Source organism: Pseudoliparis swirei, chromosome 18 (assembly GCF_029220125.1).
Source record: "Pseudoliparis swirei isolate HS2019 ecotype Mariana Trench chromosome 18, NWPU_hadal_v1, whole genome shotgun sequence".
Lineage (NCBI taxonomy): Eukaryota > Metazoa > Chordata > Actinopteri > Perciformes > Liparidae > Pseudoliparis > Pseudoliparis swirei.
In genome coordinates this window covers 18,244,289-18,316,088 of record NC_079405.1, presented here as the reverse complement: position 1 = coordinate 18,316,088, position 71,800 = coordinate 18,244,289, and the positions used below count along the sequence as shown (strand labels likewise).

Sequence of the window (71,800 nt, the reverse complement as noted above, 5' to 3'; positions counted from 1 at the left end):
GACTGAATCTCTTTTTGCTTTTTTCGCCGAGCGAAAATCAATGTCTTTCACTTGCACAAAAGGAACTGTGGATGGAAACTTGGGAGGAAGCCATGAACATGGCAACTCCGTCGGGCGATGTCTGCCTTTACTCTGTGATTCATTTCAAGGTAAAATAAAACACTGGCTACATGGGAACAGCACTCAGCACGGCCAGCCAAACAGTCACTGCTGGTCCTGAAGGAGCTGGAAGCCGCTTCATCCAGACACTCGTCCTGGAGGCGGAGCTGTGCGACTACGGATCATAGTATGAACCTAGACACGGGGCGCTTGATGTTCCGACATTTGTGGTATTTCCACAACAAGTATAACGCAGAAATAGTTGTTAATGTCCCATGGTCGATAGCGGAAATGAAAACTGTTTTACAGGAATGTGACCGGGCTATGTGCTTGTAACTAGCGAATTAACCACAAAGTGTTGAACGAGTAAAATCAGGTAAAAAATGGTTGCGAATATTCAATTCCAACCGCTGAAATCTTTCTTTGGTAATGCAGAAGGACATGAGGTTGCTGGGCTCTCGCATAATCAAACAGCGGACACGATAGCCAGGTCAACTTCTTCTGACATTTAATAAGTGGACCCCAAGATGGCGCGATTGAGATTCTGACGTCACGTGAATACGCTCTATACCAGGGCTGGACTGGGACAACAATTAGGCCCTGGCATTTTTGGCCCAGACAGGCCCACCCCAATCGGTCGGACCACACCCACCAGCACAAAAATACTCGCCTACCTTATATACTGCCCTTATATACCGTGCTGTACAGTCATATATATACAGTATTCCCCCAAACCACTACAAAGATGACTACATGCAGTAAGCAATGGTACCAGTGCAAATAGACCAGTGTACTCACTCACTCTTGACTGGCGGTGGTGGCCATGGGGTAACGTCAGCCAGCTGTAGCTATAGTCTGTAGCTATATTTTCCTGACCGGATCAACTAAAGTTAGAGGCTGACTCGGCCCTGCTTCCTCTGTATCTGTACCCTGCTGCTCCTGCTCCTCTCTGCCAGCCTCCTCTTCAACCTGTTGCTGCTGTGGTAACGTTAACATTAAACTTGTGGATGCAGCAGCAGCAAACATGTCCCTAATGTTGACACATTTGGCAGCATCTGCCTCGAGTCTCTTTTCTTTTCTCTATAATTTTTCCCAGCCTCCCTTCCGTTTTTGTGTGCTTTTTCCCCTCCATCTCTCAAGTATCCAGGCTCAGCAGCACCGAAAGTCAGACAGAGGTCTCGTCGTAAACCCCCCAACCTCTCTCTCTGTTGATTGGGCCAGCCCTGTGTCTGTATAGAAAATGGACCAATGGGCGCTGTCCTTATGGGCCATTTGATGGTAGCTTCGCCGGGCATATATTTTCGGGCCGGCGGTCCAACAAAAAGAAAACTTTTTTTTGGGACCCGCGCCGGGGCGCAAAAAAATCCAGCGGCCCAGCGGGCATTTGCCCGGTATGCCAGATGGCCTATCCAGCCCTGCTCTATACCATGTGACTGTAAACACCCACAATCTGTCAAACATCAAATAAAACAGATTTATTCCTTGCTATTTGCGCTCCGATTTCAATCGGGTCTTCGATGAAAGGGCACGCCATTGTTTCTTGAACAGCTGATTGGCCGGTGGGTGGAGCCTTTTATTGGATTCAGATCAATCCTGAAAGCTACCCTGAACCGGAGCAGGTTTGCCGTTCAGAGTAAGTTACCATGGTAACCTAACTCGCTAAGAATGAATCCAGCTTCGTGGTACTGGAATGTCAGGATTAACCCAGAAGTTACCTCGCTAAACCGGCAATCCTGCTTTGTGGTACAGGCCTCTGGTTATAATGCAGTATCAGCGTTTACTCGTTACTTCTGGAATACCAAGCTACAAAAAGTATAACATCACACCCTTCAGATGAGTATGGATAACATATTATTTCTGACGAAGACTTGAACACTTAAATGCAGCACAGAATAACTGAGCACTCAGAGTATATTTAGGGTCCCTTTCTTAAGCCAGTAGCTTGCTCTTGAGGCTGTTCACTTTCGGGGAAAGCTTTGAACAGTCCAGCTCGAGGAAGAGTTTCTGAAAGGCTTCAAAAGTGTACCTGAGCTTCTTGGGATATGCAAGATTCACTGCATATGTCAAACCAATGAGCATGGCACAAGCCCTTGGAAAGTTACTCAGAGCGGTCAGGACCTTTGTTCTCTCTATGACGATTCCGATCTCCTCTGTACCCTCTGACAGATTAGTCTGGATGCTGTAGATTCTCATCTCTTGTACAGCAAGGTCCTGTGCCACACTGTCTTGGTCTGCATCCTAAAATAACAAGAACATTTTGTATTTTAGACTGTACAGCTAAAGGAGATGGTCCTAAGTAAATAGAGCTTGAGAGAGAGAGAGATATATGCATTTCAACTTACATCATACTCTTTAAAGAGCTGATCATCAGATTCCCCAAGGTACACCATCAGACACCGGATGACAATGTCTCTGGTTATGTTTATGTTAGGATTGCTAGGAGCCTGAAATAACATAAATAAATATTACTCAAGGTCATGGTGCAGTTTTTAACACTAAGAGGCTTTAGACTTAAAGAAACTAGTGTCAATGATCCTTTATATGCTGTCTGAGAGACAGGTCTTATGAAACACTTCCTGTCTTAACTGAGGTTTTCAGAGGACAGCTATGACTCCAGAAAGTCACTGGTCCTGAAAAAGAAAAGAAACTTCCATAAAACCAAAACATTTATGTTTATCAGTGGACGCTGGTATGTGAGTTGTCACCTTTGGACAAACTAGTTGCTTCTCTGATTCTGTGTTTTATGATAAGATATGCTGCTGGTTGTACCTTCAAATTTACAGTAGAGGAAAAGAAGCAATATCATTATAACTCTATTTTAACATTTAAGCTGCTAGAAAATAGGAGTAAGTGGCAGCTGGTGCTTAACGATTCAGACGTTTACATTCATCCAGAAAATACACTGGTAAGAGCAGAGTAATGTAAAATATATATAGAGAACATTATTGTCCAATTCGGTGGCCATACAAACTGATGTAATTAAAAAGATATGCACTTATTTAATACACAATTTTATGGACAGTCACAGGCTAACATTTCCTCCTGCAGATTTAATATAAATTTAGATATAAATCAGTGTTTCCCCCACCATTTTACCAGGGTGGCGGCCCGCCCCCCTGAAATCTCCGCCCGCCACGCTGAAATTTTCTCTACAGCGCCAGATTACAGCAGAAGTAATTTAAGGTCCCCTTTCTTAAAGAGCACGTCTTTGTTCTTTTATTAAACAAACTAAACAGCCGTCTGTTATTGATCATATCTACACAACAGCATGTCATTTCTGTGTCGCGTTAATACTTCTCGGCTCGCCGTCTCGCGCCGCAGAGCTCCGATGCCGGCGTGTCTGCGCGCATCCGGACGGAGCAAAACAAAAAGTCACCTGCCCCCCCCCCACCTGTCACCTTTTTCACCCCTCGAGTTTGCAGGTATGTGAACACCAACATGTATCAAGTGTTTGTGTCTGTCAGACGGTCGGGCCCCCCCCCCCCCCCCTGAAGCTGTAAACCTAGGGGAAACACTGTAAATATAAACATAATATGGCCAAATTTAGGATACCTAAAGTAGGATAGTCTGCAACCTCAATCCCATGGTCCCACCCTTTGAGTGGAAGAAGCTCAGAAGCCTGGGAGAGTATTCATCCAGCTTGGACATGAACTTCGATACCAGGTGCACCGTTGTAATTCTGAGAAACTCATCCTGGATCTAAAAAGACAAATGATGTAACCTGTAAACTATATTTGATAATACCTGAAGCATCATTTATGAGATGACAGTCACTTAACACATTTTGTATAAAATAGCTGACTCCTCACAATTGAAAAGGAATGTTTCTGATTACCATACACTTGTAACTCACATTAGATGCCTCAAATAGAGCTGGCCACCTGGCTTTGATGTCCTCTATGGCGGGTGATTGGTTAACGATTTCATTTCTTCGGTGTGCAAAGGTTTGGGCCATCTTTTCTTTGATCAATTTGTTGTTGTCTCTTTTCCTAACTTCAGTTAGCAATTGAATCCTGTCCTGTTCTTGACTTTCCTCATCCTCTCCTGCTGGGTAAGGTGGGAGGTAGTTTACTTCTGCCTTTCGAGGCTTTTTCACATTCTTTGCAGATTTCTGGTCTCCAGGGCTCTTGCGCTTCAAGGCATTGCACATCACCTCAGGAACACCGTAGCCTCTGAGTTTGATGCGATAATTTGCCAACTTGTATTTGAGGCTTTGTTGCCAGCCATAGTAGCCTGAGAAGGAGCCAGGTTCCTTCAGACAAGGATTTTTCTTTAATTCAATTCAGTTTATTTGTATAGCCCAATTTCACAAATTACAAATTTGTCTCGGAGTGCTTTACACAAAGACATCCCTGCCCCAAAACCTCGCATCGGATCCGGAAAAACTCCCAAATAACCCTTCAGGGGAAAAAAAGGGAAGAAACCTTCAGGAGAGCAACAGAGAAGGATCCCTCTCCAGGATGGACAGGTGCAATAGATGTAATGTGTACAGAAGGACAGATTTAGAGTTAAAATATATTCAATGAATATGACAGTGTATGAATAGTTCATAGTAGGCATATTCCACGATGGAGACCTCCACGATCCATCAGGCAGATGGCGGTAGAGAGGAGGAGTGGGCGGAGTCTCAACAGTGGGCGGAGTCTCAACAGGATTGTGGCGTAGTCAGTAGCAGGAATTCCACGACCCAGACCTCGATGATCCATCAGGCAGATAGGATCTATGCCGTCTCATAGGGTCCGATGACCCCATGAGACGTGAAGTCAAAAGGACTCCGGGGAGAAAGCAGAGTTAGTAACGTGTGATTGAGAGATGAAAATTCATCCCTAAGGAGAGAAAAAAGAGGAGATAGGTACTCAGTGCATCCTAAAACGTCCCCCAGCAGCTATAAGCCTATAGCAGCATATCCAGGGGCTGGACCAGGTGAACCTGATTCAGCCCTAACTATAAGCTCTGTTGAAGAGGAAAGTCTTAAGTCTACTCTTAAATGAGGTGACTGTGTCTGCCTCCCGGACTGAAATTGGAAGCTGGTTCCATAAAAGAGGAGCTTGATAACTCAAGGCTCTGGCTCCCATTCTACTTTTTAAGACTCTAGGAACTACAAGTAGCCCCGCATTTAGTGAGCGCAGCTCTCTAGTGGGGCAATATGGTACTACAAGCTCCTTAAGATATGATGGTGCATCACCAATCAAGGCTTTGTACGTTAAGAGAAGAATTTTAAAAGTGATTTTCGATTTTACGGGGAGCCAGTGCAGAGCAGCTAGTGCAGGAGTGATGTGATCTCTTTTCTTAGTTTTAGTGAGAACACAAGCTGCAGCATTCTGGATCAACCAAGAGACTTATTAGAGTAGCCTGATAATAAGGAGTTGCAGTAATCCAGTCTCGAAGTAACGAACGCGTGAACCAATTTTTCTGCATCTTTTTGAGATAAGATGTGCCTGATTTTTGAAATATTACGTAGATGAAAGAATGCAGTCCTTGAGATTTGCTTTACGTGGGAGTTAAAGGACAAGTCCTGATCAAAGATAACGTCAACATTCTTTACAGTGGCGTTGGATGCTAGAGCAATGCCATCTACAGAAACCACATCACCAGATAATTGATCTGAGGTGCTCAGGGCCGAGTAAAATTACTTTGATTATGTTGACTCGTACCCTCTTCTTTTTGCAATGCTTTGATGGCACCAGTTCAAATAAGCGGCAGAAGATTTCCTACAGTCCAGCATATATTTTGTTCTTCAGTCCAAGGATTTTGAGGGAAAGCTTTTCCCCATCCATTCGAAAGAGCACTTTCTGAATGAATTCATAGTAGTATCTTAGCTCTTTGGGGTAAGCCATGTTCAGAGCGTAGATGATTCCCAGCATTATTGCACAAGCTTGGGCCACAGATCCACAGTTGTCGAGAATGATGAGTCCTTCAACAAAAATTCCAATGTCATCATAATGTCCCATTTCTCCACCCTCCTTGTTGATGACATATATGCCCATGCTATGCTTTTGCAGGACTCTCAGGATGTCATCTCCTTGGATGTCCTGTATGTTTAAAGAAAATAGAAGGAGAAAAAAAACACGTATTCATGAAATATATTTAATTTCAATGACATATACTTTACTGTATGAACATTGCTACCATACATATTAATCCCTGAAAAAGAATCTGATCATATTTTTTTATAAAACTATATCTGTCGGGTGTTATTAAAAATTTGACTGAGCTTCTTTCTGAGTGCCATAGATAAAATAGGAGTGAGAGATGGACTTACTCATTGGTTAGTTAAGATCAGTTTGATTAATTTGAATCAAACTGAGTTAAAAAAAATGATTTAGTGCATCATCATTCTATAACAACAACCATGTTGTTTTACGATTCTGGATTTCATTTCCAGACCACAAAGCTTGGGGGGTGCAAGTGACTTTTTTTTGTTGCTCCGTCACGATGCGCGCAGACACGCCGGCATCGCTCTGCGGCACGCGAGACGGAGAGCCGAGAAGTGTTAACGCGACACGTAGAGACAGAAATGACGGCTGTTTAGTTTGTTTAATAAAAGAAAGACGTGCTCTTTAACCCTTGTGTTGCCTTCGGGTCAATTTGACCCGATTCAATGTTTCACCCTCCTGTTACCTTTATATTTACTAACATATTTTACCCTTGAGGTCAATATGACCCCAGCTATTAAAATCTCCAGAAAATTATTAGAATTAATATTGTTTTCCAAGTTTAAGTGTGAGGTACTTTATGTTTGTTTGTTGACTCCCGAAAGAACACCGACATTAAACATTGAATCGGGTCAAATTGACCCGAAGGCGACAGGAGGGTTAAATATTGAATCGGGTCAAAATGACCCGAAGGCAACACAAGGGTTAAGAAAAGAGACCTTAAATTACTTCTGCTGTAATTTAGCGCGATAGAGAAAATTACAGGGTGGCGGGCGGAGATTTCAGGGTTGCGGGCGGTATATTTTTTCCAATGTATTGTAACCATGTCACTATTTAGGTTACAGCAGTTACACACTAAGATTGTACAAAGACAAGAGGCACATTGGGGAAATAGCCAGCATGTGCTTACCTCATCGATATGGAAAAGTGCAGGCCAGCTTTCCTTGCACCACCTCTTTTCTTCTGTAGGAGAATGTTGTTGACATCTTCGGTCTTACACACGGTGCAGCGTTCTTTTATCTTTGTCATCCAATATATATTCTATGGGTTCCACAACAAAATTATTTTTGTAGAATGTTTTGCGTTTAAAGGATGTTGCCAAAGGACAACCTTTTCCAATAGACTTGTACACAGGATTACATGTGCACACAGCAGATGCAAGTTCTACAATGACTGACTGGTCAACTTGCAAATTATAACTATTTAGTGTGTCATGTATCAGATTTTGTGTACTACACAAATATCGCAATTACTCCAGCAATTCATCAACTGCAGCACTTGACACATGAAAGATGTTTTCCAGCTTTAATAATACTGAAGCAATTTTTTCTTGGATTATAATAATAATAATAATAATCATTTATTTTATATAGCGCTTCTCAAGGCACCCGAAGTCGCTTTACAGAGTACAGAGTCCAGTAGTCACACACACACACCATCCCTGTGGTGGTAAGCTACATCAGTAGCCACAGCTGCCCTGGGGCAGACTGACGGAAGCGTTTCAAGTTTCAAGTTTCAAGTTTTTATTGTCACATCCCCTTTTATACAAGTATAATCGGTTCGTGAAATTCTTATGTGCAAAACACCCGACAGCAGTAGCAGACTAAAAAAAGAATAAGAATGAGAATAAACTATACAATATCCACACACAAAGCGTGGCAGCCAATCAGCGCCTACGGCCCCTCCGACCACCACCAACATTCATTCACATCCATACGAACCGGGGTGAGGCTGCGGTGCATGTCTTTATGATGGTGGGGGAAACCTGAGTACCCGGAGGAAACCCACGCAGGCACGAGGAGAACATACAAACTCCACACAGAAAGGACCTGGAACGACCGGGATTCGAACCCAGGGCCTTCTTGCTGTGAGGCGACAGTGCTACCCACTGAGCCACCGTGCTGCCCAGTATATCTGACTGGTCTTTCGATGCATCTAAAGCAGGGGTGCTCACACTTTTTCAGCATGCGAGCTACTTATTATGTGACCAAGTCAAGGCGATCGACCGACGGGGGGGGTGGTGCTAGTGACTTTTTCTTTGCTCCGTCCCGATGCGCGCAAACCGGTGTCGGAGCGCACGAGAAGGCGGGCAGAGGACTGTTAACGCGACACGTAGAGACATAAATGACGTGCTGCTGCTGTAATGTGGCGCTATAGAGAAAGTGACAGGGGGGCGGGCCAATTTTTTTTTTTATGTCATGCGATCTACCATACTACGCCGCGATCGACTGGCAGGTCGCCGCGATCGACGTATTGAGCACCCCTGATCTAAAGCAACATCATCCAACTGACTTTCAGCGCAGAATTCTTCACTGTTTGAAACACCAGGCTCTACCGTTTTAGCTACACACGTTTCTTGTACTACATCATCCTTGAAATTCACCAATGTATGTAAATGGTGCTTCCGACTTCTGTGTGATGTGAAGCTGCTGTATATGTTTGATTTGTATTCACAGCCTTTAAACATACAAGTTACTGTCTCATGGTTTTTCAGATGATGGCTTATGTGCAAAAAATAATCACGTTCTGTTCCAAGGTCATTACAGCCACATAAATGACAGGAAAATGTAGTAAAAATGTCAGAGTGCTTTAAGGTAGTGTTATGATTCCTCGACAAGTGTGCCAAAACTGAATTCCAAGTCTTAGTAAAGTGCTGTCACTTCTGTTTTTGACAGGGTTCATACACATGTTGACCAATGGATCTCCAGGACCTTTCCATGACTTTAAATCAAATTTCCATCATTAAACATGTTGTGAAAACTCTGTGTATACATGTAAAAGTGAGACAATGTAGTATTTAAACTTTCCATTGACACACTCTCGTCAATAATCTCTTTTTGCTTTTTCGCCGAGCGAAAATCAATGTCTTTCACTTGCGCAAAAGGAACTGTGGATGGTGTTAAGAGACGCGTGCGTAAACGAGTCGGTCGCCTCGGGTGGGAGACGGAAAGTAAAGTCACGCCGCTTATTCTTGTGTAGGGGAAACGGGGGAGGAAAGGAGAGGAGCGGGGAGGGGGGGGAACGAGACGGGAGAGGAGAGATGGGGAGGAGAGAGGAAGGTTCGAGGTGCGAGTCGGCTCACACCGGTAACTTTATTGAGGGAGATAATCGTGCTCTAAGGACAGACGTGTAGCAAACTGTCGTAAAAGCACGTCGGCGACGCCCAGGCGCAGCGCTTCACCGCACGCTGCTATCCTGTCGCACTGGAGAGGACGCGGGTCCACGGGTCACGATGCCCGGCCTCTCTTCTGACGATCACCCCGGTCACGGTATCCTCGCCTTGCGCTTCGAGGGGGAAAGGGAAACTCGAGCGAGGGCGAAGACCGAGTTAAGGGGGAGGGAGGCGGAGATCAGTAACTCCCTCTATATGATTCTGCAACCGTTCGGGCCTGATGAGCGACGCGCGTGCACCTCGACAGTGGTCGCTGCTCGGCTCGGAACGATCTCCGCTGAGAGAAACGCTGGGTATTCAATTATCTGGTCTCACCCCAACACGCTCGAGGGTACAAGGCTCGTAGAGCGGCTGGCGGGACACTTATTAATATTCTATTTTTAGGACAAACTCCGCGACGAGGACTTGAGTGTTACGAGTCCCTCTCTTGGTCCGAGAACCAAACCCGGCTCGGCCGAGAGCCGGAGGTCTACCAGCTGCAGCGATATCTCTCTTCAGTACAAAATGTCAGTTACAAGTGTGTGAGGAATCAGTATGTGCCCTGGGCAGGGTTTTTCCTGCATAGAGAACATGTGGGCGCGCGCCTACGCCGTTTTCCCGAGCGCCTAAGGCAAAAAAAGTCAGCGATGGAAAAAAACAAACAAAAAAACTGTTCATCACGTGCATGTCAGCGAATATGTTCTCAATAGTATGTTTCAAGTCGGCTACAGCCGAACCCTCGTTCTGTTTTGATCAATAGTAATCGAGTTAATAAGCGTGTCTTCTTGTCTGGTCAATACGCAACTGTGAGGTGCGCGAATGGACAGAGCGGCCAGCTGCTGATGACTCAACAGCCCGACGTGCACGAATGCACCTGGACTATATAGGGATGCACCGATCTGATAGGCGCCGATCCATATCGGCCAATATTCCCATTATCGGTTTTTTTCGGCGCTCTCAAAGCAGCGTATCAACCTTGGCCGATCAGATGACGTACATCTGCGAGAAAAACTATCAGAGACGTTTCAATCGCCGCGCACCGCAACAGAGACGATGCGACCGGCGAGGGCCGCAGAGTGAGAGGTCCACGAGGGGATCCTCACCACCGAGCGGCGTCCCCGTCCACCGAGTTGAATCTCTGGGTCGACTCAGCCGACTCTCACATGTCTGAGCCCCTATAGACTGATGTTCACGGTAAACGCATTCGATCGGGAGCGCGCGAGGGTTTTGATAACGTTAGCGGAAGGATTTATGTGACAACATCCGGTTTTGCAAAGTTAGCGGAAAGAACCACGTGAAACAACATCCGTTTGTCAAAATAAGATGTCGACAAATCATACACGAACATATAAAAGTAAACAATGAACTGATTTTGTATCTTTAGAGATCGTTTCTGAGATTTAGCTTAAATTATGCTAACATTAAAACATGTTTACTGTACCAAGGAAGAGTTTATAAAAATAAGTCAGACTTTTGTATGTTAAGAAAAGTCCTGTATATAGATCTCCCCAAGAGTTCCAGGAAATGAATAATGCAGATGTGTTCCATACATATCTGAAATCTACAATAGCAATCAAACAATTTTAATGTATCAATTTGGAAATTTTTCAAAGTAAAAGTCCTAAAAGTTTAAAGAAATCTGTAATTTCTTTAATGTTTGAGGTGCTTTATATATGTATTTCCTTATAGTCCTAGGCAATAATGCTACACAATAAATAGAATGCTTCGATCAACACCGTGATCGGTATTATCGGATCGGCAGATACTGATTTCAGTGATCGGCACCAAAAAACCTGATCGGTGCATCTCTAATTGTCAATCTATTAGCCTATCTATTTTAGCAAAATGATTTCCTCAAGCATTACTTCCATAATCTATGGGAAAAAGAAGAAAAAAATACATAGATGTCTGCTAATTACGGTGAAACGGCAACACATTTTTTTTGGGGAGCACCGAAGACCCATTTTGACCCAGGAAAAACCCTGCCTGGGTAACTGAGGTCAGTGGGTGTAGCCGTGCAGATGTCGCTCAGACTCACCTCGGGGGCTGCGGGGTCCGCTCTCGGGTCTCCGCCTTCGGTCTCCTCGGTGAGTCGACAGGTGAAGAAATAGGTCTCGCACAAAAAAGTAGGTCCACAAACCGAATGTAAAGTTTTTAAGACTGCAAGGCAGCAAGTATTTTATTCAAAAAAAGAAAGAAGAAATAAACAAAGTACAATGGCAATTGTGTTCCCTCACGGACGCCTGACGCGAAATCACAACTAAAAACTCTTTCTTTTCTTTTTTCAAAAAATAAAGAAGAAAAATAGACAAAGTACGTCAGGCGTCCGTGAGTTCTTCACGGACGCCTGACGCAAACCACAACATAAGAAAAACCTCTTTTCCAAAACCTCTCCTTCCCCTTCTCTGTTCGTCACCTTTATACCCTCTGGCCCTTCCTCCTTTTACCGGACCTCCGTCCCCCCCCCGAGATGGTGATGGGGGGGTCATCCCCCCCCCCTCTCTCTGCGTGAGAGGTTCTGGGGAGACCCTGGCCCACATCAAAGAGGAGCGCCGTTGTTTTAGCTGGTGTAGATGAGCTGGGTCACCTCTGTGACCTGTCTCCGGGTGTCTCATCTTATCGATCAGGCATTTAGGTCCCCTCTTTATAGCTCCCTTCACACTTGGTGAGACTTCCCGATGCCAGTGACATCAAACACACTCTAACCGGGGGTCAGGATACAGAACATATGGGAGACATAGATTACATTATCATATCAAAGAACATTGACCTTACAGGCAGGTTAACAAACATGAATCCAGGCTTGTGTTTATTCACTCCGCCGTAACATCACCTTTGGGCCCATATGGTTGGGCTACGGGCTCCGAACACATAATTAAACAAGTCTTCATTTGAATATCACAAGAGTGGCCATGTTTACCTCTCGTGTCGAGCCGGTTGTAAACGCCTCCGCTGACCCCTCAGGACCCCTGTTCTCTTCGCACCTGGCCCTCTCCGTATTGTCCTAGCGATGGCCTCGACGCTTTTATTTGATCATACAGCCACTCTCCCCGTCGGCCTGATGGATTCCTGGTTGCTTTCCTGTTGTTGTTGTCTAATTGAACTGGGGTCACCTTTGATCTGTTTTATTACTAACATTCCGCGTTCGATACTTCCCGGCCTGGTCCACGGATCCCCTTGCTAATCCCAGAAAAATTCGCATTTATTTGTCCCACTTCTAACAATGGAAACTTGGGAGGAAGCCATGAACATGGCAACTCCGTCGGGCGATGTCTGCCTTTACTCTGTGATTCATTTCAAGGTAAAATAAAACACTGGCTACATGGGAACAGCACTCAGCACGGCCAGCCAAACAGTCACTGCTGGTCCTGAATGAGCTGGAAGCGGCTTCATCCAGACACTCGTCCTGGAGGCGGAGCTGTGCGACTACGGATCATATATGAACCCAGACACGGGGCGCTTGATGTTCCGACATTTGTGGTATTTCCACAGCAAGTATTACGCAGAAATAGTTGTTAATGTCCCATGGTGGATAGCGGAAATTAAAACTGTTTTACAGGAATGTGATCGGGCTATGTGCTGGTAACTAGGGGTAACTAGCGAATTAACCACATAAAGTGTTAAGCGAGTGAAATCAGGTAAAAAAGCGTTGCGAATATTCAATTCCAAGCGCTGAAATCTTTCTTTGGTAATTCAGAAGGACATGAGGTTGCTGGGCTCTCGCATAATCAAACAGCGGACACGATAGGTCAACTTCTTCTGACATTTAATAAGTGAACCCCAAGATGGCGCGATTGAGATGCTGACGTCACGTGAATACGCTCTATACTCTTCAAACAGGGTTAGCTTCATGCTGTTAGCTAGATGTCTGCGGCAAGATTCGTGCTTCTTACACTTGTCGGTGAAGTGCTTTAGATCCCTCATCCCCGTTTTAGCCCAGAGAGTTTCAGTCCCAGGACTTTGGAACAACAGACAGGGGAAACAAAACAACGCATTACTCACTGAGCCTCCAGCTAACCAGCTCCGGTTAGCAACCTGCTCGCGTAGCTACGTGGAGCTCTCTGGCTGTGAGGGAATGATAAAGGTCTCTGATTCGACGAATAGTCCAATCACGTGAAATAAGAAACAATGTCATTGGCTAGGGCGCACATTTCTGCGCCCGAAGATTCACGTTTCATCCGCCAATGAGAAGCTGTCCTTGCCGCAACGACAGTGAAATGTTTGCTCGCTGCCATACACACACGTTTGGCTGGCGCCCGTAAAAGGGGGAGGGGCTTTTCTCAGTGATGATGAGTGGCGATATATTATTTTTGGTCACATTTAACTTAAGTGGTTGTTGACAGGGGCTTATGGTCTCCCAAACACATTTAGCGCATCAACACTGTATATTTCTTATTTAAATTATTTGGTGTATAATGTTTTTTGACAGTATATATTATATATTTTTCTTTTTTTTTTCATTTCAAAATTTTAAGAGGGGCGGCGCCCTAGAGCCCTCTATTGACATACCGCCACTGAGGTGGGCCCCATACAGTTTGTGGGGCCCAGTTTCTGGGCCCCACAAACTAATAATTACGAGTGCACACACACAGATACTTTGTACGGTGTTCCCATTTAACAATGTTTTTGCTGTGTCTCTTTGTTCTACCTGTCTGAGGGCAAATATGTACATCCAATGCTAGTGTATTGTTAAAATTGTATTTCTGCAGTGGCACGTGGTTTTAATCCACATTTCTCACCAAAAACTTGTTTGTAGTTAAAAGCATGTTTAATTTCTACGGTACTTATTTTTGAATTGTTATTAGTTTATGTTGCATAACTATGAATGTTCCACCACTTGTGTTTTACAGTGTATGCTCAGGACTTTTTCGATATGTTTAACCCAGTTCCTCTGTCCCGTCAAATTTAAATTAAGAATTGAAATGCCTATCTGTATATGTTACTGTGTAATGCTGCACTCCTTCTCTTGACAAGTTGGAATTTTGTTGTTGTATTAACTCAGTAAAACATTTAAACGGTTACAGTGCAATGTTTTAACAAAATAAATCCCATTGGTATACACAATTCATTGTTGTTTTTCTTTCCTTCTCTACAATTTTCTCCAACCAATGCATTCAATCTTTAAATCAAATAGTGTATTTAATTTTATTAGAAGTAAAGACGTTACTTAAATAAATTAATGATCTTAAGTAGCAATTACTAATGTTCTATTAGTGATTTGTTTATGTATTTGTATGTATGTTGAACTTAAAATAATTATTTCATTAAACTTGGACTAAAGAAAAGAAATAATTAAAGTGAACTCATGATTGACTAATGATTACTAATGTGGACTTAAATATGTTTACTGCAGCACTTAAGGTTGAAAATAACTGGTTTAGATGTCCTTAAATGTTTTTGGGGTTTTGAATTGTGAGTTTAATCACAGTTCAGAAAGTTTTCCTATTTGCTTAAAAAAAGTTAAAAGGTGTTCACAATTTCAATGAAGATGACTGAGCAGAAAGGTGGACTTCTCCCCTCGTTAAGGCTTCTCTAGAAAAATCTGGGAAACTGTTGGATTCCATAGTCACACGTCTACGACAAGCACAAGATTCCCTACTACTTTACCAGAAAATAATGCCTAAAGAGTGAGAATTGCGGCTGTAGTGACGATATGCAAATCTTTTTTTTCAAGATTCTGACGCAGCCTTTCCCTCTAGCGATGACAACACAGCTCTTGACTTCCCTACACACACCCATTGAAAACTCCAAGAGGACCAAAAAAACACATAAAACTAAAACGGGGAAAATTAAATAACTATAAGAACTATAACAAAAAAGCTGAATTAGTAAGTTATAGCTAACGATTTTCTCAACACTTTAAAGGTACAATGGTGTCTGTAGCTAAACATATGCCTACATTGTAAACTTTTAAAGTTGAAACAGTTTAAGCGGATTTGAAGCTTTGCTACATAGGAATCCATTCATTATTTATTCCATAACAAATATTCATCCTTTAATAATGTGGAAAGATAGAAAATATCTGAAAATATCCAATGAAAGTTGAAGGTTATGTCAACATTTAAAAAAATAAATGATTGAATTAGCTGAAAGTATGAATATATTAGAAGCTTTTAAAGTTGAAGACTTTCTCCATTGTGATCCCATTTAAAATAATAACCATACATTATTTTTAATATGAACAGTTGAAAATTTAAAAATATGAAAAGTCATAGCAATGATGAGCTGAAGGAGCTAGATTTTTTAAAATTTGAGTAGAAAGGCTCCAAAATATGGATGGAAGAAATAGAAGAAAAAGAAGTTTCTTAAAGCTTACAACGGGTGTCAAACTCAAATACACAGTGGGCCGAAATAAAGAAATTGATACAAGTCAAGGGCCAGATGGGTTCAACGTCTATTGAAAACGTATTGAAAGAACCTTAGTGCACATATTGAACCTGGAACTAACAAGGCCTATAGAGTATTTCCTATAAAACAACATTAATTCTAAAATAAATAAAATAAAAATGATAAATAATACATAAATAAAAAAATTAAAATGTAATAAAATCTGTTTCATTAATTGCTTATGGCTCTATCTGCAGTGTCATTTCAAGTGAAAACATTTTCTACAACAACAGCCATAAATAATTTATTTCAAAGAAAAATCAAATGTCTTTTAGTAGTCAGAGAAAAAAAAATGCAAAAATTAAACTACATTAAAACTGAAAATGCTCAAAGCACCGTTTGCTTCTCTGTGATGCTCACTGTCTGAACATCTTGAATACAAGTTCATCATGCCTGGGGTCAGGCTCTGAGCTGAGGACATCCTCAGGATTGAGTGAAGGTGCTCATCAGTAAGACGAGTCCTGGGTGAAGTTGTGTTCATCAAAGAGAACAGTTGTTCACACAGGTATGTGCTGCCACACATAGAGAGCGTTTGAGCAGCCTGGGAGCGCAGCTGGAGCATTGTGTCGGGGATAAACGTGGAAACTCTGCAGCGCCCACAGACTCATATGTTGCCTTCTGCGTGTCACTGCATTGGAGCTCTATCAGCTCTATTTGGAGGTTTTATGGTGCGTTTTCCACTTCAGCTGCAAATAGATTACTGAGCAATTCAAATCTGCTTTTTTTGGGCTTCAAAATCGGCAAATCGCCATGTGAATGCCTTTCAAATGCCGCGCGGTGCGTTTTTCTAGCGTTTTTAGGCGCACCTAGCGGTTTTCCCGACAAGAACCTCATATTAGCTGTAATTAATTACGAAGAGCTTTATAATTCTAAATTGCAACACGACTCTAACGTGCTGTTTTTCCCAGCGTTTTTGCCAAGGCGTTTTTGGAGCGGTTGCGCTTTTAAAAGTGGCGTCTGGTGTGATCGCGCCCTTATGTTGTATTCTTTCATTACAGCCACACTGTCCGCACAGAAGACACACAGCTTTGCCATTTACATCCGCGAACATATACTTTGACTCCCACCTGTCTTGAAAACTCCTGTTTTCAAATTCCACCTTTCTTTCGTTTAGCCATTTTTTGGGGAGAGGGATAGTTGAAAGTTGACAGAAGTGGTATGTAATACAGACTTTAAGGTGCGAATTAGCGGGCCGCGATTGACGTGCCGACACACGGACAGTGCATTGTGGGATTTGTAGTATTATGGTGGTGCGTGCGATATACCGGCGGGCCAGCTCTAATAGTAAATAGATTTTCTCATGCGGGCCAAAGATAATTCATTTGCGGAATTTGACTCATGTGGCTTTCAAGAACAATAGTTGGACTGCTGAAGCATTCCAACTAATCATCATATGCCATAAAGAATATCATAGTCCTAAAATAATTAAGTAATATTGAGTCCTAAATAAAAAGCTAATAAAAAATGTCCTAAAAACATACACTATCGCATACAAAATTCATAGTTTTTGATTTAATTAAAATGTCCAAGCAAAACAATCCTGTTGTGATCTAGTGTAACTTAATCAAAGTTCTCCAATTGGATTTCCCTATAATACTGTATATTTAAAGGCATACAATACGAAGATGTTTGCCTGTATTCTTATTTTATGCTATGCGATTGTATTATTGCATGATATACTATGAAATCTTGTTCACAGCATATGACAGTTTCAGTGTGATATGACATTTCTTTACTATTTTATGATATCGTTTACAATAGCATTTTTAGGGTATACTATATAGAGATTTAAAAAAACATGTTTTGATGTCATACAAACTGACATTTTTCTTAATTTAAAAAAAATGTTTGGGTATATTATACTAAGATATTTATGTCATACTATAATATCACATGTTCTTTTAGTTTTTTAGGTAAAACGATTTTTTTTTTTTTAAATAACATGCATTATTAATGTTTTTGGTATGATGTATGTTTATTACTTCTTCCATAGTTATATACATATGTAATTAGTACATATTGTTGCCATATTATATTATACTATGGCATTTATATAACATTTTACTCCCCCATATTTTACAACTTTTTAAAAATATACTACACCATAAAAAAAAAAAGAAGGAGTAATAATTCTATGCCATGGTATTTTTTCTGAGAAGTCTCCCCCTGCTGGTCATTTAAAAGAATGAGTTAGACAATTAGGCATTGGCTTCAGTCTGTAGAAGTGTAGGTTGCCCCCTGTACGGGAGGGACACATCTATTACATAACACGCCTATTGAAACAGTTGCAGTTTAGTACATTTTGAAGGCATTCACATTTTTAAGTGCCCACATTACTTTATTAATCATAAGAACACAAACTGCTTGGTATGGAAAGGAGAACAAATGGTTTGGGCTCAAATAAGTATGTGAATCCCGAGGTTATTTTAGGAGGCCTCTCTTGTGGTAAATTGGTTGTGTCATGCAGTAGAGTGAGCTTGAAAGCAGAAGGACCCTTCTCCAAGCACCTGTTTTGTCAATCAATCATTTTATCAATCGATCAATCAGACTTTATCTGATGGCACGTGGAGCACAAAGTGCTTTATACAGAACCACACATCTTTGTCTTGAAAGGAAACATCCAACGTCAGTGGGTGAGAGTTTTTATTTTTATTACATTTTAAATTAAATCACTTTTAAAATAAATGAAATTGCACTAAAACATTATTTTTAGTCTTCAAAAACATCTACATTACAGAAGAATACCATAGCAAATGTCTATTTCTGATAAATATCAATACATATACATGTATGTAATTTATAAATATTATATACTTAACAGTCCATAAGTTAGTGGATAACATACATATTAAGTTAATTCAAGTACAACAATTAGAAATGTAGACTACAAGTGCAGAGAAGTGAAGTTAACAAACCCTCACTCTGCTTACAAGTAAATGTCAGGTCAAGACTAAACATCTTTGGTGTTAGCTTCATCAACAGCAGGCCTTGCAGTGTTGATTCACATTGTTTGATCAAGCAAGTGTTGTCTGGCCCTCCAGCCACTCCAGCACAGTGTCCAGTTCTCCCACGGCCTTCTGTGCAGCCTGGTTTATGTCTAGCTGCTCAATGGAAATAAATGGAGAAAAGACAAAGAGAGCAATGGATTTAATGATGAGCATAACTGTAAACAAAACCTAACCTATTGTCGAGACTCTTTGATCTTTAAGTGTGCATTTTATTAAATATATACAGGACTGTCTCAGAAAATTAGAATATTGTGATAAAGTTCTTTATTTTCTGTAATGCAATTAAAAAAACAAAAATGTCATGCATTCTGGATTCATTACAAATCAACTGAAATATTGCAAGCCTTTTATTTTTTAATATTGCTGATTATTTTTTACAGCTTAAGAAAACTCTAAAATCCTATCTCATAAAATTTTAATATTTCCTCAGACCAAGTAAAAAAAAAGATTTATAACAGCTGAGTGTTTGTCAAGGCTCAGGTAACCCTTGCAGGTGTTTCGAGTTAATTAGACAATTCAAGTGATTTGTTTAATACCCTACTAGTATACTTTTTCATGATATTCTAATATTTAGAGATAGGATATTTGAGTTTTCTTAAGCTGTAAGCCATAATCAGCAATATTAAAAGAATAAAAGGCTTGCAATATTTCAGTTGATTTGTAATGAATCCAGAATGCATGACATTTTTGTTTTTTGAATTGCATTACAGAAAATAAAGAACTTCATCACAATATTCTAATTTTCTGAGACAGTCCTGTATAACTAAATATTAATTTTTTAACTGGGTTTATTTAATAAGGGACAGTGCACATTGATAAAAACATTTCAGTAAATGTGCCAGAGTTAGCCAAGAGGCTATTTTTCATCTGTAGTCCCATATTGATAGGAACTTGATTTGTTGGTGGCTATATTTTTGCATGCCACATCTGTTTCTATTAAGATATTAGCAAATGATACATAATATATTTAAGATAACTGTATAGACCATACTGAAAACCAACCAAGACATCATTTGAAAAAGTTAATTAAATTGCACCCTCTGCAGACAACTTTGTGAATGTCGATGTACAGTGAGATGTCATTCAGTAAACTGCCTACCTTGATAAACTCAGAAGTCAGGGAGTCCATCTTTCTCTGTGTGTCCTCTTCACAGTGGCAGTGCTGCACAGAACAAACATTTATCAATACAACGTATTGCCATTTTGAATTAAAGCACTTTGTTTTCATTGAACATAGTTATTGAACTTACACATCTGTGTATAACTTTTCTGATGCTGACAAAAGCGTTAGCAAGAGCGCTGGAGCAGCGTTGATGCTGTGGCTGGGAAGAGGCGTAGTTGCTGAACACTCTCTCAACGTAGAAACGTAGCACAAGACGCAGGAAACAGCACGTCTGACCATCCTGAGAAAGACATATAAAGGTCAGATTATAGCTTTTCTCTCACACATTCATGTTACATATAGGCATGTGCTGTTTCTAAAGCCGTGTTAGTCTCAGGCCTAGGACATAGAAATAATAAAAAAATCTGAAACAGGAAATTAGGTTAGAAAAAACAGCAGCACTACATAGTGAAAAAGACTCACCTGAAGATTGTTGATCAAGGATTTGTCCAGAAGTTTTACTCCAATTGCACTGTCACTTTCTATCTGTAATGCAAAGACCACAAAGAACAAGTGAGAATCCATCCCCACTTAGAGATATCATAAACAGTGTTTTTGTATGCTGGATCAGCATTTGTTGATTTCTATTATTAATTGTGTGAGAGCAAAAAACTAACCGCATCTGATCGTATGTCAATGTAATATTTGCGCAGTTCGTGCATGTGAACATTGACAGAGCAGCTTGCCAAGCTCAGGGTTCGGCTCTCCCCAGGTTCACTCAGACAGCTGAGCAGGAGGAGCAGGCAGAGAGAGCAGCCGAGCAGCATCTTCATCATTGTGGTTGTCTAGTTGGAGAGCTAACAGAAACATTTGTTTGTTAAAATATCGCCAGAAACATTTTTGACAATTCTATGTTGGTACAAATCATCCAGGTATTACTTCAAATATTACCTGTTATTTAAAGCTGATTATATCCATATAGAAAAATTGTCTTCATTAATTAAGTCTATAAAATGTTAAATTGTAAAACCAAATGCCTATCACCATTTTTAGGTCATGTATTCTTAATTATTGTCTTGCTCCTCAATTTATAAAAAATAAATAAATAAATAGAGAAAAGCATTGCATTTAAGATGCTGCAAGCAGCAAATGTTTGGCATTTAGCTTAATAAATGACTTACGCTATTCATTATTAATGAATTGTTTTGATTCATAAGATAACATTTCAGTGCTTCAATCAAGCATTCAGGTAACCATGCAGTATATATTTTAAACATGTAAATTACACCTAAAAATGACATGGTATTTGCATAGAATCTCTCATCCTTCTGTTTTTTCATTTTTCAAAAGCACCCCCTGTGTTAAGACTCACCTGTGTGTGTGTTATTCAGAAGAAGAGTCCTTTGAGAGATGTGCCTCTGAGTCTCCATCATGCCTCCTCTTATAGTGGAGTAAGGGGAATTTTACAAGGTACTGCACCACTTGCACAGACACACACGCATGCACCTGCACATATTACTCGTACACTAATTGCTTTACAGAAGGAGGAAATGTTTCGCAATTAAAAGAACTGGTGTTAAAACCTGAATTGAAGAAAGGGAAAAGGAAATATAATGAATTTCCTCCACCTTGATATGTGACATATTCATTGTAGAGATGACAGTGTATGTGTGTTGAGTCACTCAGATTCTTAGTGTCGTCATTGCTCTGCAACACTAATTTATTCAGACGTGTCAAAAAGTACGCAACGCATCATTTGGCCGATGATCTATTAACACCTTTTTGGGTGTGCAACAATGGGTGTGTTCTGCACCAATAATTTTTGGTGGGCGTCCTCATAGACCTCTGGCCGATCACCATGTATGCTCTTAAATATTGTTTAAAATATATGTTATGCTGGAAATAAAAACTCCTCCAGCACATATATTTTCCACAGAGAAGCACTCTGACAGCCTGTGACTTCACTCCTGTCAGACAAGTCCTGATCGGAAACACTTATCGGACCTGCTCAACCGCTTACTTGGCAAGGTTCCCGTTTGATGACAAGGTGCAAATAATCCTAACCAGGGAAGTACAATTTAAAGCAAGAATAACCTGTGGTAATGGAATCTGTATATATTATATACATATATATAATAGCAATAAAGAAATTCCAGATTTACTACTAGGAGGTCAAACTAATTGCAAGAACTTCCCAGATTAGTAATGGGTTGTGCTGGTTTCTAACCACTAGAGGTCCCTAGAAGTCTCTTTGAACCTAGAAAAATCTCCAACAATCCAATTCACAAGTCTGTGGCACTGCTTTAACAGCTGCAGAATATATCCCCGATTGGTCTAAAATATTTTTGTGATGATGCAATTTTACGACTTTAATATGAACAGAGCCCCGGTCCCCTCTGACCCACACTGACCCTCATGAACAGATTTATTTTACCTTATATGTTGACTGTTGATTGTTTTTGAATGTTGTAGTTGTTTTGTTTGTCTGTCTAATGTGTACACACCAGTCGCCAAGTCAAAATCTTTGTTTGTCTAACACAGATAATAAATGTTTCTGATTCTGATTCTGATATTTTTCTGAGATTGAGTCACTGTCACTTTTGACCACATTTTACTGTCTTAAAAAAAGGACAAATGCTGTAATATAATGCAGTGGACAACGTAACAGTAACGTTAGCCTTGCAGTGCAGAACAGTACAATCATCCTACAAGTTATTTTGCAACCCCTGAGAAAATGCTTAAAACAAGAAATTCAAAAGATTTAGTTCTTTGAGAAGGTTTTATACTGAATTAAAAATATACTTGATAGTTTATTATTCTTATGAGTTGTTTACTGTCAGGTGCTACTAGTAAAACTCCATACGGTCCTTAAACTCCGTAAGGTCCTTAAAAAACATCCCACTTTAAAACATAATTTGACTCTCCCGAGTTCTCCATCAATCCAATAACTGTAACCTCTTATCCTATTGAGGGTCTTGGGGGTACTGAAGCCAATCACAGCTAACAATGGATGAAGGCAGTGTACAACCTGGACAGGTCTGCAGACTATCACAGGGCATTCTTCAGTTTTGCATATCTAATTTCCCCAAAAATGACTGTGACATAAGTTGTGTTGGTGTCCACTGAGGAAGATCTCAAATAAACAAATGCAATCAAATGATGAAAGACAACATTTTTATTTTCCATTATCTTTACAAAGCTTCTTTATACAGAAGACTGAAAATAATTAAAATGACATTTTTACATGGAGTACCTTGAAAATCACATGCACATTTGGGACAGTGTCAACTACATGGTAGTTATGTTTTAAACTGGTTCTTCTGACATCCACTGCAGGTCTCTTTGTTTTCCTTGATGGCAGCTCTACTCTGGTCACATCTGCTAGTGAACATAACTACCCTCCATATGTGTAGCATATCTGTCAATGTACCTGTATTTTCAGGCTTTACTCATTCTATTTTTTTTGCATTGTATTACCAACAACAAAAAATGATGTACAACAATGTATGTTGAACTATCAAAGCTTTACAGTTTAACATGTATTTGTCCCTCTTTCAATAATGCAGTTCAACGGTAGGCCTATGTATAGTTGGATATACTTCATTTTTCACATAGCATGCTTTGCCTTTATGTCAGTTTGCACACAGTGCACACTGTGTATTTGTGTGTGCATACTGTGTCTTGATGTTTGTGTGCGTGCATGCGTGCGTGCGTGCATAGCCTCAGGCCTTTAGGCAGGGTTCTCCTAAATGACAATGGAGTGGAGGTGTCTGAAGCACATGATGACATCCAGAGGGATGGGAGGGCTCAGATGATTTCCATCCAAACGTAGGTACCTGACGCAACAGAATGGGTGCTTAACATTTCATCCCAATGACAACTGCATTTTAAAACTAATTTGTTTCTGATGAATTAGCTTGTTCCGATTTACTTCCTGTCGAAGGGTGCCACTGCAGTTTGTATTGTTGAGTGCCAAGTTATGACATACTGTGACGTACCTTAGTCTGGGCATCAGGCTGAGATCGCTCAGGTCGGCCTGCAGGCTGTATGGACAGATCTGCGTGCCATTGATGCCTGCCGGGAAAACACACAGTCATAAGTCTCTCATTCTCAAATGTTTCCTTTCCTTCAAACAAGCAAGAACAATCTGTCAATTGAATAGGTTTATTTCACAGAAATAATGTTATCATGTTCGCACTTTTTAAAATGGAGTCCAAAGACACAAAAATACACAAATCAGAAAGTAAAAAATGGGGTTGTAGAATAGCAGTAACAAACAAATGAGGATACATAACTTACAGACAAGACAACAAGGAGAAATTAATAAAAGGCGAATATTTAGGAAATCCTCACATTCAGATTAACTTCTTAACCCTTGTGTTGCCTTCGGGTCAATTTGACCCGATTCAATGTTTCACCCTCCTGTCGCCTTCGGGTCAATATGACCCGATTCAATGTTTAACCCTCCTGTTACCTTTATATATACTAACATATTTTACCCTTGAGGTCAATATGACCCCAGCTATTAAAATCTCCAGAAAATTATTAGAATTAATATTGTTTTCCAAGTTTAAGTGTGAGGTACTTTATGTTTGTTTGTTGACTCCCGAAAGAACACCGACATTAAACATTGAATCGGGTCAAATTGACCCGAAGGCGACAGGAGGGTTAAATATTGAATCGGGTCAAAATGACCCGAAGGCAACACAAGAGTTAGAGAAGGATATAAAACTTGTTATTGACTCTGCATTATTTTTTACTTACAATTATTATTTTAATCAATTACATTTACTTCACTTGTCATTCTGACTGTAAACAATGTGTAGATACAGTTCACAACAGTTTATCACTTCATGATCATCATACATTCTTTATATTTTCCCAGACAAAGCTAAGCAGAGGGCTTGTTTAACCTCCAAATACAAACTGTTTACAAGTAGATGTCAACTGATAATCAAATGACTAAGTGGCAGGTAAGGTCAGGGCTCAATCTATAAATGAAATAAATACATGTTTAAGCAAATACAGAAGGTTAAAACTGCATTATTAGTTTTTGGGCCACTTGGTCACAGAGGAAACTCAAAAAGTGGACCTAAAAGCCAACACTTAAATTGATGATTTACCGGGCATCGACGGAAATTGGCATTCATTTAGAGTCGTGTTCCTGGCCACCTGAGAAATGTAAGTACGATATCCAATACTCTACTAACTTCAAAAAAAACAACTGTATGCTAGATGTTGAACTTCATGGTAACTTACTTTCAGTCTTTGGTATTGCACAGAGTGCAGTGTTTTTTAAAGTTATTCCTGCTTGACAGGGTAAAGGAAGACACTAAGCTTCTACATGCAGAGTCCTGTCATAATCCTCTGTGGGTTGATCCAGCTGCGCGATGTCTTTCACATTACACTTATTGATTAGTAAAGGGAAGTTATTTAGGTTTATGGTTAGGTTTAATTTGACATTAATAAACATAATGGGGCAGTTCAAGACAATTGACTCAGTAAAAACTATGCCAGGTGTGAAAATGTTTGCTCATAGTTTTGCTGACATTTTATGTCAATGCTTGATATGTTTTCATGGTGTTTGTTTGATAATATGTTTCTTGTTAGAAAGATCTTGTAGATAGTCAACAAACTCATTGGAGCAAGCAATAACTCAATCTCAGAATCAGAACAATATTGCCTTTGTTGAGGCCCCCATAGAGTGGGGTTCCCTTCATCTCCCTGATTAGACTTCTTCTCAGGACTGTAGGCATGTGCAAACTGCGTGACAACTCATACACTTCCGTTAATTTAGCTTCACCTGTTAGGGGAGTACAGCTTACTCCCTTATCAGTCTGTAGGGGTTCCCAGACCTTTTGGGGCCAGGGATAAATTCCAGGGTATATTCAATTCAATTCAGTTTATTTTATATAACCCAAAATCACAAATAACAAATTGTGGGCTTTACAATCTGTACACATACAAAATCCCTGTCCAGGACCTCACATAGGATCAGGAAAAACTCCCCAAAAATATATAAAAAACCTTTCACAGGGAAAAAAGGGGAAAAAACTCTTCCCTGATGAACAGAAGCAATAGATGTCATGTGTACAGAATGAACAGCGTTACAGAGTTACACCACATTCAATAGTTTCCAAGGATCATACAACTGATTAAGCATATGCTTACTACCATCTACCGTATGGTAGATGCCTTTGGAACTACTACAATTTTTCAAACTCAATACTTCAGACCTATTTCTACCAAACACATTTGAACATGAATCATTTAAAAATAAGATTAGATGATCCTGTATTAGTCCAAAAGCAGGAGAATTTGCAATGTTATTGAATGTGAATACCACTTGTATAGTTTTAAACAGAAGTGGAATTGTATTCTTATTAACTTGACACCATTTGCACACATCCAATAATGTATATTAAAAGCTTTCAGAAAATGAACAGCAGCAAGACTGTCATTATAAATCCAGATATTCATACTTGGAACAATCTATTTTCTGATTAGCGGATAAGCTGCTTGACCTCCTGAGACACGGTCTTATGGCTATCACACGCCTTCTATCCCATAGACATACCTCTCACCCTGAAGGTTCTTATTGTGGGATTCAGACCATTTCTTTAGCTGTAAACTATTTACAATATAAAGATATGTCTACCTGAGCATAGAATGAAGTTGCATTTTCTCTGAATAAATATGCTCAGAATTCCATATTGAGCACCTTCAAGATGGTGCAGATTGCTGCTGAGACTACTTACTCTCGATGGAGTTGTGGTTTAGGTGCAGGTGCTCCAGATGACCGTTGAAGAAAGGAACAGAAACAATCTGATTGTGGGCCAGTTGCAGGTCCAGCAAGGTGGTAACGTTGAATACATACTCAGGAAGTCCTTTATTACTCAGCTGGTTGTAGTTCAGCCTCACAAACGCCAGGTGTTTTAAGCCTTTGAAGTAGTCTCTGAACAACGATGAGAAGAACAACTGTAAAAATTGTAATAATAATAATGTAATAATAATAATGCATGCAGTGCATGTATGCATTTGTGTTCATCAGCTATGTGACAACATGGGCAATGTGTACTTGCTTTGGGATGTCATCTATGCTATTCCTGTCCAGGAAAAGCTGTATGAGGCTATTAGGTACGCCAGCAGGCATCTTTTTTAGGACGTTGTGAGCCAGATTGAGCTGCATGAGGCTCTTTAGGTCCTTAAATATGTTATTTTCCAGATCACTGTCACTCAGCTGAAAGAAAAGTCATTATACACTCTTATTTGCTCCAGAAATGCATATAGGTCGCTGACCCTGCTCATACTTAAAATGCAGAGTAAACAAAGGTACTTTTAAACGGAGGTGTACCTTGTTGTGGTACAGGTCGAGCAGTGTCAGGTTCCCCATCTTGTTGAAGGCACCGGCAGGGATCTTAGAAATACGATTTCTACTTAGGCGGAGTTGTTCTAGACTTGCTGGGAGACCAGAAGGGACCTCTTTCAGGTGGTTATGCTGCACATAGAGGTATAGCAGTGATGGGATCTTCTCAAACACCTGCACAAGAGATCGGTGTAGAGAAAACATCTTTGGTTTTACATATATATGTATCCATGAATATTTATTAAGGAAACTTTAAGACCTTTTTGTCTATTCGGTGAATGCGGTTATTTGCCAAATTAACCCAGCGGATCTCAGTGGCGTTGAGGAACGACTCTGCAGTCACTTCTGAGATGTAGTTGTTCTGCAGGTACACGTAGTGGGTTCTAGATGGAATGACAGGGATTGCACGGATGTTGCGGTTCTCGCAATTGAGAGCATTGGGATGGCTTGGGGAACATAAACACTCTCGGGGGCAGTCAGGAAAGATAGAAGGTGGGCCCAGGATGAGAGGGGGGAAGTCTGTTGGCTCCTGGGGCTCTGACTGTACCGGCACAGCAGGCTTATGGACAGAAGGCTTCCTGGTGGTGGCTGGCCGCCTGGTGGGCTTCTTTTGCCGAGTTCTCTGGGTGAACACTGCCCCCATCAGTAGGAACAGAGCCAATGCAGAGAAGAGTCCCACGCCGGCCTTCATCGTCCTATGAAAGAACACGAAACAGAGATAGATGATTTGGAGACTCTACTGTCTTCATACTTACATAGATTAAGAGAGAAATAGAAACCTCTCTACAACACAGAACCTGTCATTTTGGTTCTGCTGGTCAGCCATTGCAGTGAAGCTCATCCCCACCACACAGAAAGTTTAACATCATGCATTGCCACTTTTTTTATGTCTTGCTCTGTGTGGGAGCTCTGGAACAGTGCTGCCTCTCAAGTGTGTACAAACCTGCCTATTAGCAGGAATGTAGAGGCTCAGTGGAGATATCTGATTACAATACTTCAGTAAGCAATTGTTTATTTGCTTGTTCCTATTTTCAACTCGACTTGTGTTGAGAGAAAGAGTTTTCAAGGTTGAGCTGACCAAGTAGTATCTATTCTAGACAAACATAGAACAGGTTTGAACCTCAGCCATAAAAACACTTAGACTGTAGTATTGTTAACCAAAATGATCAACAATCTGCTGCTGCCTGACTTTGAACAAATATTGCCACCTGATGCTGCTCTTATAAAAGTGAAAATGTTGCTATGCATGACATCCATGTCCTGTTGAGCTGAAAATAAGGAAAATATGAACACTAAAGAGTTGTCTGGTTTAAGTTTCATACAAACTTTATAATTATACAATTATCATATTAAACTGACATGAATTCATATATTATTCCAGTTTATATACATGATAAGATGGGAGTTGGAGCTTGGTATGTGAACAAGAGTGAGAAAGAAAGAAAGCAGTGAGTTGTTTAAATTAATCAAATCCAAACTGAGGAGGGGAAGATACTGGCACAGGAAATTAGTAATTATGAGGGAAAGGAGTGGAATGTTTTGGTATAAAGGCTCTATTGTCAGCTCTGCTCCAAAGGGAGAGATGTGGAGGGAGGAACTGCAGGTCTGGGAGGCTCTTTGGCCCAAGAGAGGTCCAAAGGAAACTGGGTTAAATCCCAATGAGACTATGATGGAAGCAATATGCATCTTTTCAACGATTGTAAAAACACAAGTTACAAGCATATGTAAAGTCATGAATATATACTGTAGTACGGTTCAAACTGATGTGTATTTTAATAGGATCTTTTCAGAGAACAATTCTTCTTGTTATAGTGTTAGAAAAACAGATTTTGTCGAATATTGTTAGTTGTTTGGATTAAGGAGTTTCTATCTTGCATACTTTAGCACAGTGATGGTATGCAGATTCAGCCGAGACATATCTAAGAGTCTGGACTATCTCCAGGATTAATTTAAGCAATTGCTGGATTAAAAAGTGTGTCCAACAGATGCATTGCAGATTTGTACACATAATGTAATGACCTCCATGTCCACAGACACACACACACACACACACATACACACACACGCACGCATACACACGCACATGCAGACACGCACCTTATTAGCTTCCAATCACTCTGCACCAGTGAGGCAAACCTCTGGCCAAATGGATAAACATCTCATTTGAATCATGGGGCAGGAATGAGTCTCGGAGACATAATCTGTTCTGGCTGGAAAAACAAATCTGAACTTTTCTCTGGCACTGCCCTTCCTTTTCCCTCTCAGCCACCCAGAGCCTCCCAGCCCCTCATTTCAGACCAGAATCAGCTCTCCTTCCCCTCGTACTGCTGTCGTCATGATCAGGCTAAGTCCGAGATGGCTCAACATTAAGAAGGTGAAGGTGTCTTTTTAACTACGAAGACCAAGATACAGTACATCTATTTTTGCACGTTTTAGTTACCAAAAAATTATAATACTACGAATACGAGCACCAGGTGCTTGAGATGACCATGTGTACCAGGAGATATAAAAAAAGAAGCCATAATTCTCATTCAACTTGAGTTGCTGTTGAACAAAGCTTTGTTACAACAAAGTCCATGACGGTGAGCTTGTTCTAATAATGTTTTGTCTGTTGCTGTCATTCCTTTGAACTGAAAATTATCACCTGTTTTGTAGGACAAAAGATGCATTGAAAAAGGGCTACGTCACACACACCTGAATTCAGTGATCTGACTCAGATGTCTGTGCTTAAACGACACATTTCCGAAAATCTCCAAATAACATAAATGACAATAAATATAATAATAAAAATTGCATCTTCTGACTGATAAAAATCATCTCTATGTATCTAAACATGTTTTAGTTAGAGGCAGTTTAGTCCAGCTTAACTTAAAGATGGATCTAATGTTAAAATTGCTTGCATACATGCCATGGAAAAGTGATAGTTACAAAAGTATTTGCCCTCCTTATGTACTCAGCAGCAGATACTCTGCATTAGTGTTACGAGATGGCCAATAAATGTCCTTGTCTTGTAGTGGCTGTGCAAAGGTTGGATATACATCTAAGTCTGACAGTCTCAATGTTCGGCGAAGGAGTTAAAAGGTGCACTGACAATAACAACTCATTTTTTAATAAACTGATTAAACTCTCTCACTGGATGCTGTCATTACTGCTTCTTTGTCCAGAACAGCTGTCAGCTCGACCTAGATTAATTCTAATTCTTCACAAAGGGATTTATTAAAAGTCCAATCCTTACACATTTCAGTGATTCACCGCAGGTTGTGATTTAAAAAAAAAAGTGAGTTATTTTCACATTTCTACACATTCCTTTTTATTTTGTTCGGTGTTTTAACACCAATCCTGGACTTCACTCCAGAGCAAGTTAAATGAATCTAAGAAATAATAATTATCTAAGATTCTTCTCCATCAGTGAGCAACAGTGAGTTTTCAAAATAGTAACTTTCTTTACTCTCTTCAAATTTGAACTTTCCTGCAGCAGCAGCTGTCCTCACAAGACAGACATACAAATCTGAAATCAAAGTGAATTTGCAGGATTGGAGAAAAGCAGTAGAGTCGAAGTGCGACAGAGTACCACTTTGTACGGCACAATGTTTCAATAGAAACACACCAGCACACCATCATCTGCATCTTAGTCACACACACAAACACACTCCGGCCTGAATTATTATCTTATTGATTATGATCGAAAACAGTAGCCCTTGGAAACAACAAATACAGTTTCTTACCAGCCTCTGATACCTGCCCTCTTCTGTTAAATCACAAGTTTTGGGTCTTTTCTTCTCTATGCCTCTTTCACTCTTTTCCTTCCCCTCCCTCTCTCTTCCTCTTCCTCTGTTTCTCTCTGTACCTAACCCTCCCCTCCCTCTCTCTTCTTCTCTCTTCCTCTCTCTCCTTTGGTGCACAAGTCTGCCTATTGGGTTTATTCCCTGGCTTTTTTCCTTTGGAAGGTCACAGTGGTTCTTTCCCCTCCTTCTCAGCTCGGCTCAGAGCTTTCATGCGTCTGAACTGTGTCACAGTTTGTTTTCATTTTTGTTCTATTTCCGCATATAGCATGATCGTGTTTTTCTCGAATAGAAAAGAGTGCATTGGTATGTTTGCATATTTGTGTGAATGCACACGCATTTGTTTCTACAGGACTGTCTCAGAAAATTAGAATATTGTGATGAAGTTCTTTATTTTCTGTAATGCAATTAAAAAAACAAAAATGTCATGCATTCTGGATTCATTACAAATCAACTGAAATATTGCAAGCCTTTTATTCTGATTTATTGCTGATTATGGCTTACAGCTTAAGAAAACTCAAATATCCTATCTCTAAATATTAGAATATCATGAAAAAGTATACTAGTAGGGTATTAAACAAATCACTTGAATTGTCTAATTAACTCGAAACACCTGCAAGGGTTTCCTGAGCCTTGACAAACACTCAGCTGTTATAAATCTTTTTTTTTACTTGGTCTGAGGAAATATTAAAATTTTATGAGATAGGATTTTAGAGTTTTCTTAAGCTGTAAGCCATAATCAGCAATATTAAAAGAATAAAAGGCTTGCAATATTTCAGTTGATTTGTAATGAATCCAGAATGCATGACATTTTTGTTTTTTTAATTGCATTACAGAAAATAAAGAACTTTATCACAATATTCTAATTTTCTGAGACAGTCCTGTATATCATAAGTCTTTGAGAAAAGCTGCGAACACTGAACCTTTGTTATGGAACGCCCAACTGTAATTTCATGTCTTCTCAGTCTCCTACCCACCCAGCTATTGTTGAGATATCTGCACTCATAGACAGTCATGTGCTTTTCATTAGCAGCATCCCTCCGCTGATTTGTGAGCATCCTTTCTGTGTCAGTTAAATATACAGGAGAGGCTTTCTTCTATTCCAGCATCAGTAAACTAAAAAAGTCTGATTACTGAGGTGCAGCTAAAGCATGAGAGTTGTGAAGGGGGTCTTTCAGGAAGTGGGGCTGTGTGATTAACAAAGAGTGTGTGTGTGTGTGTGTGTGTGTGTGTGTGTGTGTGTGTGTGTGTGTGTGTGTGTGTTTATGTGTCACTGGGGGTTTGGTGGACATGTGTTTGGTGTCCGACATGCCTGGAGACTGAGCTGTAGCTGAAGGATAATGATGGGAACATATGTGGGGAACAGTTTTAAACTCATATTATACACACATGTGCCTCCTACTACTTTCTCTCACTTTGTTATTTCTATTTATCAATTCTCTGAACCGTACTCTTGTCTCCTCTTCACTCAGTCATCATGTTTTGGTTATTGACCACAGCTGGGCCAAACATCTGGTCAAGACTGGTTCCAAAAAGGAAAGGTTAGGTCAACAAATACTGAGAGATACAAAGAAAAATTAGTTAACAAATACGTCACTTTTTGGTTGTTGCTTTCTCATCTTCTCCGCTACCATTTAAGAGAGGGTGTAAAAATCCTATTTTATGACTCACCTCTTCTCATTTCTCTGTAAAAGTTTATATATTGTGCTGTCTGAAGAGGGAATTACATCATTGGCAATAGCTGCTATTTAGCAGCAATGTCCTGTGGTTTAATATATTTTAAGAAATTAAAATAATCATATACTGTCACTAGAGTGGACAAGCGTGTTAGGTGGTGCAAGGTTTGGACCCAAACGCAGCAGGCAGAGTTCTCAGAAAACACAGGATTTATTATTAAAGATCTAGCAGGAACAGGGACAAGAACCAGACAGGAACAAAAACGAACAGACAGAACAAGCAGAAGGACACAGGCTAAATACACTGGGAAAACGACACAGGTGGGAACAATCAGGACCGAAACAGACAAGCACAGGGAAGGAAGCGCAGGGAAACAGGAAACACTCCAAATCATAACAGTACCCCCCCCCCCCCTTAAAGGACGGATTCAAGACATCCCAAGGGATCAACACGGGTGGGTGGAGGGGAGCCGGAGCCAAGTGCATGGCGGACAGAGTCTGGGGGGCGGGCCGGAGGACGACCACCCAGACGAGGGGCGGGCCAGAGGACAGGAACGGGAAGCTAGGGGACCCGGCTCAGGAGATGAGGGGACTGAAGCCGGACAGGACGGGTCACGTGGAACCGGGGCTGGTCGGGTCACAGGGAACCGGGGCCGGGTCACGGGGAACCGGGGCTGGACGGGTCGGGTCACGGGAAACCGGGGCTGGGCGGGACGGAACAGAGGGAACAAGAGCCGGCGGCAGAACACCGGGGACTGGAACCGGCGACAGAACACCGGGGACTGGAACATCGGGGACTGGAACTGGCGACGGAACACCGGGGACTGGTACATCGGGGACTGAAACTGGCGATGGAACACCGGGGACTGGAACATTGGGAACTGGAACTGGCGACGGAACACCGGGGACTGGAACATCGGGGACTGAAACTGGTGACGGAACACCGGGGACTGGAACCGGCGACGGAACACCTGGGACTGGAACAGGCGACGGAACACCTGGGACTGGAACATCGGGAACTGGAACCGGCGACGGAACACCGGGGACTGGAAGCGGAACACTGGGGACTGGAACATCAGAGACTGGAACCGGCGACGGAACACCGGGGACTGGAGCCGGTGACGGAACACTGGGGACTGGAACATCGGAGACTGGAGCCGGTGACGGAACACCGGGGACTGGAGCCGGTGACGGAACACCGGGGACTGGAGCCGGTGACGGAACACTGGGGACTGGAACATCGGAGACTGGAACCGGCGACGGAACACCGGGGACTGGAGCCGGTGACGGAACACCGGGGACTGGAACATCGGAGACTGGAACCGGCGACGGAACACCGGGGGCTGGAGCCGGGACACCGTAGGTCAGGGGTGGCCAACACGCGGCTCGCGAGCCTCATGCGGCTCTTTAACTAGTTTCATGCGGCTCTTCAGGAGCTGTCACATGACATGCGTCAAAAATGCTTGGCTGGCGCTGTCATTCACTCCCCCTACAGCTAGATGGCAGACTGACCATGTAAACCTGGTTGAGTGACGTCAAACGACGAGCGATTTAGAGAATCTTTGGTGTGCCATCATTTGTGTTGTAAACAATTTCCGTCAAGTTACCACTTGAAATGAAAATATGAAGAAGAACACAGGTCGTTTTTGCCAGAGTGGGAGAGTTTATATTTTTTAACGAATGGCAAGCCGGCAACCGATCTGCCTTATATGTCACGCAGCATTAGCGCATTTCAAAGCTTCAAATCTTCAGCGTCACTTCAGCTCACTCCACCCTAACATCGAACAGGAATTTCCAAAAGGGACGGAACTTCGCAAGAACAAGTTGGTCGCTTTGAAAAGCCAGGCAGAAAAGCAGGTACAGTTTTTCCATCATGTTGGTGTGTGACATTTACAATAAATCTGGCTGATCAGGTGTGTGTGTGTGTGTGTGTGTGTGTGTGTGAGAGATGTGGCTCTTTGCGGTAACACAGTAAAAAATGTGGCTCTTAGTCTCTGACTGGTTGGCCACCCCTGCCGTAGGTGAAACCGGCCGGGGGCCACGAGGCGGCAGCACGAACGAACGGCCGTTCGTTCCTGTCGGCCCGCCAGAATTGTTCATATATCTCCTCCCGGGTCCTGCGTGCTGGCGTAGGCGGAGGCTGCGAGGCTGCAGCGGGAAGTGCCTGGTGATCCGAGGGCCAAACGAACGGCCGTTCGTTCCTGTCGGCCCGCCGAAATCGCTCCCAAATCTCCTCCAGGGTCCTGGGTGCTGGCGTCGGTGGAACGGGACAGATCAGGTCGGAGAAACTCTGCTGTGCTGGGTCCATCTTCTTGGTCTGTTCGTTCTGTTAGGTGTGGCAAGGTTTGGACCCAAACACAGCAGGCAGAGTTCTCAGAAAACACAGGATTTATTATTAACGATCTAGCAGGAACAGGGACAAGAACCGGACAGGAACAAAAACGAACAGACACAGAACAAGCAGAAGGACACAGGCTAAATACACTGGGGAAACGAGACACAGGTGGGAACAATCAGGACCGAAACAGACAAGCACAGTGAAGGAAGCGCAGGGAAACAGGAAACGAGACAGGGACTTCAAAACAAAACAGGAAACACTCCAAATCATAACAAAGCTTGTCTCCTTCAGCTCTCACATCTCCACCTAGCTCCTCTTAGAGAGAAGAGACATTTGTAATGTAAGAAGCCACGGTTTTATTTGTTTCACAGTTGCAAATTATTGTCATGCAAAAGAGATAAATTTCAGGAAAATCTGAGATACCAGGTTTTTTTTAATTTACAGCTGTATGATCGAATCCAATACAACAGTCATTGGAGACACTATTCAACTAATCAAATCATTGATAAACATTATAGGCAGGCATGTGCACAGATATTTTGGGGGGCAGGTGCTCAAACCAAAAAAAAAGGGCACCCATTGGCAAAATGATTTTTCTATTGATCACTGTAACTTGAAGTGAGCAAGTAATTGGTTGTTACGAAACACCTGAAACACATTGTGTCGTGAGAAGACATGAGAGCTGAAGACATGAGCGCCGTGGAGCATGTCGAGGCGAAATTCTCACAAGAACTCAAATAAATGCCCCGACAAATATCCAAACACATTTGGGGGGAATTGATGACAGAGAGAGTAAGTGTTATTCTTAAATACAGATTAATGAAGAAAAAATGTGTCTACGTCCCTGGGAAATAAATCTTGAGCCGGAGATGTGCCAGTTGTCAATTTACAATATCCTATTTCTGATGTTCAGTTGTGTCTCTTCCCCAAGTTATGTGGTATAATAGGTTGCCCGAACTCAAAGAAGAAGAACAACTCGTGTTGTCATTTAATTTCTGGATATATTGTACTTGTGTGATACTGGGTATTGACTCTGTGCAGGTGTGTCTACATACAGATGTTCCAGATGTATGTGTGTGTGTGTGTGTGTGTGTGTGTGTGTGTGTGTGTGTGTGTGTACGTCTGGCTCGGCGAAATGAGGTGACCTCTTTGCATGTATTGTTTATGTATTTAATGTCCTGTACTCTAGTGTATACAGTGGGAGGGGTGGGGGAGTGGGTTTGTTATCTGATATTTCAACAAAAAGCTGATAAACAATGGAAATATCAGTTAATGCTTACTGTGTTATGTACCTGTCAATATTTCCAAATAAAAGAATACATTATTTGTTTAAAGAAGAACAACAAATGGACTGAAGACTTTACAAAAAAAGATAATGGAAAGTAATCATTTGACCTCTCTAACAGTTTCAAGAAGTTGAGAGGGGAAACGTATAGCTGTCAAATAAATGAAGTTTAGTCGGAAGACCATACACCTGCAAGCCCGCGTCGTCTATTTCTCATCCATCTGCCAAGTACAATCTGGTGTAGTGCATCAAATGGTGACATTTGTTTTAACTGTACATGGTCCCTCTAAAATAATAAGATTATAATATAAAATATAATATATTTCATCTAGCATACAGTTTGGCTTTACAGCTCATACAGCTACTGAATAGCAACAGATAACTGAGAAATAATAATATTATAATAATAATACTTAAAATAATACTACGACTAATAATACAAATTAAAATAATAATAATAATTCAATTCAGTTTATTTGTATAGCCCAATTTCACAAATTACAAATTTGTCTCGGAGTGCTTTACAATCTGTACACATAGACATCCCTGCCCCAAAACCTCGCATCGGATCAGGAAAAACTCACAAATAACCCTTCAGGGGGGAAAAAAGGGAAGAAACCTTCAGGAGAGCAACAGAGGAGGATCCCTCTCCAGGATGGACAGGTGCAATAGTTGTAATGTGTACAGAAGGACAGATTTAGAGTTTAAATACATTCAATGAGTATGACAGAGTGTATGAATAGTTGGTAGTAGTCATGGACCACGATCCAGACCTCCATGATCCATCAGGCAGATGGAGGTAGAGAGGAGGAGTGGGCCGAAGAGTGGGCCGGGCATTAGAAGGGCCATGGCATCAGACCCAGCCAGGTCCGGTGAACCCTATGAGACCTGAAGTCACAAGGACTCTGTAGAGAAAGCAGAGTTAATAATGTGCATTGGAGGGATGATAATTCATCCATTACTTCACTATATCTTTAGCTTCTTTAAGAATAACATTAAATAAAGGTAAATGAGCCTTTCATCCCAAAATACAGCTTGCATAAGCCTAATACAATAACTGTAAAAGCCACATATGATCTATTTTTTTACGTATTGAAAATAATCTGACCCTGATCCTCTTTATATGTTGCTCTGAGGATCAATGATCTTTTTAATCAGTGTTTTTAATCTCTCTTCCTACAAAGCATGCTGTGGCAGCAGGGAGTGTTTAAGCACAGCTGCTGAGTGGGTGGAGCGGGGGTGTGGCTCAAGGAACGGTGACGGGATGGGTAAGGGCCTCAGCTGTATTCAATTGGGGTTTTGTTTGTCTCGCATATAAGAGCAGGACTAGCTGGTGAACAAGAGGGAGAGCGGGGAGCAGACGGCCACGAAGCAAAGACTCGACCGGCTGCGATCAATAAGATAAATAAAAGTCTCATACTGCCAAACCCCCCCCCCCCCCCGACACTCACACGTGCTACACATGCCTTCCATTGTTTTGTAATGTGAACATTATGTATAATGTATGATGTGAATTGGAAATCAAATCATTAGCTGTACTAGAAGCACAACAATATGTTCATCACTTCTCTGACTAGCATTTCCCACAGTTATACTTTATTGCAGTTGTGTGCATTGTTTTGTCTTTGTGACAACATTCTGTATGTTTAATTCTGTGAGAGGATCCTCTTGTTTCACAGAGTAGTAAATACAGTCTGGGTATTTATAAACATAAGTACGATGAACATTGGGTGAATGAATTAAGATTCTTGAGTTACTGTATGGTTTACATAAATTGTTTTTATGCTGACAAATGTTTTAGGTTTACAAGCCTATTGCATAATACATAAAAGCTGTGCTAAAAAACAAAAGAACACTGTACTTTTTGTCTTTTAATAGTACATCTGGTATTTTTAGTGCACTGTATTTGACTGTTTTTGTGAGTATGTGTGTCATGTTGGTTTGATTCAGTGATTTTATAGACTAAGTGTTGATTCAAAAAGAAGAAACAGAGGAGCACCAAAATGTAGTTTGGTTCAGAACAGTCAGCTTTTGTGCACACTGAACTGATGCAGCTGTCTGTTGAATTAAGGCGTATCTAGACACTGTTAAATACACACAGGCACTTGTTAAAGGTTAATGTGAATACATTCAATGAATATGACAGAGTGTATGAATAGTTCATAGCAGGCATATTCCACAATGGAGACCTCCACGATCCATCAGGCACATGGCGGAAGAGAGGAGGAGTGGGCGGAGTCTCAACAGTGGGCGGAGTCTCAACAGGACAGTGGCGTAGTCGGTAGCAGGAATTCCACGACCCAGACCTCGATGATCCATCAGGCAGATAGGATCTATGCCGTCTCATAGGGTCCGATGACCCCATGAGACGTGAAGTCAAAAGGACTCCGGGGAGAAAGCAGAGTTAGTAACGTGTGATCGAGAGATGAAAATTCATCCCTAAGGAGAGAAAAAAGAGGAGATAGGTACTCAGTGCATCCTAAAACGTCCCCCGGCAGCTATAAGCCTATAGCAGCATATCCAGGGGCTGGACCAGGTGAACCTGATTCAGCCCTAACTATAAGCTCTGTCAAAGAGGAAAGTCTTAAGTCGACTCTTAAACGAGGTGACTGTGTCTGCCTCCCGGACTGAAATTGGAAGCTGGTTCCATAAAAGAGGAGCTTGATAACTTTATCTGATGCCATTAGGAGGTAATTTGTAATTTTCACCAGTGCTGTCTCGGTGCTGTGGTGTTTTCTAAATCCTGACTGAAACTCCTCAAATAAACTATTATGATGTAGAAAGTCACACAACCGGTGTGCGACTACTTTCTCAAGGATCTTAGAGAGGAGGGGGAGGTTAGAGATCGGTCTGTAGTTAGCCAACACCTCTGGATCCAGAGTGGGCTTCTTCAGGAGAGGTTTAATGACAGCCACTTTGAAGGAGTGTGGTACGTGGCCTGTTAGCAGAGACACATTGATAATATCTAATAGAGAGCTGCCAATTAAAGGCAAAACGTCTTTAAGCAGCCTCGTCGGGATGGGGTCCAAGAGACAGGTCGAGGTGTTAGAAGTAGAAACCGTTGAAGATAATTGGTCACGGTTGATGGGAGAAAAGCCCTCCAAATATACACCAGGGCATACAGCGGTTTCCAAGGCCACTCTGCTTGAGGACAGATTGGCACTGGTTAAGGGCAATAGATTATTAATCTTGCCTCTAATAGTTACAATCTTTTCATTAAAGAAGTTCATAAAGTCATTACAACTGAGGTCTATAGGAATACTCGGCTCCACAGAGCTGTGACTCTCTGTCAGCCTGGCTACAGTGCTAAAGAGAAACCTGGGGTTGTTCTTATTTTTCTCTATTACTGATGAGTAATAGGCTGCTCTGGCATTACGGAGGGCCTTCTTATAAATTTTAAGACTATCTCGCCAAACTAAGCGGTATTCTTCCAGATTAGTTGAACGCCATATACTTTCAAGCTTTCGTGATGCTTACTTTAGTTTGCGGGTCTGAGGGTTATACCAGGGAGCAAACCTCCTCTGCCTCACTGTCTTCTTCTATCGAGTCCAGTGTCATTCTCAGTGACTATCACTATCAACAAGATGATCAATCTGGGACGGACTAAAGTTAGACCAGGAGTCCTCTGTTATATTGAGACGTGGTATTGAATCAAATGCAGAAGGAATCACTTCTTTAAATTTAGCTACAGCACTGTCAGTTAGACATCTGGTGTAGAAACCATCACTGTCTGAAAAAAAATCCTACCTACTTAGAATCACTTACATTTTTCCTTTAAATGGACACAAACCATAATGTGACATTTAAAGAGTGTGTCTCATGTTTTCTGCTTGACGTTGAGGTTGAGTACCCTGTGTTGACTACATGTAATATGGTGCCTCCCTGTGCACCCTGTGCCCATCAACTCATATTTATCCATAATTTTTTTGCACACTTTTCATCCACCATCCAAAGAATGCACTTTTATTTTAATATTTTTACTATTGTATAAATTAGCTAATGTTTGAAGATAAAACTATGTGGTCTATGTGAAAAGAGTCACATGGGCTGAGGAATGTAACTCTTCGGTCTGCAGCGTTCAAATAAGCTGGACAGCGGTGGTTGGGTGTTAGTGCTCTGTTTTTTAGGGCTCAGTAAGACCTGATGATTCAAGAAGAGAGATATTTTTTAGGGCAAAGACTCATATTGTGCTGCAGAAACTCTTTAAGCAGGAGTCCTTCCTGCTGTTACATACTTCAGGAGATGTTTTCTAAACTGATGGAGAGAACGAGGCTCCAACCAAAATGACGTGGTGTGTATAATAATCTGAGAATGGCCTGTTCTGCCATCTACAGAGTAAACTGCCCGATTAAACTTTTTGGTCTAAAGGAAACGTGCATGATCTTCAACCAGAAAGGTTCCCGGAGAACTTTCTTATGTGACGCACCTCCTCAACAAGAGGATGCTGCATCCACTGTGTAAACATTATAAATTCTGCAGGCCCCAACCACTTTCTTCTCTCCAAAGTAAAGCAAAAATCCACAGCTGTGAACGGTAATCCTTGGATATGTCATCACATTTTCATAAATAATTTCATGTATCGTCTCATAAATGACTTTCTGAAATGTCATGTCTCGCAGCTTGTCATATCTTTGTAATTAAAATGTTCTAACATACACTGAGCACTGTCAAATACTGGATCCTAAAGGCAGCCAATGAGAGAGAGAAGCCTTACATCATCCATGAAATCAAACAAGCAGAAAAGTACTCTCAAGTAAGCAAGTCACCAGAAGGAAGCCCCCTGCATGGTTTCCTAATCAAATCCGTCGTGAATTTAAACAAACTTTCTCCAGCTGAAACACAAACTGATGCCCTTGGTGAGTAAGAAAACTGACTTTTTGTAATACTTTCTTATTTTTGTATATTTTTTTTATATGTGGTTCAAGGATCTAAATTTGACGTAGCGAGAGAAAGGACCTAAATGCCGACACTACTTCCAAACCAATATTTAATTCTGAATTACAGCTAACACAGGACGACAAACACGAACCAAAGGTCCGAAGCCACACTGGGGAATGAGATAACAGGGTTTAAATACACAGGCAGGCAGAGGTGATTGGACAACGGGGAACGAGACACAGGTGGACACAATGAGGGCGGGGCCAGCAATCACACAGAAGGAAACAATCAGGACCAGGGCAGACAATCACCGGGAGACAGATGACACAAGGACTTCAAAATAAGACACAAAACAAGACAGAAACTCCGGGTCATGATAAAATTGGGAGCAAGACTGAACTGCGTGCCGTACGTGCACGTCATATTAGGTGGATATGCAGTTCAGCCTTGCTCCCAAGTTTTCTCAGTGGCTACTTATTGCAGAGAAAAGTTATTTTAAAATGTGTGACGTCATCACAATACAAAGTTGATGGGATTCTCAGGCATTGCCAGTAGGGAAACACCATACCGATATATTTCGTGGGCACTGCATGCCCTGAAGGTAAACATGGTTTATAGGGTTTAAAATTATTGAAACTTTTGGGCATGCATGCCAGGCGAGCAGTTCTTATTGGGCTTAAAATGTGTCATCTTGGGGTCCGGTAGCCAGTTCAATTCAATTCAGTTTATTTTGTATAGCCCAATATCACAAATTACAAATTTGCCTCAAAGGGCTTTACAATCTGTGCACATACGACACCCCTGTTCCAGGACCTCACATCGGATCAGGAAAAACTCCCAGTTGGAATTTTAAATCCATGATGGATGTAGGCTTTAAAAATAACAAGAGGCCATCTTGCGATGGGATTACACGAGCAGCAACGCCAAATTACGCAAGGGACTTGAAGTGAGGGGGGCCTATGGGGCCTTCTTCCAATTGCCTACTTGCAAGGCGCCCTTGCTCTGAGCACATCCATCTTCTAGCATATTATCTCAATTACTCCTGTAAACTCTTCTTACTGTATGCACGGCTGCGCAATTGCAGTGACTAAATCCATCCACAGACGGACAGATTTATAAACACCTTGCAACAAACTAAAATCGGCTTCTTTTGCAGTTTTTTGGGATACCACAAGTTGCCACTGGAAAAAGGCTCAATGTCTGCCCCCTTGTTGTTGTTCCATGGGTTAATTTAGGGACCAGGGAAGAGGAAGGACAATTATCCAGATGGACTCTTTTAGATAAAAAAAATTATGCTTCATTGTAGATGGTACTGGTGTAGCTGTAGCACAGGAGTGTGTGTGCGTGTGTTTGCAAGTATCCATATTGCATTGAGTAAGCTGCATGTGTTTCACATATGAGGCTTTGTTGGTACTCAGTTAAATATGGAATATGTGATACGGAGTCCTTAACAGTCAAGCTGTCCTCACACACGCAACCACATCGTCCACACATACAACATTCAGTCTGGACATTCAGCTCCACATCTTTCACCATTAAACACTCTGAGGAGACTCCTTTACCCACCCACACCTCTCTTAAAGATTAGTCAGCAAGCTAATGAAAGCGTTGTCTGGGCTAGAGGAAAACCACAACTAGTTAAATTGCATTATAAGTTGAGAAAATATGTCAGTGGTGCACAGGGACTGTGGGAAAACCTCAGGAAAATGATGTCATAAACTCAGCATTTGACAAAACTCTGCAAACACAGCTTTTAAGCCAAATCCTCGTTATTACTGCACTGTATGTTGATTACTGTGAAATAGAAATACAATAAATACAAGACAGCAACATCAGCATTCTGTGTGTGTTTAGTTGGTAATGGACCTGTACTTATATAGCACTTTTCTAGTCTTCCGACCACTCAAAGCGCTTTAACACTACTATGGGATCACTTTGGGGTTAAGTGTCTTGCCCAAGAACCCATTGAAATGGACTAGCGGAGCCGAGGATCAAACCGCCGATCCTCTGATTGAAGGCTCACCTCTGAGCCACAGTTTCACAGGTGTCTGTAATGAGAGGGCTGCAGGCTGTAAATATAGGTAAGTGAATCCAACGGCTTCCTCAGTGATTTATCCAAAACCACATGTACCATAGACGTCTGCCTTGGATTTATAGATGATTTCTCCACCCAGACTCAAACAGACTATTAACACAGCCAGGAGGTCCAAGCCTCTTTGCACATTACTCCTCTTTAAGAGTCAATTAGTCCATCAGTCTTCTGTCCAATAGTTTTGGTTGAGACTTTTTTTTTTTACATATATCTAAAAAAAGATGTCAATGAAATGACGCATCTTGCATTTGAATCCTCAAAGCTAACCCCCAAAAAACATCACACTATTTTTCCATTTCGTGGCCTGTATCAGCTGGAACGTTTTGACCTGCCAGCCAGACCTGAAATCAGTTATGCTCTTCGCAAAGCAAAATAAAACACACAAACCAGACAATACTTGCAGGTCAGTAACCTACAATCTCTAAATTAGCCTCCATTGGATCGACTAGCCTCCATTGGAATTTCAGACACACCCCTTTCATGGTTTCACTCATATCTCTCTGGCCGTACTCAGTTCATTCAGTTAAAATCATTCACATCACACCCCTCCCCCCTCTCCTCCGGTGTTCCCCAGGGCTCTGTCCTTGGTCCTATCCTGTTTATCATCTACCTCCTCCCACTTGGACTCATTTTCCGCAAACATAACATTCAATTCCACTGTTAAGCGGACGACACCCAACTCTATGTTTCCTCCAAACCCTCTTCCACGTTCCCGCCCCCCTCCCTCTGTGCCTGTTTACAGGAAATCAAAGACTGGTTTACCTCAAACTTCCTCCAATTGAACAGCAATAAAACCGAGGTTGTCCTCATTGGCTCCAAGTCCACTCTCACCAAGCATCCCAGTTTCACCCTTACAATAGACAACTCCTCGGTCTCCCCCTCCTCAGGCGAAGAGTCTGGGTGTCGTCCTCGACTGCACACTGTCATTCCACACTCACATCAACACCACCATCCGGTCTGCCTACTTCCACCTCCGAAATATCAACCGCCTCCGCCCTTCACTCACACCCAACAGCACCGCAATCCTGGTCCACTCTCTTGTCACCTCCCGCTTGGATTATTGCAATTCCCTCCTCTTTGGTCTCCCCCAGAAACTCCTCCATAAGCTCCAACTGGTCCAGAACGCTGCTGCCCGCATCATCACCAAAACCCCTTCGGTCTGTCACATCACCCCTGTTCTACAACAACTCCACTGGCTTCCCATCAAACACCGCATTGACTTTAAGATCCTGCTCCATGCATTCAAGGCCATCCACAACCTCGCCCCTCCATACCTGTCTCACCTCCTCCAAATCAACATCCCCACCCGGTCTCTCAGGTCTGCTTCCTCCATCAACCTGACCGTCCCCCCAGCTCGTTTGTCCACCATGGGGTCACGAGCCTTCAGCCGCTCTGCCCCTCGCCTATGGAACTCCCTCCCCCCTGACATCAGAAACATTGACTCTATCACTTTATTCAAAACTCACCTCAAAACTCACCTTTTCAGGCAGGCCTATGGCTGACCTGTTCCCCTCTTGGTTGCTCTGCTGCAGACTGTTCTGCTTTTTAACTGTTTTGCTTTTTAACTGTTCTGCTTTTTAATTGTGTCCATTTTTAAATATGTTGTACGGCGACCTTGAGTGCCTTGAAAGGCGCCTTATAAAATGAATGTATTATTATTATTATTATAAAATGTATCTAGACTGCTAATATTAGGATTAATTGAGACCCAACTGCTCACATTTGCCAAGCTGGTTACGTTTTTGTTACAAAGGCACAATAGAACAAGGTCCAATAATATTTGTCTGTTATCTATTAAGTAAGACACATAAGGATTAGCTTTTATTGCTAAGATCAACCATCTCCAACACATAATGTTAGCATTAAAGTTAACATTACTTGGCAATTTAAGTTAAGTGTGTTAAAGCACCAGCAGAAATATTAAAATGATCTCTGTCAAGTAATTGGACCAAGATTCTCTGATGGTGGTATGTACTGAAGTCTGTATTCATTTTTGCTTTTGGGCCCCTTGAGGACAAGAATCAAACACAAGATTGACATACTTAAGTTGACCTCCAGAATGCTTGTAATACTATCACACTACATTATTGAGAACATTGGAGAAGTATAGGATAAGAGGGATACCTCTTGGCTAAATAAAAATACTTGGAAAATAGATAGCAGTGTGTGTAAGTGTCAGGACTTAGGAAGGTCACCTGTGGAGTACCACAGGGATCAGTGATTGGTCCAATATTTTTTATACTTTGTATTAACTATATTTTTAATGTAACTAAATTATTAAAATGTGTCATTTTGCTCAAGAAAATGTTTGAAGGAACTTTGTTTGCTGTTAATGCATAATCTCATAATATAAAGGGGGAAAAAATCATGTTTTTATTTTAAATCAAAAAGAATTAGAAGGAAATATTGAATTACAATTATGTCATGATAAAATTTAAAGAGCTTTTGAGGTCAAATTCTTCGGGGTCATTATCGACATGGAAACAACATATTGAATTTCTAAGGCCTAGCATATAATGTATTGCTCACTTATACTTCCATACACAGTATATCTTATTGTGTTGAGGTGTCGGGGTCAACCTATAAACTATTTATAAGTTCAACTGTCTTGTTACAAAAACGAGCAATATGTTTCATCAATAAGGCTGGTTACTGAGCATACAAGTCTATTGTTTGTCAGACCACATCTTATGAAATGTAATGATTTGGTCTAATATAAAATAATGCAAACAATGTACAGAGCTAAAGCAAATTGACTCCCAGACTGTGTACAAAGGTTGTTTTCAATACGCGAGTATCAATATGATTTGAGAGATGTTTGTAAGTTTACTGTACAAAAAAAAAAGAAGGGATTCAAAGAAGGTGTATCTCTATTATGGAACACCGCTAATATAAATGTAAGAATGGTCAACTATTTTTTTCGTTTTCTAAAGGATTGTTTATAAAACTCTAAAATTACTAAGTGTGAATCAAACATATTTGTATTTATTTGTATCCAATGATTTAATTGATAATAATTTAGGATAGGAGTATATAAGCATTTATGCTTCTGCCTATACCTTTTCAGTAATTTCTTTTTTTTTGTATATTAGATTGTGGCTTTACTTTTTGTACATCATGATTGACTGAATAAAACACGTACTCATACATATTATTACATAAAGTTACGAATATGTTGGCAGACTGTCAACCCGGGTTTCTAGCCATTTGTGCTGTTTTTTTCTCTACCAACTCCTGAGAGAGAAATCTGGATCATTAGTTCATAAAGTGCCAGGAAGCGTAAATAAAAAGAAAAAGTTGCCGGCTGTAAAATCAAAACAAGACAAAGAAATGAAAATACATAACAGCTAGTCTCTCATAACCCAGGTCCCAGAATTCTGAAACTTTCTATATGCAGTGTCAATTTAGTTTTTAACATAGAGAATAAATACAGACCATAAACAAGAGTGGATAACATTTTCAATTCAAAATAATTTGGACCAGTTCATATTTAACCTGTACTAAAGAAGAGTCTGTGTACAGACTAGAGAGATGTGATCTGTGAGGAGTATCTTGACTCCTAGTTTCCAAGGCAGAGTTTAGTTCAGGAGAGGAATGGCCAGAGCTTAATGAGTCAGTGTTGTCCTGTCTTTAAATGGCTGCAAAAATAATTTCCCTGACTATGATGCTTTATTTGAAGTAAGTTGTAAACTGAGATGAATTCCTATCTTTCTTACAATCCAAATTATATGGAAAATAACTTGTATTATCTGAGTCTTGAATGAAATACTTCACAATAATAAACAAATTGAAGCTGCTCTTTTGAGATCAATATTTGTTATCATCATTTTTGCTATGTCAATTTTGCATTTTTCCACTTTATTTAGATCCTCTTCGCCGACCAAACAGTGAGCCTGTAAGTATCGATGGCAACAATGACATTAGCTATATGCTCTGAAGGACAATGAAAACCTCAATGCGGTGCGGTTCATTTAGTCAGCTGTTTGATCCACTTTGATCTCATGTAGCCTCTGGCCCTTCTTGCTCTTGCGGTCGGCTTGCAATTCCTGAAAACCGACAACTGTGGTTGGGATTCACTACAGAGGGTCCATTAAAACCGTTTATGGATATCAAATGTGTTTTCATACTGCTGATATATCTGTTTCTCATATTTGATCACTGTGCTTTATATGGCTTTGAAAGGGAAGAATGGAGCAGGAGTCTGGTTTAAGTGTGAGGACGAATAAACAGTCCAATTAAAGAAAAGAAAAGAAGAAAATATAGTTTGTCATGGACTTTTACTTATTTAGTGCATTTCTACCATGCAAGATGCCCATCGGGACTATCTAATTATTCCAGTTCTCCTTTATAAATATTCCATTTATAAAAGAGAACAGCCATACCAAGACAATGGTCAGAGCATTAACCGGTTATTTGTATGAAGTGCTGACCCCCATAAAGGTTACATAGTAGTTCATTTATATATTTTTATTTCTTGCAGACTCAAGTGGATATCACTCTCATACCTGTGCTTTATATAATGTTACAGTCAGTTAGCTTAGACATAGCATAAAGACTGCAAAGAAGGGGGAAACAACAAGCCTCACTCAAGCTAAGTTATTAACATATTATAACCATGACTCATCATGACTTCATATGTACCCAACAGACTGCAAGCTGGTCGTCATTGGAACAAGCATACAAATAGCTTTATGGAAAATGTGTGTACCTCAAAGGAACTATGTGTTCGAGACTCTGGTAGTCATGGTCTAGACATAGTGCAAGTTAAATCAGACCATCAAATATTTACTTTGAATAGTTCTTGGTTAAGAGTTGATTGCCTATACCAAATATTGTTTGGTGTCTTTACAGTAAAAGTCAATTTTAGAAAACATATCTTTTCAATCTTTAAAGCTGATTCATAAATTACCTAGATATTACAAATATCAAACTCTCACACAAGCCTGTAGTGAAAGATGTGGTCAATAAAAATGAATACAAAGTGAGTTGGATTCGGTTTGCAGGTTTCTAAAAAAAGAAACAACCATAATTTTTGTAAATGCAGCTACTACTTTTGACTGTGTGTCTCTTCATGGAATCAGAGCTCCTCAGTCAGTTGGAGGATACCTTTAACAGAATAAATTATGAGAGGACATCAACACAAAATGCAGGCTTGAAAAACAAAGTACATACATGTTACACACAAACTGAAAGTAAGCCAAGATTGAAATCCTTTAATGCATCGTTAAAGTAAAATATCAAGGAAACAGCAATAGTACAGTACTGACATATTTGCTGCTGGTAATTGGGATCTCACTGTATTTGCTTCTTCCAGTTTCGGAATTCATCTCTGACCACGTGTAACGGTGTTTCTACATTATGGATATTAGAAAGTAACTTTTTAATACATTAGATATACTTAGCTATATACTGTAAAACACTGTATGGAAATAAGGTTTAATCTAACATTGTCTATTGTAAGCCTCCCTGACGACGAGGATAATCTCCGTTTAAGAGGTTAACGTGTCAAATAATCTGTTTTTCTATTGTAAATATTTACTTTATACTATTCAATTAAATTCAGTTTACTTTGTAAAGCCCAATGTCACAAATTACTAATTTGTCTAAGTGAGATTTAAAATGTGTACATATATCAGATCACATCGGATCAGGAAAAACTCCCAAGAAATAGAAGAAACATTTTTTTACAGGGAAAAGTTTCAGGTATTGACAAGTTTCAGCTTGGGTCGACAACCCTGGAAAAACCAGCAAGAGTGAGATAGATTTTGAAAGTATTCAATTGAAAAACACAGCCCAATGTTTCCAACTCTTTTCCAATAAAGTAGCGAGCAGCACTAGCTCTCCTCCAGTGGCTGGGTGTGTGTCTCCATATTGAAGACGTCATGAATTCATGTCAGCTGTATCTGTAGGCTGAGTTGTTTGACTTCACAAGTGATAAGTTGGCTAACAAAACAAAAATATGAGGTTGACTCTTGTTTTCTCTCTATATGAGCTTGACCAGTAACATACAGTTACCCTATGTTGTTGAATATTCAGAGAGTGGATTAGATGTAAATACTTTCAAGCACTCGCAGGCAAAAGGCCCAGTTTGATGGCAGCTGTTGGTAGGACATTCTGTTTCCCTCCAATCGTAGGATCTTCACTCTGGAGTAGGACAGAGGTCCCCACTCTCTGCAGAAACTGCTCACATTGAACTCTGCAGTTAACAGACAGAAAACAGACAGGAATTTAAAAACATATACAGACCATATTTCATTGTTAAAAACTCATTATTCACTAAAGTGAAAGCCATCTTCTTATTGCTGTCTTGTCAAAACATTGTAGATACAGGCAGGACAGTTTTGATTTCACATCAGGTGTTGTTCATTCTTTATTTTTGATGAACTACTAAAATCGCTTCCATCCCATCATGAAACTTGCCTTACCAAAGAAGGTCTGAACATTCGACAAAAGTTTTAATTTCCTGAAAGTCTTGCAGGTGCTGTGGTGAAAACGGAGGATGAGGAGATCACAATGCCCTCTTTTGCTTTCTCACTTTGTTTCAGTCGTAGAGACTCTCTCGGCCCAGACTTTAGGTGTTGGCAGACAACAACAGCAGTAGCAGCAGTCGTGCTAGCTAGACGATGAGGTATGTTTTATTGTGAAAGAATGTTGACGTTTGTCTGTCCTGTTGGTACATAGCCTCTTAGTCTGCTGCTACACAGATGATCAAGAATATATTTCACTTTGCCAGAGCCCATGAGCCAAAATAGCACACCAGGTTATTGCTGACGAATGGTCACGTGACTGAAAAAGGCTACATGGCTGCCGCAATGTCTTTAGAATCCTATTGGCCAAAAAAGGCCAGATTTATGGGAAGCAGAGCAGGAAGAGAGAGAGAGAGAGGAAAGAGGATATCATGAAGGGGGGAACAGCATGTGCTTCTGGCTCATCTGGCACTCTTACCTCTGAATCCATTCCAGATGTTTTCATACCACTTCTTTGCTGACCTACTTTCCCCTCATCCAACCACCCAATATTCCAGTGGCGGGCCGTGGGCCTGGGGCCTGGGCCTTCAGTGAGGTCCTACACAGTCCCACCCGAATTAATCCACCTCTTATTACTATCATTATGATGACATGGCTCTAGACCAGGGCTGCTCAATACGTCGATCGCGACCTACCGGTCGATCGCGGCGTAGTATTGGTAGATCGCATGACATTAAAAAAAATTGGCCCGCCCCCGTCATTTTCTCTATAGCACGTCTTTGTTCATTTATTAAACTAAACAGCCGTCTGATGTTGATCGTATCTACACAACAGCATGTCATTTCTCTCGGCTCTCCGTCTCGCGCGCTGCAGAATGCGCGCATCGGGACGGAGAAAAAGAAGAAGAAAAAAGTCACTTGCACTAGTTTGTTCACTAAACAGGGCATTGTCGCAGCCAAAGCAGTTTCACCGTGATGATAAAGACACATAACTATTCACTGAAAATAAAAGAAAGAAAACAAATAATTTGCAACATAGGCTATTTGCCATTTTATTTTGTGCCAAACATACATACACATTTAATAAAAAATAGAATGCATTGTATGCCTACTCACCAAAGACTGATTATTTGAACACAAAATCCATCCTTCTTTCTTTCCTCAAGAAGACTTCAATGACTCTGTTGTACAGTCTATCAAATTCAGTTTCCTAGTTCTGAGGTTCTGCATTTACCTGCCCATAGGCCCCGCCTCTCAATATTGGTAATCCAATCAAAAGACGTGCAGCACTCCGCCTGCTAGCTGGCTCCTGTGCCGGTTCCGGGGCCAGCTAGAAGGCCTAGAGGAGCCAACTCTAAAGCTGATTGGTTGACACAACATTGTCATTCCCATTCACTTGAAGCTACCAGCACCCGCAATGTTGATTCTGAAGGCCTAAGGGCAGATTTTAGCCCCCTGGCAACACACGATGGCTGAATATGATTGGATAAAAGATCTAAGATAAAGACCAGCCCTCCAAATCTCAACCTGGCGCTGGTAGCAGCGCAACCAAGAGGAACGCTATGAAATTAAGAGAATAACTCTTACTCTGGGAAATAATTGAATACATATTTGTGGGGAAATATATTTAGAAAGAAATATATATTCTGATGATGTTTAGGCCAGCAGAGAAGGCCTTGCTGGCCCTGACGGCCCGCCACTGCAATATTCCCTCTCCTCTCCTCCACCCTCGTCTTGCTTCTTCTCTTTCCCTGCCTTCAATGTCCCTCCTCTCCCTTTATTCTCGCTCTCCTTCAATCTCCAACTCGCCTCGCCTGCTAGCTGCCCAACCCAATCCCCATCTGTATGCAGTGATGGGCTTGTGTGGGTTTCTCTCATGTTTTTCATGTTACACATTTTCCACATTTATTCTTCTCCCTCAGAATATGGTTAAGGTGTCAGACCTCTCCAGGTGGTCAGCCACATAACTCATTTCCACTTTACTTTACTGCCACAAGAAGTGAGTGTTTTGTTGATTTGTAAACTGTAGGAATGTGTGCACATGTGGGGGAAATTAACATTTCATAGACATGAAGCCAGTGAGACAATCACACTGTAAAGTTGACTGCCATTTGTGTCTGTGTGTATGTGCATGTTTTCTTTCTTTCTGTATGTATGCACCTCACCTTGTATTTCATTGGCCTCCAGGTAGAGGTACTGCAGGGTGGTGGGAACTGTAGGAATGGTTTTAAGTTTGTTATAAGAAAGGTCCAGTTCCACCAAGCTGGAGAAGTTGAAGACTTGCTGGTGGATGCCACTGCTCTGCAGACTACAGTGACTTAGACGAAGATACTTTAGGTTGAGAAATCCTCCAAAGCTGTTTTTATCCAGCCCAGGTAGAGTGTTACTGGACATATAGAGCTGCTGGACAGAAGTGGGTAAATGTCTGGGGACAGCTGAGAACAAATTCCCACTGAGCTCCAGCAGGTTCAGATTAAACAGACCTACAAGAGAAGGGGAAAGAAAATACACACACACAGATACACACACGCACGTACACGCGCACACGCACACGCTAAATATTAATACTGACAAATGTGTGCAACGTAAATAATGAGTGTTAACATTCAATGTTAAATGACAGTGAAGTTAATGAGACGGATCTGAACAGTCTCAGGGCCGAGTGAATGGTTCAGGTACACTAACAGCTATCATGTTTGTTACAGTAGGAATCATTGAAACTCCAAAATGCATTATTTTCATTGAAATATTATTACTTACTGTGCACAACTCACTGAGCTTTTCTTATGCTCTGCCTTAAAGAAAACATGTTCTTTACAGGCTTTTAAATTGTGTTTTATTTGCTTATTTGGTATTTGTAGAACTCTTTTACATTTAGAAGTATCACATTTAATTATGACTGAATCTAAGAAGTTATATTTGCTGAGAAGTTATGATGAGTTAGATATTTGCTGAGAGACATAACATCAGGTCACTGTAGAATTAAACAGCCGCTTGACTCCCTCCACCCTAATAACTACTTGTAGCCAGCAACACATGGAAAAACATAACAAAACATGACAATCCCTAACATTTTAGTTTTTCCACTGTATTGTTGTCTTTTTGCACAATGTGAACATGTATACAAGAACCAGACTCTCACTTTCCACCCTAAGTAGATTGTGTATGTAAAGAAAGTAAACAAGATACTCTACCTTTAAGGTCTCCCTCTGTGATGGTTTGCAGTTTGTTTCCCTGCAGCAACAGTAGTGTCAAGTTGTGCAGGTTCTGAAAAGCTCCTGGGCTGATGCTGCTAATTTGGTTGTGGGCAAGTCGCAGCTGCTTGAGTCCAGCTGGTAGAACGCTTGGCACTGATCTCAAGTGGTTGTAGTTGGCAAAAAAGTAGCACAGCTGGGTCTGGTTCTGCAGCGTGACAAGGTCCAGCAGCTGATTGTGGTCCAGGATGAGCCAGCGTAGAGCAGTAATGTTCGCCAGTAAAGAGGACGACAAGGACGAGATGTTGTTGCTCTGGAAACAAAAGGAAAAAATGCCCAACGGATTTTGACTTTTCACACTATAGTGTGGTGGAGGTTAGCGACTGTGGGAAGTATACAATGTGAACAGGAATTTGAAAAACACTGTGGATTAGTATCAGTTGTAAAGACAACACACGCTCATTTGTTCTACCTGAAGAAACAGGTATTGAGTTGTTTCCGGCAGGTGGTCAGGGATGTCTGCCAGGCCTCTGTGGTCACAGTACAGCGCCGTGGGCCATTGGATGGGGCAGTCACACTGTATAGGGCAGGACTGGGGGTTGTTGGCTCGAAACCAGGCTGCGTCCATCCGTTCTTGCAGGCTCATCACACTGGGCTCACCCAAAAGGCGATTAATCCACAGCGGAACCCCTCCGTAGTCAGCTACATCAGTGGCTGAGGCAAAGTCGAAAACACACAGCAGCAGCAGTACAGCACAGCACCGGAGACCCATAGAGACACTCGGTGAGATATGTAAACCTGCAAGTTAAACAGAAACAGAAATAAAACACATTTTTTTATATGTCAATTTACTAAACTTGTCATGATGTGCTTGATTTTATTAGCCTGTGAAAGTTGTAAAATGTCTTTTTTGGGTCTATTGATCTACAATACGAGAATAAGGGTTTTCATTTTTAGACAATCACTGTTGGCTAGATAGACAGACACTCACATTTCACTGAGAATTAATCAAAATGACCTTGGTGATCTAATGATTTTACTTCTAGTGCCACTAGCAGGTCAATGTGTTTTCTTATCCAGTAGAATATGTAGAAATCTACTCTTGAAATGTACCACATGAAATTGATCTCAATCCATCTTTTATCTCTTTGCTGGAATGGACTTATATGAAAGAATGCAACTCCTTGGGCTCTGAAAATCCAAATGAAAAATATTTCAGTGGAAGGTCAAACTAGGTCACTTTTTTTTAAAATAGCAGCCTCTCTTTATAACATTTCTTTTTAATGCTAAATAAAAGGAAATTACATGACTAATTGAAGTTTAGCGGGAACTGAAATGGACGCTTTTGCATACAGACTTCAAACTTCTGAGTATGAGAGGGAATAATACATAATTGTTGCCTGCATGCACAGCTGTACATGATTACGGTAATACCCACACAGTTTCTGTCCCCACAAGCAGACACTTGCAGACACACAGACTCACAGTATGAACAGTTAGTGTGAACGGTTTACATCATCGGGAAGTTTAACTATCAGTATGTTTTAAATTTTGCAGTCTGAAAAATGCAAAAAAAGGTTTACAAGTGCTTAGCTACTTTATGGAACCGTGCCTCATCAAATCAGCTGTAATCAAACAGATAGACAATAGAGATTTGAACTTTTCCAGTTTTGCGTGCTTTGCAGAAGAGACAAAATGGGAGCAGAGGATAAACAGACTGACACTTACCTGTTTGATCGAAACGAACACAAGTTGTCTTAAATTCCTACTGAAACCCTCGGGAGCTGCATGGAACTGTATATGTGTGTTAATGCGTCTGCATGTGCGTGAGTTTTCAAGCTACCAGTGATGTTTACCGCTGCCTTATGCATTCCTCTTCTTCAAACGCTGCCCACAACCCAGACCCCAGACCTCCTCCATGTTTTTCCCTAACTCACTTATTCCTTCTCCCTTCTGTCAGCTCTTGGTTACAGTTGAACACACAACATTTGGTGGCAACATGTTTGCTTGTACCATGGTGAAGAAATAGACAAAAAGACTGACAAAAAAGGAAATGACAAGGAAGGAAATTTAATTATGGCATCTGGGTTTACATTTTGATGGTACAGAGTTTTTGTGAATATGGAAAAAGATTGATCAGGATTCAATATGGCGCATGTGAATATGTGTGTCCATGTGTGTCTACGTCTACAGTATTTGTTCTGCCTGGAGGAATTCAAGCCACAAAGTACCTGGGGAGCCGAGGAGACCATTCTGTGTTTGTGTGTGTGTCTGTGTGTGTGTGTCTTTTCCTTGAGTGAGTGTGTAATCTTGTGTGTGCCTCTGCATATTCCTTCATCTGTATGTGTTTGACTCTGTGTGTGAACAGAGCAGAGCAGAGAAAAGAATGACACGAAGGAAAAGAAGTGAGGATAGTATTTCTCATCAGAGCATGGACAGAGCGTCCTCTAGGAAAAACACATGGAATGACACCCACAAAGAAGCCAAAATAGTAATAACACTGTAAGTGCTGTAAGTGGTTCCTACACGCTATCTTTACATACCATTTATAATGTGTAGATAATAAAGAGGACAATACTAAATAAGTACTGTTTGTGTGTTTAACTTCAACTCATAGATGCTCACATGGACAAGGCTAACATGCTAGCGTGTCTAAAAACAACTAAAACAGTATCGTTTTATGTCCCATTAGAAGAGTATGGGCTCAATTGTGTGTGTGCATATGTGTGAGTGTGTGCATCGATGTATCTGTCTGTGAGTGAGAAGTGAGAAGTATGGTCCATTGTTCATAGACTTCCTGCCCTCTGTCTTCTTTTTTTGCAACCAGAGAAGTCGCCCCCGGCTTGCCATTAGAAAGAATCTAAGTTAATAGCCACATCCACGTTAACTTCACTTTTCAGACAAAGAGGGAGCCGTTTGGTTACCTCGCCACAAGTCATTGGAATAGTTGCCCAGTTTACACTATCAAATAATCGTCAGTCGGACTCATTAACAGAGGAGCCCGGGTCCCCCACTGACTGACTGTCATCCCCAGGACAATTTCCTTTCGGTCACTTCCATGCACATCACTTAATTCCTCACATCACCTAATTCGTCACTTAAACACACTTAAATAAATTTAACTCTTCACTTTAAATACACTTGTCACTTTAAACTTAATTACACTGTTTAAAGTACTGTTACCTGCCTATCTGTGAACTTTATTTTATATTTATATTCCTAATTGTTGCACTCTGTTGATTGTTGTTGATTGTTGTTAATGTCTATTGTACCACCTGCTATGACAAATTCCTTGTATGTGAAAACATACTTGGCAATAAAAGGTTCTGATTCTGATTCTGAAAATCCTCATTAAATTATAATTTCTTAATGCATTACTGATCAGTTGTACAGTGTTGATAATGTATAATGTTGTGTTCTTCTTTGCAGGTGATGGCCTTTGATGCTAATTCATAGATTACTTCTAAGACTAATTAATTAAAGATGAAGGGAAAGTGAATGAACAAGAAATGTAATGGTACGAAAATGTGTATGACCGCTTTCTTAATGTAACACAATTAGAGGTGAACATGAGTGGAACATTGTGGAACACAAATGCGATGTTGTATAAAGTATAGGATTTCCTGGATTCCAGACCCCAGGAAAACAAGCTTATACGATTGATAAGCTATATGAGGATAAATAAATACTGAATTAACTTTTCTAGTGGTAACTGATTTCTTACTGTTTGAGTAAAAGTTTCTGGAAACATAAGCTGGTACACATGGTGTCCACAGCGGCCTGTTGGCAGCTCCTCCCCATCCGACACACACTCTGTCTCTGTCTGATTTCCTTCTCAGAAGGAAATGGAAAAGGCGTCCTTCCATCCTCAGCTGGCTCTGACTCCTCTGCTCCAGAATAACAGCTTTCATTGAAACATGACATACCCTGCCCATAACTATTCACTGCACGCCCACACCCTTTCCATGCTAACTGGAATTAATGTGTATGCCTTTTTAATGTTTTCTCTGTGATTATAAAAAAGTATTTTTCTTGACTTTCACATTTTAATATTATAAATTATTTGACATGTAAGACAATTTGTACCCAATGTGCTCTGGGATAGGCTCCAACCTCCCAAATCCACACAGGATAGGTGGGTGCAGAAATTGAGCGGATGGGTGGATGAATATAGACATATTTTACTGATGACAAATGAAAGCTCAGGAAGAAGCAGGAACATTTAAGGGGGTGAAGATTGTTAAGGGGGACAGACACAAACTTCAGTGGCTCTCAAGCAACAGTTGGGAGATAGATACAGCAGGCTCAAAAAAAGAACTGATGTAAAACCCACGTGAGATATTTACAGGCAGACCGAATCAAAGACAGAATGGAAAAGACACTCTAATAACTCTGATAGTCACTGATTTCATCGAACAAAGAATGACGCTGCAGCAAACCACTTTCTTCAGGATAAAATCTAACAATCATCAGACTGACATTTATACCAAGAAAGACAGGTTTGGACAGGAGAGCTCTGAGGGCAACCAGCATGAAAGACATAATAGAGTCCTAGAAAGGCCAATAGAAGGAAGGTCTCATCTAAAAAACATTCATCCATCCATTCTCATCCGCTTAATCCCCGGTCGGGTCGTGGGGGCAGCAGACCCAGCAGGCTGACCCAGACTTCCCTCTCACCCGCAACATTTTCCAGCTCATTCTGGAGGATCCCGAGGCGTTCCCAGGCAAGTTCCGAGGAGATATAATCCCTCCAGCATGTCCTGGCCTAATGTGTTCTGGTACCAGGTACACTTATGAGCCACCTTATGTTCAAACATGGTGTTCGTTATGGACAAACTGTGGCAAATACAGAAGTCCAATAACAAAACACCGCTCGGGTTCAGATCGGGCAAGACGTTCCTCCCAATCATCCCCGCCAGGTTTCTCTGTCAGTGCCAATGTGAGCATTGAAGTCTCCCAGGAGAACTATGGTGTCGGCAGGCGGTGCCCTTTCCAGGACCCCTCCCACCGACTTCACGAACTTACACGAAGGCTGGTGCATAAGCACAAACCACAGTCAGAGCTTTACTCCCCGCAACCTTTAGGCATAGGGAGGCGACCCTCTCGTTCTCCGGGGAAAACTCCAACACAGCAGCGCTCAGCCGAGGGCTTGTGAGTTTACAAATACAAAATCTATATATCTACTCATAAAATTCAGAGCTATGATTGTCTCCATGTGGCTCTCAACATGACACCGACTAACTCGATGGCTCGCAGCTAACAGCTCTATCAGCGCTAACAGTGCTGAGAGACTATAGTGTTTACATGAGGGGGAAAGGATAGTTTATGCTTCAGCAGCAATGCTGTGGGTAAGGATGACGTTATCAGCTGTCACTGTCGTATGAGTGCAGTGCAAAGCGGTGGTGATTAGCTCACCAGTGGGCTACACACACACTTAGTCATGTGCATCAAAAGCACACGTTACTTGAACAAAGCACCGTGAAGGATAACAACACATACAGAGGGAGAGGGACTTTTCCCATTTACGTAATACAGATTTTATAAAGGAAATATTTGCATAAACAATATTAAACTAAATAACACACAGATGAGAACTAAATGACTTCACTGAGACACAACAGATTACAGATAACGCTAGTTTAGTCTAGAGACTATATCTTTACATTACAAATTGTTTTTATTGCCGCTATATTGATGCTATTAATTATTAATGTTGCACCTTTTGTTAAACCTTGAGATTATTAAGTGAATGTGAGATGGTTCAATAATTGAAATAATTATTGCAAACACAATGCACCAAATATCAGTATATAACTCGAATTCAAGAGATTGTAATGTCCAAATCTAAGACAGAGGAAAGGAGGAATTGAATAGACAAATAATTCAATATGAATAATAATCAGAAATAATAGCATTCAAACGTGTTTTCGTCAAGCATTTATTTAACATGAATGCTTCCATGTCACTCATTATTATCATCCGTTATTGCGAATGGAACCAACATTAAACTAAACCTGTACAAAAGAGTACAGTAGCAAGGCTGACTTTGAACCGTAGGAACAAGAATATCGTCATCCAGCGACAGCTTACACCGAATGTTTTACAACACACCAACAATAATATGGCGTCATGTATGGTGTAATTGTTGAGCAAAGTAATACAACAAAACAAAGATGACTCAATCTGTTTGTATAATTATTATTTATTGTTAATGAGTCATCATCTTCTGACGTTGATTCCATTTCCCAAAGCAGACATTGCCTTTCAGTTGTTTCCTGTTTGAGGATATGCTGAACCTGCCAACCTTTAAATCGTTTGTCGGAAATTGTAAGGGCACGCCTAAAGCTGATCCCTGAAAACCACAAATACTCTATAATGATGTATCATGACCTGCACTGCATAGTGTAAGTGCAAGTGTTACGTCCCGTGACTGAGACGGCCCTGTTTCAGGAAGAGGGTGGAGCTATCTCTCTCAGGTCTGGTACGCCTGGAGCAATACCACCTGAGAGGGATCACCTAATCAGTGGGCCTGGAACATATAATCACGCAGACTAGTGTGTCTCTCTCGCTCCACCTCTGAGCTGTGACCATTCCGTGGTATGGTGCCGAAGTGATGGCCACCATTTGTATTTTTGGGTCAAGCTTGTAGGGGTTCTCTGCCATTTTTGTTGTGTCAGTTTTCTCCTGTTTTGTGGTCAGACAGGGAGCTTAGTATTGTTTTTCCTTTCTTCGATGGTCGGTCAGTGGTATCTTTTGATTTCTAGTTGGCATCGTGGTTTTGTTTGTTGTGTTGGCCTTGAAGACCCTGACGCCTATTTTTCCTTTTCCTTTTGCTTCTGTGTTATTCTGCCCTTCGTTAAACCTTAACTGTGAAATAAATCTTCCTTATTTTGCGCAAGTATTTAACTTTATTATTTGCCTCCTTGTTTCCCCCTTAGCTGTATCCCTTTTTTGTATGTTGCGGCCTGTGCATCCTAGTTTACCAAGAGGCCGTAACAGCAAGCTTTGATTTGTCCTCCCACATTTTGAGAAAGAGCTAACACGTGAAACACCAACAATCATTTTAAAAGGGCAACTGTGCCGTGTGCCAACTAAATCAGAATTCAATTAAATTTATTTTGTGTAGCCTTTTATCACAAATTACAAATTTGTCTCGGAGTGCTTTACAATCTGTACACATAGACATCCCTGCCCCAAAACCTCACATCGGATCAAGAAAAACTCCCAAAAAACCCTTTTACAGGGAAAAAAGGGAAGAAACCTTCAGGAGGGCAACAGAGGAGGATCCCTCTCCAGGATGGACAGAAGCAATAGATGTCATGTGACCAGAAGGAATCATTACAGAGTTACAACACATTCAATGAATATGACAGAGTATGAAGCGTTGGTAGTAGGCATGGACCACGATCCAGACCTCCACAAATCATCAGGCAGATGAAGGTAAAATATTTTTCACAAGTTACGGAGAGTAACATAGAATATTAGCATGACTTTTGTTCATTATCAAGGAAACTCATACTCCTTATTTAAGTTTAACCTCAACCTTGACAAAACAATCTCAGGTTGAGGTCCATGTATTAGCTGTTCTTGAGTCATTCATATCACATGATCCTCATCACCAGATGGAGTCCGATTTTCACCTATTCAGAGTACTTTAAACAAGTTCTTTTTGACACTCGCGGAAAGCTGTAAATACAACTCTGACGTAAACACAATCAAACAGCTGTAAAACCAGCTTTGATCCTAAAACGCTTGTTAGAGCTGAGAAGAACTGTGGAGGTGTTGCTAATTATCCATTGGTAATATACAAATATCTATTATATTATTAAATTACTTAGAGCACTTTTCATACATGTTGTCATACATTTTTTGCCATGTTTATTTTTGTGATTTTTTTGTTTTGTTTTGTTTGAAGAGATCTGGACTTGGGTGAGATGGTATTATTCATTGTTGTCAACTTGTTGTTGTTTTGAGCCTGAATTAATTCAATTCAATTCAGTTTATTTGTATAGCCCAATTTCACAAATTACAAATTTGTCTCGGAGTGCTTTACAATCTGTACACATAGACATCCCTGCCCCAAAACCTCACATCGGATCAGGAAAAACTCCCAAATAACCCTTCACGAGGAAAAAGGGGATGAAACCTTCAGGAGAGCAACAGAGGAGGATCCCTCTCCAGGATGGACAGGTGCAATAGATGTAATGTGTACAGAAGGACAGATTAGTTTCCACTTCCACCTCAATTGCTGTTCATCTCCTCATAATTTCACTCACCATCTGCTGCCGACATTTGCCCCTCAACAGTTCTTGTCTTTACCAGTAGAGGACACTATTGTCTTTGTAATCAACAGCACACACACGCTCGCAACAGGTTGGGTTAAATTAAGGAAAACGTTTTTGCAAATGTGTTTTCAAATTGGGCAATACGCATTTGCAATCGTTGTTTTTGTGCAATTATTTTACAATAATACATTGATGCCAATACATGATATATTCTTGGAATGTATTAATGCAAAGAAAAGACTGAAGAGGAAGAAATAAGGCTCAACTCTCATTCTACTTAAACCAAAACGTTCCTGTCAGTATTTAAAGTAATTTTGGTTCACACATGAAGTAAAGCTCTAAGTTATAATGGCAAAATTCACACTGACACTGAATTTAACTGCTATTGAGCAAATGGTCCCTGACGTTATATGAATCTTCAATGTCATTTCAAGATCTCTTTTTTTCGTGTTACATAGCAGATGTAACTCTAGAATTTTTATAAGACCCATAATTAAAATAGTTACCATACATGAAATAACAATCCACTGCTTTCATCTATATGAGAAAAAGATGAGAAGATTGGCATGGTGTAATCATGAACATCTGTGCATGATTTACGTGTGTGTGCATGGCCATCTGCTTTCTATCCCATGGTTTATGTTGCCCCTGTGCCCTGGGGTACCATGGTTCAAGTTACGTTCAGGAGACACATTGTGCAGGGACTGCTTGAACTGAATCTTTTTTTTACAGAATTCATTTGTTTAATTAATGTACATTTTTATCAGTGCATCTTATGACATGTGTTATTTGTGTAAGGTTAGGAAGCTGTTCATGTAATGTTGTGTTTTTGTATGAATGTATGTATCTGTGTGTGTGGGTGTGTGTGTGTGTGCACGTGGGTGGGTGTGTGGAGGGTTTCTAGTTAGTTTTGGGTTACGGTAAGTGTAAGCGATGGTCGGAATTAGGAATGTAATTACTAAGATTACCATTATAGTTTGTGTCTTAGAAATTATTGTGTGTGAACAATATCCTGTGACAAACAACACATTGTCTGTGTGTGTGTTTGAGAGAAAGAGAGAGAGAGAGAGAGGGGGGGAGAGACAGACTAAGAGATGGACAATCTATGAGCTGGTAGTAATGATTTAGAAAGTTGTACATATATGATTCAATTGAAAATCTTTAGTTTGAGGTTTGTATGCTACATTTTGTTGTCTTCTTCCAAAAACACAACAAATATTTCCAACATTACATCGTTCCAATTGATCAATCCCATATGAATCTGGAGAAGATGAAAGGACATTGACTGCCATACATATGAGACCATTTGGTCCATTTAATCCAAAACAACTGTCTAAAAAAAATAAAGGCTAGGATGGGGAAATTAATATAGTTTTAAATACTTCGTATAGCTTCTTTTTTGTTGTTGCAGGGGAGTGACAAGAGAAGCAACCTTCAGAATGAAATTCCTGTGACATTCCCATGAAGAGTTCACAGCCTTAGTGGAAAGGGCTTGTTCCTCTGATCTTCTACGCATGACCCAGACAGGAGATGGGGTGGACGCACCGACAGGTGGGGGCTAGGTTAGTGTTGGGACTATGCAGAGTCCACCTGGGCCTTTGAAGTCCTGGTCAGCAGAGAATCAATTTATCTCACACTAAATAATAAATTATCAACTTTGTGTTTCTCGCTCTGGTTGTTATTTTTTGTGTTTTTAAATGTGATTTGATGTTTGTCTTTCTGTCAGACACATTCTACTTTATCTATTTACCTTCAATATTATGTTGCAAGAGGTATTAACCTCATAAAGGCGCATAACTATGTCCGGTAGAGGTTTGGAGTTCATCCGGTTCAGAACACAGGTGAAAAATAAGGCTGTGTTGCGTCCATTCCCTATATAAAATCACAATGAAAATAAATATCCTTTCTTGCCTTTTTTTGATCTTCAAAGTCTTTTTTTAATACCGAGACCACTAGCTTTTTTGTACTGTAGTTGAGTGACAGGACTGCTCTTTGAGCAAGCCCCAACATGATGCAGGCATAACAGGATGAAAGGAGTATTTCAACATTTTGGAAAATAGGTGTTCAACAACCCACGGTTCAGTTCAGCCCACGATTCTTTAGCCACGGTTTGATTCATACCACTGTTAAATAATTTGATGTAAATAAGAATAAATCCCAACATTTCAGGTTTCACTGAAGGTGCTATAATTATTAAAGCAGCAAACAATTATTTCTCCCCCTGTATGTGTAGGTCAGACATGGGGCCACAGCTCTTCCTTGTGCTTTACTAAACTCAACCAGTTTGTTTACACATGTTGACGAGCCAACTTCACAGCTACAGGACTTTCTTGTTTATTGCACTACAGAGGATAACAAATAATATGTGGATATCTAAAGGAAACACTAGACATTGAGTTTTACTCCACATAAAATATTACAGCAAAAGAAAAAGAAAAATGCAGTAGCCTACTGCTTTTGTTTAACCATCAGAAGGTCATTTTTCTCTCAAGATACCCCATGTGTTGAAAACTGACATTTTATCTCAAAACAGACATATCTCTCTCCTGTGCAAAGATGTTGAGCTTTCTATTATTTAATCACACTACCTTTTCCTAAAGGTGTTCAACAAGATACAGAGATGGCGAGAGGAATAAGGGATGGCCTCAGAGAAAAGATGCAAGGCAGGAAGAAGCTCACATTAACACTATACAGACTTTCACACATGTTTTCATTTAACCCTTTACAAGATGTGCTGTTGTTGAAGAGGAATGGAGAGAGTGTGATCCACTCCTGCGACAAAACTGTATCGCTGGCATAGGGATGTTCGGAAAGTAGGCTGAAAAGGGTTTGGATATATTATTTTATCATCTTCAGTTTATCTAATTATTGTATGAAAGCTAAAAACTGTTGTCTTTGCATAGTATTGTTGTGATTTTACTCGTTAATTATAAGTATAGTATTAGTATATTACAAATGTAATATTAACCACGACATGACCCTTAACAGACATGGGAATAGATTGACTCTTATTTCCCAAAACAGCATAATGCACAGTAACAATTCATCACACTGCTCTCATATAAACCAAATTACACATGCACACACACTCAGGTGAGGTAACAACAATGGACGGGGTTGCAAAGGTGCACAATCTTGAAGAAATAGTGGGGTTCAGCTGAAAGGGACTGAATGTGCTCACATTTGTGAAAAAAAGGTATTCTAGTGGGGTGTGGGATGTGCTGGGCCATGACTGAGCAAACAAAATGGGGTGCAGGCGGGTGGAAAGAACCAGTAAAGCAACAGAGAGGGGGGTGGAGAGGGGAGAACATTAAGGAAAGCAGGGAGGGGAGGTACATTTTTTTACAAAGTGTTTGTCAGTCCCTTTCAGTCCGGAGCACACTCAGAGAGAGAGAGGGGACAAGGAGGGCGATCCTCTGTGACCAGGTAGGTGTGTGTGTCTGTATGCCTACATGCATGTGTGTGAACATGTGCCTGTCTGTCTGGCTCTGTGGTATTTATCTACCTTATAAGAGATGAATAGATATGTGATGATCGAGTCATATTTTAGCTTGAGTTGTTTTTCTTCCGGAAATCAGAAGGATATTTACTTACAAATTTGGGTCAGCAGTGAACAAAGCTGGCATTCATGGATAGTTTTTTTCATTTTTTCATGCTTCCTCTCTGGAATCCCTGTGGATTAAGACCCACAAGAATGTACCTCTCTGCAGCCAGTTACACTTCTAATACAAGTCACTAAGTTTTGGCTTGTAATCTTCATCTTTTTCTTTAAAGTTCTGATTTTCAAAAGTTATTTTTCATGACTTTTTAATGTCTAAATTAACATTTCATTCATCTATCATGCAAATCCAGTCCCTCTAGCCCACATATTATATGGATACAAAGAGTCTGCACAAGAAAACAGTCAGTTTACTGTATATGTTTCAAAATGAACAGTCAATTAACAAAGTGTGAATTAATTCATTTCTATTTTGTGCTGCTTTGTATTTGTCTTTGTCTCCATTAGATTACAGTGAACATTTGTGTGACTGTGACCATGCGTGTGGTGGTTGTATTCCTCTTGTCTGGCCTGCTGCCACTCTCTTGCTCCCAAGAACGGGACCCATTCGCCTGGCTGTACGGCTCGCGGAGCCTAAGATTTGGCTACCTGCAGGCAGACACAACGGGAGGGGAATGTCCAGATGAGTGTGACTGCCCGCCCTCCTTCCCAGTCGCCATGTACTGTGATGGGCGGGGCCTAACAGCCATGCCAACCATCCCCTCCCGCATGAAATACTTGTACCTCCAAAACAATGCCATCACAGCTGTGTCTGACTCAGCTCTAGTAAATGCAACCAATCTGGTGTGGCTCATGATGCACTACAATCAACTGACATCTGACGCCATTGGCAAGAAGGTAAACTTACAGTACATCTGGTCTTAGTTAGATCCAGCCACACACGCTCAGAGCATGACACCAGAATACTGGTCTAAAGGGCTGGCAGGTGGCTAATTATGTTTCATGTTTTAAAGAAGTAATGATTATATTGCTACATGTGTTATGTAACATAGGGTGGGCTTTTTTTGCATTTGGAGAGGTGGATCTTAGTTTAAAATCCAACTGAAATTAATAAAAAATATATATATGTCAACATTGTTGAGTAAATTACAATGCTTAAAAAAACATTTTTAAACACAAGAGACCAAACAGGAGACATGTATGTGTTGGTTTCATGAGACCTTTGTATTAATCCATTGTAATACCTTTAGTTCTCGTCCTGTTGTACGCAGGCTGGCTGTGCAAAATTTTACTTTTTGTTGCATTAATGATATTTTAAATATTGTTGTTACAGTCAGAACTAAAACAAGATAATGCTGGACGTGACAACGCTGCACATGCGTTGGAGAATTTACTCACAGACATCTGTTTGAGAGACAATGGGGAAGCACATTTTTGGCTGGTGTTTGACATAGTTTGACAAATCTGTCAACATTTCAAACAAATGTGAAAAAGGATTAAACTGACAAAGATGAACCCAAACTAAAAACTAAAAGGAAATGTCTGAAGTCTTGGGATAATATGAGCTGGATGGAAAATCCTACAGCAAAGAGTGTAAGACACCTTGATAAAAGACACATCAAATTCACTCGTTCAACATAGCACATCCCACAGAACCACAGGGCTAGACAAACACTGGAGCTCGAAGAAACGAGTATCACATGATCAGGTGAAGGCTGCAGAGCGATGGCACACCCATTGATGAACACTGCCATTCACAAGATTATCATCAAGAAGTTGAGGTGTAACTGCACAGCATCTTGATTACTCAAAATGTATGGTGTCTAAAAATGGCAACTATAATTTCAGTTTCGGCAACCAAAACCTGATGCCTGGTTCCAGCCTACATGGCAACTTTTTTTGAGAGAGGGTGTTAAACCTTGAGTGCCTTCATAATTCCACAATGGAACTAAAAAAGTAGTGACCATTGTGTGTGAACTACTTATTGCAGCAGCTGGCTGGTCGAGTAATCAAACACTGATTTGGATATTTCCACAAAAATTGTCTTTAAAAGAATATGAAAAAAACAGAAGTATGAACAATTAATTAACACTTCCACTGTTCTTGACTGCAAAAAGGGATAGTTACATGTGATTTTAGTCAGACCTTTTGATGCTGATTAGCTGCTACTATGTGGATGCTATCGGGAGTTGTTCATTCTCTAAATCATTTTGCAGGCATTTCAACAGTTGAATGGACTAAAACGTTTGTATCTGCAACACAACAATTTGACTGCCTTTCCTTCAAACCTCCCTCGTACCCTGCAAGACCTGAGAATCAACCACAACAAGATTGAAAAGGTAATGTTTTGCATAGTTTTGATATTCATTCATCTCTGTTCTCTTTGAATGCTTTGGCCATAAATCACAGACATTAAAGTTCAGAATGATATCTACTGTTGCCTAGGTAACACCTGCAGACCTAGAGGGAATGGATAACCTCACTATTCTGTATCTCCATGACAACGCTGTCACAGACATGGGCAAGTCACTGAACACACTCAAATCCCTCACATTGCTGGAGATCAGTGGTAACAAGTTGACAAAGGTAATTGTATCTATCTGTGTGTTTGCAAATGTCTCATGAAGTGAATCTGCAATCCTATCACAACATTTTCTTTAAACTGATCCCAGGTCCCAGAGGCACTCCCCGAACATCTGCACCAGCTTTACCTGGAGTTTAACTCCATTGATTCTCTACCAGAGGGTTTCCTGGGCCAGTTCACTCGGCTGCAGTACGTCAGGATCGCTCACAATCAGCTAACAGACAAGGGTATCCCTGCCAACACCTTCAATGTGACTGGGCTGGTAGAGCTGGATCTGAGCTTCAATAAACTGGAGAGAATCCCTTTAGTGAGCACCACACTACAGCATCTCTATCTGCAAGCTAACCAGATCAAAGGTAACATAAAATACAAATGTTTTTTAAGCATTTGTATAAGCATACACACAACAATTGTAAAAGCAATTCATGAAGGTTTTGAAAGGGCCTGAACACTATCAATCAGCTTCTTTCTTTGAACAATTGAGTTCTGCATAAAACAGTTTTGCTATGTGCCCCTCACACTGGTTTGTGGATGGGGCGCTGTTAAACAATGCTTCTGTGCACCAATTCACTAACAAAGATCACGGCAATAGCGATTTGAGTTTACAGTTGGTTTATTGCGAGAAATCAATGAAGGGATCGAGGGATGATTATCGGCTGGAACGAGAAGGGTAGAGGGGGTCGTGAAGAGAGGGTTGGAGGAGTGCGATCGTAGACTGCTGGCATCCGGTGGTTAGAGAGAACAGCGGGGGTGGAGACTCGTGGGTGGGGGCTGTCTCTCCTGAAGCTCTGGCGGTGCAGAGAGCCCCTTTGTTTCTGTAGTCCTATAGGAGAGAGAGGAAGAGAAATGGGAAGACAATAACAGGGTTGGGAGGGAGGGATGTCAGAGCTAACTTGAAGAAGGAGTGAACGGGTTCGACGTGCTTAAGAACTTAGGGCTCGGATGATTGGCTAAGTTCGGGGCTAGCCTTAGTTTCTGAAATATGTTTAAAGAAAACACCATTTAGGGTTTAGCAACAGTTAAAATATACAAATATAAATATAGACAGTTTTGAAGTTGTTTTGGTGTTTCATACCACTGTCGATCAAATCTGATCGAACTACCCACATACAGTCCTGATGGAGATTGACAAAACATAAATGAAGATTTTTTTTTAAAAGAAACTTTAAATACAAATTTGTCTTTGTGTCATGAATATAATTAATATTATGGTGAAAATAATTCTGACCACTTGTAGCGGTAGTTTCATTTCCATTAATATATATTATGTAGTTGCTGAGATGTTGGCTATTTAGATTACTTTGGGAAGACACAAATACATTATTGACCACCTCCCCATCTGCCCCTTTAGAGTTCACTCTGGGTAGCTTCTGCAGCGTTGTGGATGTGACCAACTACTCCCAGCTCCGGACACTGCGACTGGATGGGAATGAGATCAGTCGCCAGGACATCCCAACCGAGTCAACCCTCTGCTTGCGCCTGACTTCCAGCATTGAGGTCTAACCTCCATACGCGACTGTACCATTCCATGTCGCCGCACTACATTTGGTCAGTGGAACACCCTGCATGACGTGGTGAAGAGCTGCAGCTCTATCAGCACTTTTATAAATCATTTTAAAAATCAGTTGAAAGCTGGTCAGCGCTGTACTCATTGAGCAACATTATTAGAGTTTGTATTACTTACTTTTAATGATTTTTATTACTTACTTTTAATGTGTTGTACTGTGGCTTTGCATTGTGTGTATTGTGTGTTCTTCTTACCACATATAATGTTGAATTGTGTCTTACCTTGTACTGTTTGCGATTTTTTAAATGTTTGTTATGTTCTGTCAAGGGACTACAGATGCACTTGATCTGTAGCTACAATCTGGTACAGTGCATCAAATGGTGACATGTGTTGTACATGGTCCCTTTCAAATAAAGATTAAACATTTTGTTTTAAACTTTGCTTATGAAACGTGGCACTCTGCTCACAAACAAAGCTATCTAATAATATATATATATATATATAAAATAAGAAACCTTCAGGAGAGCAACAGAGGAGGATCCCTCTCACCGGATGGACAGGTGCAATAGTCATGTGTACAGAAGGAATCAGTAACAACACATTCAATGAGTATGACAGAGTGTATGAATAGTTGGTAGTAGTCATGGACCACGATCCAGACCTCCATGATCCATCAGGCAGATGGAGGTAGAGAGGAGGAGTGGGCCGAAGAGTGGGCCGGGCATTAGAAGGGCCATGGCATCAGACCCAGCCAGGTCCGGTGAACCCTATGAGACCTGAAGTCACAAGGACTCTGTAGAGAAAGCAGAGTTAATAATGTGCATTGGAGGGATGATAATTCATCCATTACTTCACTATATCTTTAGCTTCTTTAAGAATAACGTTAAATATAGGTAAATGAGCCTTTCATCCCAAAATACAGCTTGCATAAACTTAATACAATAACTGTAAAAGCCATATATGATGGATTTTTTTACGGATTGAAAATAATCTGACCCTGATCCTCTTTATATGTTGCTCTGAGGATCAATGATCTTTTTAATCAGTGTTTTTAATCTCTCTTCCTACAAAGCATGCTGTGGCAGCAGGGAGTGTTTAAGCACAGCTGCTGAGTGGGTGGAGCGGGGGTGTGGCTCAAGGAACGGTGACGGGATGGGTAAGGGCCTCAGCTGTATTCAATTGGGGTTTTGTTTGTCTCGCATATAAGAGCAGGACTAGCTGGTGAACAAGAGGGAGAGCGGGGAGCAGACGGCCACGAAGCAAAGACTCGACCGGCTGCGATCAATAAGAGAGATAAAAGTCTCATACTGCCAAACTCCCTTGTGTTGCCCTGATTTGTGCCCCTCCGGCACTCACACGTGTTGCACATGCCTTCCATTGTTTTGTAATGTGAACATTATGTATAATGTATGATGTGAATTGGAAATCAATTCATTAGCTGTACTAGAAGCACAACAATATGTTCATCACTTCTCTGACTAGCATATCCCACAGTTATACTTTATTGCAGTTGTGTGCATTGTTTTGTCTTTGTGACAAAATTCTGTATGTTTAATTCTGTGAGAGGATCCTCTTGTTTCACAGAGTAGTAAATACAGTCTGGGTATTTATAAACATAAGTACGATGAACATTGGGTGAATGAATTAAAATTCTTGAGTTACTGTATGATTTACATAAATTGTTTTTATGCTGACAAATGTTTTAGGTTTACAAGCCTATTGCATAATACATAAAAGCTGTGCTAAAAAACAAAAGAACACTGTACTTTTTGTCTTTTAATAGTACATCTGGTATTTTTAGTGCACTGTATTTGACTGTTTTTGTGAGTGTGTGTGTCATGTTGGTTTGATTCAGTGATTTTATAGACTAAGTGTTGATTCAAAAAGAAGAAACAGAGGAGCACCATAATGTAGTTTGGTTCAGAACAGTCAGCTTTTGTGCACACTGAACTGATGCAGCTGTCTGTTGAATTAAGGCGTATCTAGACACTGTTAAATACACACAGGCACTAAAGGTTAATGTGAAGGATATGAGGAATGTTATACAACGTAACCTTAGAATACATTTACATGACTACATTATGATCATTGTCAAAGACTACAGGTTTTTTTCTCACTGTATATGGTGACTTCCTGCTTCCAATCTAAGTTGTTTGTAAGGGCTGTGATAATGGGCTATACAAGGACCCAAGGACCTCAACAGCTTCAGGCCGGTGGCATTAACATCCCACCTGATGAAGACCCTGGAGAGGTTGGTCCTTGTCCAGCTTCGCCCCCTGGTGAGCTCATCGCTGGACCCACTTCAGTTTGCCTACCAACCTGGCATCGGGGTGGATGACGCCGTCATCTTCCTGCTGCAGCGATGCCTCTCTCACGGAAAAGGCTGGAAGCACTGTGAGAGTCATGTTCTTCGACTTCTCCAGTGCCTTCAACACCATCCAGCCTTTGCTTCTGAGGGACAAGCTGGAGCAGACCGGGGTGGACGACCACCTCACTGCATGGATCCTGGACTACGTCACCAACCGTCCACAGTATGTGAGGATACAGGGATGTGAGTCAGACCGGGTCTCCTGCAGCACAGGGCTCCACAATGAACCGTTCTGGCTCCATTCCTCTTCACCATCTACACCTCAGACTTCATGCACAACTCTGACAACGTCTACCTGCAAAAGTTCTGACGACTCTGCTATCGTTGGCCTCGATGATGACAGAGAACTAAACCAGGACTTTTTGGAAAGGTGCCAGCAGAACATCCAGGGACTGGACATTGAGATTGTAAAATCGTATAAGTGCCTGGGTGTTCACCTGAACAACAAACTGGACTGGGCTGACCACGCACATGCACTATATCAAAAGGGACAGAGCAGACTCTTTCTGCTGAGGAGACTGAGGTCCTTTGGAGTGCAGGGAGCACTCCTGAAGACCTTCTTGGACTCTGTGGTGGCA

General features: G+C 40.9%; 4 protein-coding genes across 5 annotated transcripts; 1 reads left to right on the top strand and 3 right to left on the bottom strand.

Annotated features, from left to right (window-relative positions):
* Positions 1 to 18,650: 18,650 nt before the first annotated feature.
* il19l (interleukin 19 like) lies at positions 18,651 to 20,977 on the bottom strand. Its single transcript, XM_056438578.1, has 5 exons — positions 20,580 to 20,977; positions 20,386 to 20,448; positions 20,051 to 20,203; positions 19,900 to 19,962; positions 18,651 to 18,893 (listed from the first exon to the last, which is right to left on the bottom strand). The coding sequence occupies exons 1-5, from the start codon at positions 20,736 to 20,738 to the stop codon at positions 18,807 to 18,809; spliced, it is 525 nt and encodes a 174-aa protein (XP_056294553.1). The 5' UTR covers positions 20,739 to 20,977; the 3' UTR covers positions 18,651 to 18,806.
* A 2,085-nt stretch (positions 20,978 to 23,062) lies between these two features.
* Positions 23,063 to 31,099, bottom strand: prelp (proline/arginine-rich end leucine-rich repeat protein). 2 transcript variants are annotated; one of them, XM_056438574.1, is made up of 7 exons: positions 30,994 to 31,099; positions 27,528 to 27,963; positions 27,257 to 27,442; positions 26,985 to 27,142; positions 26,661 to 26,857; positions 23,901 to 23,976; positions 23,063 to 23,738 (listed from the first exon to the last, which is right to left on the bottom strand). In XM_056438574.1, exons 2-7 carry the CDS (start codon positions 27,957 to 27,959, stop codon positions 23,648 to 23,650), a joined length of 1,140 nt encoding a protein of 379 aa, XP_056294549.1. In that variant the 5' UTR covers positions 27,960 to 27,963; positions 30,994 to 31,099; the 3' UTR covers positions 23,063 to 23,647. The 2 variants fall into 2 exon arrangements, with proteins under 2 accessions (XP_056294549.1, XP_056294550.1); XM_056438575.1 differs by having other exon boundaries at positions 27,257 to 27,400.
* Positions 31,100 to 48,517: 17,418 nt separating this feature from the next.
* On the bottom strand, positions 48,518 to 54,859 carry zgc:113307 (uncharacterized protein LOC553753 homolog). Its single transcript, XM_056438576.1, has 5 exons — positions 54,708 to 54,859; positions 53,452 to 53,777; positions 52,980 to 53,292; positions 51,951 to 52,268; positions 48,518 to 49,515 (listed from the first exon to the last, which is right to left on the bottom strand). Exons 2-5 carry the CDS (start codon positions 53,749 to 53,751, stop codon positions 49,364 to 49,366), a joined length of 1,083 nt encoding a protein of 360 aa, XP_056294551.1. The 5' UTR covers positions 53,752 to 53,777; positions 54,708 to 54,859; the 3' UTR covers positions 48,518 to 49,363.
* Positions 54,860 to 64,607: 9,748 nt separating this feature from the next.
* On the top strand, positions 64,608 to 70,612 carry fmoda (fibromodulin a). The gene is made up of 6 exons (XM_056438577.1): positions 64,608 to 64,690; positions 65,271 to 65,660; positions 66,980 to 67,102; positions 67,209 to 67,349; positions 67,436 to 67,703; positions 68,699 to 70,612. Exons 2-6 carry the CDS (start codon positions 65,301 to 65,303, stop codon positions 68,848 to 68,850), a joined length of 1,044 nt encoding a protein of 347 aa, XP_056294552.1. The 5' UTR covers positions 64,608 to 64,690; positions 65,271 to 65,300; the 3' UTR covers positions 68,851 to 70,612.
* The last annotated feature ends 1,188 nt before the right edge of the window (positions 70,613 to 71,800 follow it).

Excerpts from the sequence above, each read along its gene's own strand:
- il19l (XM_056438578.1), bottom strand. The coding sequence starts at position 20,738 with ATGATGAAGATGCTGCTCGGCTGCTCTCTCTGCCTGCTCCTCCTGCTC. Across the intron at positions 20,449-20,579 it reads TTGACATACGATCAGATGCG|ATAGAAAGTGACAGTGCAAT; the intron begins GTTAGTTTTTTG and ends TTTGCATTACAG. Across the intron at positions 18,894-19,899 it reads TGACTTCTGAGTTTATCAAG|CTAGACATAAACCAGGCTGC; the intron begins GTAGGCAGTTTA and ends TCCATTGAGCAG.
- prelp (XM_056438574.1), bottom strand. The coding sequence starts at position 27,959 with ATGAAGGCCGGCGTGGGACTCTTCTCTGCATTGGCTCTGTTCCTACTG. Across the intron at positions 27,443-27,527 it reads TTCACCGAATAGACAAAAAG|GTGTTTGAGAAGATCCCATC; the intron begins GTCTTAAAGTTT and ends TCTCTTGTGCAG. Across the intron at positions 23,739-23,900 it reads AGCCTGATGCCCAGACTAAG|GTACCTACGTTTGGATGGAA; the intron begins GTACGTCACAGT and ends CTGTTGCGTCAG.
- zgc:113307 (XM_056438576.1), bottom strand. The coding sequence starts at position 53,751 with ATGGGTCTCCGGTGCTGTGCTGTACTGCTGCTGCTGTGTGTTTTCGAC. Across the intron at positions 53,293-53,451 it reads CTCAATACCTGTTTCTTCAG|AGCAACAACATCTCGTCCTT; the intron begins GTAGAACAAATG and ends TTTTGTTTCCAG. Across the intron at positions 49,516-51,950 it reads GGAGGCCAATGAAATACAAG|AGTTCAATGTGAGCAGTTTC; the intron begins GTGAGGTGCATA and ends TGTTAACTGCAG.
- fmoda (XM_056438577.1), top strand. The coding sequence starts at position 65,301 with ATGCGTGTGGTGGTTGTATTCCTCTTGTCTGGCCTGCTGCCACTCTCT. Across the intron at positions 67,103-67,208 it reads ACCACAACAAGATTGAAAAG|GTAACACCTGCAGACCTAGA; the intron begins GTAATGTTTTGC and ends ACTGTTGCCTAG. Across the intron at positions 67,350-67,435 it reads GTGGTAACAAGTTGACAAAG|GTCCCAGAGGCACTCCCCGA; the intron begins GTAATTGTATCT and ends AACTGATCCCAG.